Below are 66,838 nucleotides of genomic sequence, written 5' to 3' on the forward strand. Positions count from 1 at the left end.
TTCAACATCAGTGATGCACGTGCGTGCCAACATAACCTACCTTCAAAAAGAGGTCAAACTTGAGCACGTATGCGCAGTGGTAGACTATGACAAGGACCGGGAACTGAAAGTCGCACCAAAGCTCTCAGAGATTCACGTGTCCAGCTGGCATTTTACTAAGATGAAGGTGGGGGTCGCCGTTCAGCTTTCTCGAGAGGCGCTGCCCACCATTAGATATTCAATAAGACAAAAGATTTTAGAGCAGGAGGCTGAAACTACAGCATGGTTTCTGGAACATGTCTTCAAGTGGTACACGCTTTTGTCTTCGTGACACCCTTCTGTTGCCTTGAGTCTCGAACGCATAGAGAAGTATCATGCGGCCATAGACACTGCACTTGGTGACCGAGATCATTCAAGGAATGCATATGGGCAGCATGTCCCAATGGAAGCCCTCACAAGCAGGCTTTGTGATAGTCACAACTGTAGTCATTCGTCTGCAGGTATCCTCCTAAGAAGCGAAGGTTACAACCATTTCGCACAAGCCACTTGCTTCAAGACTGTACTGAGAATCTGTTTTCTGTGATAAGTCTTCGGAAGCCGGTTCCAAGCACCTATGACTCTATGACATGAAGTCTGCTTTGAAACTCAACTGGTTTCCATGAGCCAGTTTCTGCACACACCTCCAACGACCAGCTATGACGTTGACGCTTCGCAGTACCAGTATGTCATGAAACCCCACAGGGCAAACAGCTATGAACTCTGCCATATCACCAATGCCAATGAGACACCGGTGTTTTCCGACATGCTCAAGGCACGCACAGCTAATGAAATAGGAGCCCAGGAAGTGAAGATGAAGACAACAGGTTAAGAAAAGCAGCGTGTCACAGTGATGTTGTGTATAACTGCCAACGGCCACAAGCTTCCACCATATATCATTCTCAAAAGAAGAAATATGCTTACAAATGAATCTTTTACTAAACATGTCATTATTAGAATACAGGAGAAAGGGTGGATGACAGCTGAACTGATGTCAGATTCAAGTCATGTGGCAGCGGCGCCCGGGGGCATTGCTCAGCGGACCTTCAGGTTTGCGGCCTATGCTTCTCCTGGACGCGTTTCGCGGCAACCTCACCCCAGATATGAAGACCAAACTTAATAACGACAACTGTGACTTGGTCATTATTCCAGGGGGCATGACACCAGTGCTACAACCCCTAGGCATGTCAGTTAACAAACTGTTTAAGGCCAACTTTCGATAAGAATACAAAGAGCGGATGTGGAACCATGACCAAAAACAGACACCGACGGGAAAGCCGCAGAAAGCATCTGTGTCAGCAATATCAAGGTGGATTTCAGACGTGAGAAAGCATATCGAAGTCAACACTGTTGCCGAGTTATTCAAGAAGTGTTCGATCATAAACAACTTGGACAGCACAGAAGACGACCTGCAGTGGGATACCGAGAGCAGTGGCTCTTGTGGTTCAAGGACTCGAGTGGCAGTGAGAGTGAGTGACAGTATGAGATGCAAAGGGGAGTTCACTGTCCACACCTTTCTTTTTTTTTTACTGTTTGCAGTGATGCTACCGAGGACTTGTGATTTGGAGCCATTTTTGGAGCAGCAAAATTTTCATTTTGGAGCACTTTGTAGCAGCAAGAATTTCCATTTAGAGCACTTTGGAGCAGGTAATTTTGCATCTGGGAGCACTCTGGAGCAGCTAACTTCACATCCTGGTGTACATCAGAGGAGCAAGTTGCATTTAGTTCAAGCACCTGAACAACTATTATGGGGCTCTTATGAAGGGCTAGAAATATTGTGATTCATTGCAAATCTGATGGGAAAATTTCAGGAGCACTCCCTATTTCACTCGATATTGCAAGGATAAGGGAATCATGCAGTTAAGTGTTCTGGAATAACCTCTGCAGCTGTTATTTTTGACACTAGCAAATAAACTGAATACTGGAGCAATAAAATTGTACTTTATGAAATCATACTCCAAATACGTCTCTTGTTATCAGCAGACTTCGTTGACAAACGCCGCGACGTACAACAGTGCCTCGGTGCTAAAGAGTCACACGTTAGCTAATACATTTCGCTAAGATGACTCCAAGGAGAGAACCAGGTTCTTTCTCTTCTCGATTGATTGTACTGCTGGGCGTAACATGACGTCACTTAGCTAGCCTCAAAAAGCCAAGCTCCCCCGACACTCCCTTCCCTCTTTCTGAAGCCTCTCTGTGCTGTAGCAAGAGCAGTGCTTCCAGACTACTGTTTGTGCATGCGGCGGGGTGTCTGGGAGAGAGCTTCCGCGAAAGTGTCCGAAAATGCGTTCAACGGGGGACTACACGATTTAACAAACTTCGTTTTCATTTTACAGCGAAGCTGTTTATGGCCCACACATTCCATTTGTACGTCGAAAACCTTCTGGTGCCCTCTAGAGTGCAGTGCAAAAAAAAAAAGATAAGAAAAAAAAAAACCTCATAGGGTCCCTTATGCATTCACCTAAGACTACTCGAAGGCGAAAGCCATCTTTTTTTTTTTTTCTCATGCGAAAAATTGATCCTACCCTGCTCCCCCATGGTGAAAAAATACCATTGACTCCAACTGGAATATTTCCAATTGGAACCAACTGCAAAATTTCCTATCGTAAATTAGTACACAATTGGACCTATTGTAACGCGACCAATTGGTTTTTGTAGGACTGACCAACAGGTACCAATTGGTACTCCAACCAATTGGAGCGACCGATTGCACCAATTGGATTGACCGATTGCACCAGTGTGCAATAGTAATTGCCAACAAAACACAAAATTTAAGGGATACAAAAAAAAAGAGACTTTACTGCACACTGATGCTGTAGGTTCTCCAGGAATCCTCATGGCAGCTCCTTGGCCAACAGTGTGTCAACAATGTGTCATTTTTGGTGCTTTTTGAGATACCTTCACAACTCCAAAATGTACTTGATGGATGCGACCTTTTAGACCTGACAGAGCCACTTGAACCGAAAGACAGCTTTTCAAATATTTGTGATGGAGAACTTTACTGTGCCTTTGTGTCCTCAAGAGCAAATGCTGGGCATAGAATTAGTTTTGTGCTAAATGCAGATGGCACTCCCACTTTAAAATCAAGTGGTACTGCAATCTGGCCAATTCAGCTGCTTGTCAATCGACTGCCTGCCTCACAAAGAATGCAAAAAGTGATTTTAGCTGCTTTGTGGTTTGGCAAGAAAAAGCGTGACATGGTGCTTTTTTAGGATGCATTCGTCGGTGCTGTAAATGACCTTTCTGAAAAAGTATTCAATCTTGAGCACCGTGGCTGTACGAAAAATTTCAAGGCCTTCTGCATTTGTTGCGCTGTAGATTCAGTCGTAAGGGCACCAATGCAGGGTGTAATGCAATTTAACACTTATCACGGATGCAAATGGTGCCTTCAAAAGGGTGAAAGAGTTTTAAATGCCACAAAGTACCCAGTACAACAAACAGTACATGAGCGAACAGAGCTTCAAATGACACAGGATATGAAAGAAGCTGCTGCTGGTAGTAGACTTGTAAATGGTGTCAGAACAGTGTCGCCACTGATAAGGTTGGAGCATTTTAATATAGTGTGGGGGTTCGTCCCTGACTATATGCACTGCATATTGCTTGGGGTTGCTAGGCAATTCATGGAACTGTGGTTGGATGATACTGACTGCAAGTTTTATATGGGACCACAGCAACATGTCAATGACACAAGAATAATGGCAATCACTCCTTCAGCAGCTGTGAAAAAGATGCCAAGGCCAACAAGAGAACGAAAATTCTGGAAAGCAAAGGAATGGGAAAATTGGCTCGTCTATTACAGTTTGCCAGTTTTAGAGGGAATAGCTCATAGCACAGGTGTGCAACATTGCACCTGCCTGGTGGAGGCATTGCACATAATACTGCAAAAAGAACATGCATCAGCACAGCTCACTCTTTGTGAGGAACTCCTATACACCACACTCGTACGGCAATCAGTGAATTTGTTGGTGTTTCACGAAACAAATATCGGTCCGCTTCTTGTCTTTTACTCGCTCATTCTTCCTCTGCACAGCGGCACAAATCTTACCTAGCTTATTGGCAGCCATGAAAACAACATTAACGCCGTATCTAGTTCCTACTTTCTTTAGCCTGTGAGATATGCGATGAATGTACGGTATACCTACGTAGGACAGACGGGCCGATGCATCAACCAGAGGAACTCCTATTAGGATTTCATTTTCGAGCTGAGCTGTTCTATGGGAAAAGTTGCATCAGCTTTAATATGCAACTCACGCATATACAGGGGTGCAACAGCCAAAATAGGATTCGGAGCAATTTTTGGAGCAGGAAAATCTTGCTTTTGGAGCAGGAAAATCCAAATTTGGAGCAGGCTACGGGGAAAAAAAAAAAACTCCGTTTTGGAGCACAAAATTCCAAATTTGGAGCAGCTTCACAAACAAAGCTTGCTTTTGGAACAGCAACAAAAAATATATATGCAAATCTATCGATGTCACCACAATAATTTTTTCAGCGCATAACATGCTGAATAAGACCAAGGAATTCTGCGGAAACCAGTAAGGCCTTGAGCATGATGAATTTGCACCAAGGTCCTTTACACCTGTACCTACACCAGCGACTGGTCACATCATTGTTGCAGTCCACTCCATTCAGCACCGATGCGCTGAATTTTGTATTCCGCCCTGTTAAGAAGAAGATCTCTGAGGAAAAAGTCCATTTTAAAGAGAGGCACCATATGTATATATAGTTCAAGAGAAAAGTGTAAGTCCGGTGTGTTATGCCATGCAACGTCTAAGACAAACCAGGAAAAATGTGCAATCGTCGTATATATATATATATATATATATATATATACACACACACACACACACACACACACACACACACACACACACACACACACACACACACACACACACACATATACATATGCACGGCACTTAAACAGCACTGCACTTAAACTGTCATCACACGAACAAGCTTTTAGTCGGTCTTTTTCCTTTACAACCCTTACCTTTTTCTACATCTTTTCCTCTTCCAAAAAGAGCCGATGCGCTTAATAAATATTGACGACGCGGCAACACTACCGGCCACTTCGGGTCTTACACCCAGGCCGACATGGAAAAGCATACGCTGAAAGCCCTCACTCTCCACCCCACCAATTACTTTAACGCGGTAAACGACGAAGAAGGACGTCAAAAACGCCACCCGTGGCCCCACACTGGAAGGTGCCATACTAGATGCGTGGGGTCATTACATTGCCCGTTTGGGGTAAGGTGGGTGCGCAGAGGCTCTATTGTTGTCGCTACCTAAACGAACACAATGTCCGCGTCAAGCAAAGCCCTTCTTACTGACCTTCCTGACTTTTCTTTTTTCTTTTCTTGTATTGCTGTTATTGTTACGTTCCTATTTCCCTTCCATTCTGTCCTTTCCCCTCCACCCTCAACATGCTATAAGAGGACACACACACGCTGTAAATATTTTTACGTCCTGAAGAAGACGGGACTCCCGTCGAAACGTAGACAAAATAAACAGTTGTTTTTATGAAGGCACATATACTTTGATACTTATAACCTTGCGGCAACCGAAGTTACTCTTCCGTATTTAAGCCTTATTACAAATGGCTGCTGCCCACGCCCTTCGAAAACAGCTGACATGGAAATTTCCGCTCAGCGTTCCTTCTTCCGCAATAATCGGTGATTCCCAACTAAAATATGTCCATAACCACTTCGATCCGGCCAGCACCCATTCCCCAGCCTTCATCTGCCAACCGGGAGCCTATATTGACGACATCGGCAACCTGCTGGACTTTGTGCCTAAAGGGATCTCGAACTTGATTCTCCACGTCGGGACCAATGACATTGCCGGTACAGATGCCCGAACTGCACTCGACCGGTACGCGGCACTACTCGAGCGCATTCGATCCGACAGACCGGACATCACTATGGTATTTGCTACCCTGGTGCTCCCACGAGGCCCCAATGAACGGCTTCTCCGACACAACTGGCGGGCGGTGACGAGGTTCAACCGCGAGGCTCGAGAATTCAACTCTCGACTTTTGGATTTGTGCCATGCGAGAGAGGGTGTGTTCTATGTGGACCATGCAATCGACAGGTTCCCTCCATGGGCCGTGCTCGCTGCTGATGGTCTACACCCGAGTTTTGCTGGAGTGTCTCTCCTCGCGTGGAACTTTTATAATATGCTCCTTTATCTACGGCGGCCATAAATCACCGACTGGCAGGACCACGCACCGCAGCCGGAGTCGTACGGGCATGGGGAGACGCCATCCTACGCACAGGCACTTCAACGTGACCATCCTGGTGACGCTTGTCGAAGCGGCGAGGGGAACAACGCAAACATAGTAGCCCCTGAGACAACAACCGCTAGCTCCACGAGCCAGCCGATCCGGTCGGGACCACCTTCACGGGGTGCGCGACCGGCTACGCGTGTAGCCACGTCTGTCGACGCCGGCCAGGAGACACAGCCCGGAAAAGGCGACAAGCGGGAACCCGGGCCAACGACCACGGCCAGCTGGGCCACAACCACCGGCAGCCAGCAGCCAGCACCATCCGGCATCGAGCAGCAGCACCAACCAGCAGCCTGCATCCACTGGCAGCAGTCGTCCACAGGGCACCACGTCGCGGGAGGCACGGCCGAATGAAGCTGCACCCAAAACCAGGTACGACCTCCGGGTACCTAGCGGCTCAGCTCGCCGCGTCTGTGCAAAGTGACATGCTGGCTGTGCGAACGAGCAAACACCATCCCCATCAGGCGAAATAAGCCATAAAACAGGTCCAAATTTTCTTAAACTTAGAAAGCTCGTCGACAAACGAATTCGGCACGAACTTCATGTGCGTACCCTCAAGGCATATGTACTGGCAGGTAGGGCACCGAAGGGGCTGCGCTTATCAGCATCACCTTCGATGCATAATTTTTCTAAAGCAGAAATGGGAGAGTGGAACAAAATTCTTGATCACGCCACACTGGAGCTAACTGAGGTCACCATTAAACACTGTGAAAAGACTCTAATGACACTTATAGACGAGGAGCGGCATGCAAGAACTAACCTTCCTCTTTCGGAATTGGAGGCCAAAGAACTCGACTTATTCGAGCAGAAGAAAACGGGAGAAATAGAAAAGCTTAAAACAAAAAAATTTGCGCGAGATAACGTTCCAGAACAAGTAATACCCGCTGTAGCCTACAACAAAAATACCAGACCGCCCCACATTCAGAAAGACCTGCCGGCACACCCTAAGGAAGCAAACGTCATCAACCTTTCAGAAAAAGAACTTAGCAAAGAAGAATTGAGTGTACTATCACGTGGACTTACGTTCTGCCCTAGCAATGGAAAGTACGATGAATTCACGCTTCTAAAAGATTTAGACGACTTCGCACGAAATTTACGATTGGAGGAATATTTCTTTGATAAACCCCCATAAAGATAATCCACTTTTCCGCGGTAACTTTCGCCGACAATGGACCCCAGACGCCAACAGGGAGCGGCTCTCTATATTTGGATCTCTATATATTTGGATATATATATACATTTCGTTGGGTAAACGCAGCAATGGTGAGCTGCTTTCGTTTCTGCAAGCGACACGCAATTTGTGTCTCCGCTCGGGAGGCAGCAGCCAGCGGCATGTTTGAGTCCGTCGCGCATAAAATGCGTGCAGTATATTGACAATAGTACCAAAAGCACTATGCCACACGCGCTACCGAGCAGATATAAAGATCCTGGTCGCATTAAGGTGGCCGGCGACAACTCGCACTGGCGTGCTCGTTAGTACCTGCCATCAAACCTTTGCGCCAGCAAAGCAGTGACCGCACTCGCGTCGAAGTCAAAATGATTAGCAGAACAGTGTCCACATTTCCCAAAAAGCGGAAGGCCTTTTTCGGCACACTGTGGTGTCGGCCTCAGCGCGAGTTGGAGGGGTATTATCTTGGCGAACTCGTTCGGCTAAGGCTGTCAAGGTTTTCGTGTGTAGTACTTCTCTAAACAACACTTTACTCGTCAGTACATTTAAAAAGACTTTGCTGTATATACAATCCGCGGATTCATGCACGTGAGCACTGCTAGATGAACAAAAGCAGCGTTGAACCAGACTCCACCTAACAATAACGACTCCCCACTAAGACTTGCAGCACGTGACAAACGGCCCGTTTGCCAGTTAACTTTCTTTACGCGGTGCTTCCGCATAAAATGGCCGCTGACCATTGTTCATGTTGAATGACCTTGTAAAGCAGGGTTTGAACCAGCAGTAAAAACTTCATTTAGGCCCATCTGCCCACCAGCAAACCCGCCAGAACAGATTAACGTCATGTTTGAGTCAAGCACCACTGGATCGGATTGGATTGGATGAAGGAGCCTCTTCCAACATTAGGTCAATAATGCGGGCTTCGTTGCGCGCTAAAACCAGGCTAAAACAACCGCAACCCAAAAAAATTTTGCGGTTACCTGGGGCGTTTTGGCGCAGCGGGGCGCAGTTTCGACAAATATCGCAGTTTCGGCGCAGCTTGGTGCAGAAAAACGAAATTGTATCAAAATGGCGCAATTGGTGCAGCTGTTGCATCCCTGCATATAGCAAAGAGTGTGCGCCAGTGAAGCCCTCTGTGGGCACACTCGGCATTTCCGTTTGAGGCGGGTAACGATTGCCTCAAAAAGGCTGTAAAAGCAGCAAATGGCATCCCACACCAAACCTGCCGTATGATGCAGACGGAAGAAACTGTTAACGTTCTGTTGGCTACAGCTGCTGAGTCAAGGGTTCTTGATTACTGCAACTCGCTGGACACTAAGGAAACCCAGAAAACTCTGAGAGTGAAAGGAGATGTTTGTTTGTTTGGAAGAGGTGTTCCAATCTCTGCACTAAGGTGGCCTGAAAACACAAGTGTGCAGTATCCCCGAATGGTTAAAGAAGGTGTTATTTTCACTGGGAAGGACTATGCTTTGGGAAAGAGAACTAATAACTCTGTAGTGCAACTGGTGGGCAACACATATGCAATTATAGAGAATAAAATTTGCAAAAACCAGTCAGAAGCTTTTGTTATTGTTAAGCCCTTGAAGTGCAGGTCCTTGAAGTACAACCTAGTTACAATGCAACGCACGTTCAAACCTGTTGAAGGACTATCAGGGGAAATAGTTGTTCCAGCTGCAGGCATCATGACTGCGTGTGTGCTATTAAAAGACTCAAGGAAATACCTACGTATCACCTGTACCTAGTTCATTCATGGTGTAACCAACGTGATTAAATGTAGCATTTGTATTGCCACACAAGCTTTCTTTATTTTCATGTGACCAGCCTATTACACGTGTAACTGCTGATCGGCGCAGGCTGTTCCGAAATGTGTGGGACCTTCCTGACTGTTTTAGCCTTTTCTGGTAACATTGTGCATGTGACTCGAGTACCTGAGCTCATTGTAGGACTAACGCAGACGCCAATGATAATGCTGGAATAGTCTATTCTGCATGTATAAAAGTTGTCACATTTCACCAACTACCAAATTCGACGACTAGCTGTGCTTGCTGTTATCGCTGTACAGTACATGTTACTCGATTTTGTGTATACAAGTACGCCCAAGGGTATTGTCTCTATTAGTCTGACAGCCGCCTTCTTCACCAACATGAAAAAAAACGGCAGGGGGCGTTTCCCACCACTGCCACATCTCACGTCGGCTCCACAAGTTTTCGGCGCCCGCGCCGGTTCTTTAGGCCGTATCCAGATAATTTTCTCACGAGTGGGTAGAGAAACTTGTCAGGATCATTTCGACATCAATATTGTCGCTATGCTCTCCTGGGGTGGCCCAGGAGAGCCTTCGGAAGTCTTGACCACGCCGTGCGCCGTTCTAGGCCTACTCAAGCCTAGCTCGAGTACGGCCTCCCACTGCTTTATTGCCGCCCATCTCCTGGCTGCCCACCACCATGGAGTACGTTGAAGGACAGGAAGTGTCTCCCGAAGAACTATCGGACGGTTCCTGGCAGTCACCAGGCCTTCGCGCCCAAAAGAAACACTGCGCGGCATTACGCCGCGCCGCTGCTGCCAAAACTACAACCACCACCATGGCAGCCTCGCCGCCGCCACCTTTGCCACCATCGAAGCAGACCAGCGCTTTGGCATCTCGGCCCTGCTGTCGTGCGACGATTCCTCGCCTCCCGGCCGACACCATTCACGTCATCGGTCGTCCTAAAACTTCCGTCGACCTTAATAAGCTTCAGCCATGGCACCTATACTCCGCCTTACTGCAAGCAGCGAACTTGCAAGATCTCCCGCCTGCATCACGTGACACAATACAGATCTAACTGGTTAACAATACTTTCACACTGAGCACCGCCGACTCGGCTCGCGCGCGAACATACCTCCGCATCACATCCCTCACGGTGTCCGGCAATACCTTCACTTTGCACCTTTACGATCCGCCACCGGATGACGCCTTGCGAGGCATTCTATACCATGCATTTGACGACTTCACGCACAAAGCCATCCTCGAAGATCTCCAGGCTAGTAACCCTACTCTTCCTATCGTGGGAGGCCGCCATATGGGCAAGACTCCTCACATTCTGGTCGCCCTCACCGAACCCAAGGTACCCCGGTGGATTCTCTACCATGGTGTCCACCTTCGCCTTCTTCCTTTCCACAACAAGGCAGAGGCTTGTTTCAATTGCCGCTCGACCGGCCACCGCACCGACGTGTGCCCCAAGCCACGAGAGGATCGGTGCCACCGTTGTGGCGCTACACATCCCCCGCCTCCCAAGGGCCCACCGCCCACATGCACACCTTCCTGCATTGTGTGTAACGGGAATCACTCGATGCAGAGCTCTAAATGCAAGCATCGCTATGCACAGCGGCCCCCTCGCTCCAGGATTTCGGCGGCCGCTCCATTTCCCAGTGGAATTAGCCATAAGTAACAAAGAAAAAAAAAGTTATTCACGTAATGGCCGCACACCGCCTTTTCAAAACCCCTGCAAAATGCAGCCCTGCGAAATGGTTGCACTGGAACCCCTGATCTCCCTAGGTAGGTCGTGAAATCTCAAGCCTTGCTGCCTGCCAGCGTGCAGCCGTATACTCGCACTCTTTGTTCGTTGTTCGATCTGACATGACAATTCGCATTTGTTTTTGTGCGGTTCTGCGACAATGTCACATCGGCAGAGCAACGCAGCTGACTTCAAATGTCAAGCGATATTTTTTGCTGAGAACTCCAGCAACTGTGCCGCTCAGCGCGAGTTCGACGTAAATGAAAAGTTGATTAAGGGCTGGAGGAAGCAGCGGGACCGACTGTTTCTGTGCAAAGGATGGTGTCATGCTTTTCGCGGCCCAGCAACAGGGAGGCACGACACTCTTGAAAAAGAACTGAGGCTCCATGTAAAATAGGAACGTGCCAAAGGTCTCCCAGTTTACTGCGAGGATATTCAAACAAAAGCCTGGCAGCTGGCACAGCTAGACCAGATTCGATTGGCCGGTCAACGCTTCAGGCAAGTCGGCACTGGGTCCAAAAGTTCATGCAGCGGAACGAACTGTCTCTTCATCGTAAAACCACCATCTCTCAGCCTTTGCCAGCAGAGTATGAGGAATGGCTGATAGAGTTCCAGTGATACGTGATGAACCTTCGCCGTCAGAAGAATTACGCTCTCAGCCAGATCGGGAACGCTGACAAACCCCGGTCTACTTTGACATGCCCAGTCACGTGATAATCACAACAAAAGGAGCCAAGGACGTGCGCCTGTTGACAGCAGGCCATGAGCACACACGATTCATCGGGATGCTGTGCTGCACTGGCAGATGGGAGGAAGCTGCCACCGTACATTGTACTTTGCTGCAAAACCCTCCCAAAGAATGAGTTCTTCCAAATGTGATCATCCGTGCAAATGAAAAGGGGTTCATGAATGAGGCAATGGTCAAAGAGTGGTTCCAGGCGGTTTGGATGAAACGACCGGGAGCAGACTTGCACCTGCCAAATATGCTGATCCTAGACTCATTCAGAGGGCACATTTGGCCAGGCGCCAAGGAGGCCCAACAGAAGGCCAACACAAACCTGGTTGTCATACCTGGCGGTATGACATCTCAGCTACAGCCACGTGATGTAGCCATCAACAAGCCCTTTAACTCTTTCACTACCGCGCCTATTCGGATCGGTCAATTTGATTGGCTCATTCCAAGTTCAACTTCTCTCGCATGGGTGGTGGACACCTAGCGCGATCTAGGTAAGGAAGTGGGAAACACACAGGATCCACGATGTTTTTGGGTTTTTTTGCTTGAGGGTCGTTTTCCCACGCCACAAAAAGTTTCGGATTGCTGCGCGAGTGCGTCGGCCATGGCGTCGTCATCGCGTGCAGACGCTCCTAAAACACTACGTGTTTCTCACAAATCAAGCATTTCAACAGCCAATTTTGCGGATGAAATCAGTCGCAGTGAGCCTGGAGAAGATGTTGACACGTCAGATTTCAGCATCCATGACGAGGAAGCACTGTTACAAAGCAGAAGCGAGGTTCATGGGCCAGCTGTCCCCAAACGAGTCTTCCCGCTTCTTGGACCCCCTTTCGTTGTGGGAAACGGGTTATCACCTACACCTGCCATCTTTTCCCTGAACTGGGCGCTTCGGTTGAAAGGTGGCAGCTACGCGCGGGCCTCCCTAGTATGCCAGGAATGCCGGCTGTATGTTGCAAGAGTGACTGCAATCAAGTCCTTCAGCCGGGTCTCCTCCGTGGAACGCGTGTTTGCAACGACTGTGTTTTTTGTGGAAGCAGGTGCCTTTGTTCGTCAAAAGTTGACAGTTCCCCGAAGTGACATTGCCCCCCTTTCTTCCGAACTGGTCGGACATGGAGAGTGAGAGTGCAGTGGTCCCTCGCTTGCAATCCTGGGGGCGGTGACCTATGTGTCGGGAGAGCCGTTTGGGCAGCCGTAGAGAGAGGTTGTGTCGCTCGCGCTCCGCGATTTTTTGCGGCCTCTCTCTCGCGCCAGTCGCGATTCATCCTCCGACGAGAGCGGTCGTTTCGGCGCCGTGCTCCTAGGAGTACGGCCGTCGTACTCGTGCGCTCGCCTGACGCCGGCGAAAGGAGCCGCGCCTCATGGATTACCGTGCTGTGATGGTGTTTCCTGTGCACGCTGTTTACAGGCCTCACCTCCACAGCGGTCGCGCCCTGATCGTCGCCGAGTGCGGTCGGCTCTTCGGCGCGATCCTCATGGGTACGGCACGCGTACTCGTGCGTGCCGGGACTGCTGCCAGTGCTCACCGATCAGCGCGTCCTTCTGCAAGGCTCTACTGCAGGACACCTGATTGGACTATCGGCCCCTGTCTTCGCGCTTCACACGGCCGGTCGGTCGAGTGTTTAGTGATCTCTCTCGCGTGATTACAAATCGATCGCCGTGTATTGAGCTGCAGCGGGCCGTAACAACGCGCGTCTTACGTTCGTGTCTGTCCTAGGACCACTAGAGCGTGTCTTTCCCCCCTTTTATTGGCGGTTACCCCCTTTTTTTATATACCTTGTTATTTTATTCCTTCGGTAACCGCAAGTCCCCCCTTTGCCGCACTTAGACGCGCGCACGCACCGTGTGTTTTTGCCGCGTCGCGTGCTGCTTTGAACAGTGTACACGCTTTTGTTTTGTATTTGTTTACATGATCTCGCATGTGCCGCCGCTTCACACACATTCGCAGCGCAGCCGCCTTTTTCGAGCGTCACTCCTTTTTTTCCTTACAACCGTTTTTTATTATTTAGTGGCGCTCCCATCCGGTTCGCCTCCTGTGTGTATTGCCGCTCTCTACCGCGACTTTTGAAGAGTGCAGGGCGCATTCGTCCTCGCTTTTGGTACTGCGGAAAGAGACAAACTTTCGCGAACATTGACTTGAATCTTTGTGTGCCCGAGTGTGGTGCAGTGACTACTGTCACAGCACGTGTCTCCTACGTGAGGAAAGTGTCACGCTGTGTATGCGAACACCGCAGTGCAGTGCGCAGCTTTGACAGCCCTCCTCGCTACCATGGACGACACGGGAACACACGACACCTCATCGCCTACGGCCGCAGCCCCCGAGACGCCAACCGGACGACCAAAACACATCCGTCACAACCGGAACCTGAGTGACTCCGGGTCTCGCCTCCAGAAGCTCGTGAAGCATTTCCCAGAGCGCGGAGACCTGCAAGAGGCAATTAGGAACTGTGTGGAGGAATGGGTGAAGCGGCCTGTGGAGAAACTACCTGATATATCCTTCCCCCTCTGCCCGCCCTCTGCTGCACCAGAGAGCAGCCCTGCGGACGATGGCAAGCCTGCAGTTGCCACTGGGATTCCAGAATGCACTGCACCACTGTCTCCCCTGTCCACAGAGGAGCAAATGGACCTCTCCTCGACTCGCAAACGTCCCCGTTCGGACAGCAACGACAACGAGGAAGAGGGACCACGGAAGGTGGCGCCAGGTCCCCCCTCCAAAGGGGACAACACTGACACTGAAAGTGCCCATAGCAGCACAGCCTCTCAACTCTCTGAGGACTCGGCCACCACCACAGACTCCTGTGACACATCAGGAGGCTCCTCAACTATGGCCAGCAGCACCGCAGACACTGTTGATGAGTCCACCACTGACAGCTGCACGGAGCCACACGCCCAGGCCGCGTGCAATGTAGTGAAAGCCACGTCACCTGCTGCTGCCTCCAACACAGCTGCTGTGCCTACCGAGGAGGTGCCTGCGGACCAGGACGAAGGCCCCACCATGGAAGTGACGGAGGGAGAGCAGGGAGAAGACACCAGCCACCCTCACCCCTCGGAGGCCTTCCTCAGGTCCCAGCCACGCCCCACTACCGCTGTGAACCCTCGGAAGAAGAAGAAAGGCAAACCGAAGGCCGTCCAGGGCCCCTCCGGTACTGCAGTCTTCCCTTCCAACTCCGAGGGAACACGCCCACGACTGGTGACCACGATCAATGCAGGGAGGCTGCCGCCTGCACCGCCCCTGACACTCGCGATCACCACCCCTCCCGCGAGCCAGCGAGAGGACGACGAGGGGTTCATAACCCCCCAGTCCAAGGCTGCACGCAGGCGCCAGAAAAACTTGTCCTCTGCCACACTGACAGTGGACCCCGCAGTGGTCGGGACGGTCCTGTTCCGGCCCTCTGCCCCGGGAGGCTCCTTCTCTGTCTGGCATCCCTCGCCTCACCCTGGCTGAGGCACTCTCTTCGCGCCCGGGTATCGCTGCAATCTGGATCAACCACCGTCGCAACATAGTGGCGGTGGATGCGACAACCAGGGAGTGTCTCGAGGGCCTCCTGGCCCTCACGGAGCTGAGGAGCATCCCGGTGTCTGGAAGGAGGCCTGCAGATCGCAGGAGCATCACGGGTTTCCTCCACGGAGTGGACGGGGAGCATGACGACAACGCCCTGCTGGCCGGACTTCAGTCCACTGTTCCGGTCCTGTCAGCTGCCAGGGAGGGCCGCACAGTCACCCTGCGTTTCGAGGGCCCAGTTCCCCCGGAGCAGGTGATGCTATTCAGGGTGCGCTTTCCTTTGCAGCCCTCCAGACCCCGACCACTGCAGTGCAAGCAGTGCGGTCGGTATGGCCACATGCGGGAGGCGTGCCGCTGGCCGGAGAGCTGCATTCGCTGCGGCCAGAGCCACACAGCTGACACGGGCTGCCAGCGGCCCCGATGCGTCAACTGTGGCGGTCCTCACTCGGCCGACACCCCACACTGTCCCAGGTGGCAGGAACAGCGCCAGGTGGCCACAATCATGGCATTAGGGTGCCTTGATGCGCGTTTTGTTGCGCGTTTTGTCCAGGGTGAGGACATCTGCGGCGCCTACTGCGGCGCGGCTGCCATATTTTAGCCCACGGCTTCTTACCGGCGTCTCACCCATCTACGGCAGCTGCGCTGAGAGGCACGAGACGCGGGGCAAAAAATGGCGTCGTGGCGGCATCAGCCCCTTCAAAGAATGACAACACCCTAAGGGGGGCGCACACATCGAGGCACACTACATGGCATCCTCCACCGCTGCCCTCTCTAGGCGGGCGGTTGCAGCGGTGGTCCGGGACCAGAGAGGCTTGGACATATGCGAATGCTGTGAAGGGACACACTCTTCTCACCCGGCCTATACCTGCCCCCCGCAACCGCCACAGACCGCCTATTGCACACGTGACTGCTGCTGCCCCCACGGTCCAGCCTGCTGCTCCTGCCCCTCACGCAGCACCCTCTGCTGCTGCTGCTGTTGCCCCACTGGCCGCCTGCTGAATCCACTGCGGCCCCACCGGTGCTGCCTCCTGAAGCTGTCCCGGCCCTCCCTGCTGCTGCCCCTGCGGCCCTCTCCGCCCAGCCCGGAATGGATCAGCTGGTGGCGTCCCTGATGGTCTGCTTCCAGCTGGGCACTACCATGCTGCCACCGCAGCACCCGCTCCGGGCCATCTGCCTACAGGCAGTGGCCTCCCTGCAGCCCACAGACAATCATGGCTAGTCCTCCGCCCGGGACGAGTCGAGGCCGCCGCCCTAGCGTTTTCCAGTGGAACGTCAACTGGCTGAGGCGGCGGAGAGATGACCTGTCTGAGCACCTCCTGCAGAGCGATTACGACGTGCTTGCACTGCAGGAGGTTTATGCCCAGGCAGAGGACCTTCGCCTGCCGGGGTACGTGGGCTACAGCAGCCGGACTGGCCGCACCCTGGCGTCCTGCAATGCTGACCCCTGCCTGGACGACAGCCACCAGCAGGGACGTGCCCGGTGTGCGGTCCAACGTTTCTAGAACCAGGTCAGTTTCGCAGCTCCCCATAGACGCTTGCTCTCCGAAGTGGACGCAACGGCCGACGCAAGAACTAGCGGCGCTGCAGTTCCATCTTGCATCATGCCTCACGCGTCGTCTGCTACGACACCCATGTGACCTATCGTCGCTGCAGCTTTCTGCGGCCGTGACAGCCGAGATTTAAACTTTTTCAATAACCTCGACTGTTTTAAAAAGAGATTATTTCACAAGCTAAGCTCCAAGAACATCAAAAGATAATGAAATAACCTATAACAATGGTACAATCTCACACGTCTAGCTGTCCTCTCGCACGAACGTTCCATTGCCGTCAACCTGTGTTTAGCCGCCGCGGTGGAACAGTGGTTACGGTGCTCGGTTGCTGACCCGAAGGTTGCGGGATTGATCACGACTACGGCGGTCGCATTTTTTCTGCGGAGGCAAAAATGACACTGGCTCATGTACTTAGATTTGTCGGACTCAGCAAGTCGTGTAACAGAGGACCGTTGTTAATTTTCGGGCGAATTAATTCTGATTTTTCTAGAAAGGCGTACAGCGCGAACTATGGTTGATCAAGGTACCTGGTTTTATTCCCTGAGCTCGGTTAGGCGACTTGTAGCGAAGTCAGTCTTCACGATTCTTGTGGGATTGGCATTCAGAAGATATTTCTTGCAAGTCCCTGCCCTGATTCGCAGAAGTGATGACCAGTGTTCGTTTCCGAGCCGCTCGTGCAACACGCGCATCAATATGACATTCTTCAGCTTTGTCCCTTTCACGCGTGCTAAATCGAAAGAACTGCTTCCCAAACGAGCACCGTTTCGCAAACAATCACACACGAGTACGGAGCAAGCGAGCGCAGAGAAACGCGCAACGCGTCGCAAGCGGCTACTCCTCGCGCGTCTGAGATCACAGCGGCAGGTGCGTCGCCTCCGCGATTAGCTTCGCCAACGCGCCATTGAGAGCAATGGTGCGTTGCCGTATCCGATCCCGGGGGCCACGCCAAGTGAAGCAAAATGGAACAGCAGCGCCGTAAGTTCACGCGTCGGCCACCTGTGCCGGCACGCGAGCGGAGCTGCGAAACTGACCTGGTTCTAGAAACGTTGGTGCGGTCTACGTCAAGCGGGAGCTCCTGCAGGCCGAGGTACCGGTGGCTGACTTGGTCGATGGCCCCTTCGAATGCTGTGCCGTCCGCATACGCCTCGAGGGGAGTGACACCACCGTGGCCAGCGTGTACCTGGGCAAGGAGTTTCCGCTCTGCGAAGATATCAACGCCAAACACCCAGCCTGGGGCGTCGCAGGACTGACGCTCGAGGCAGAGAGGTCCGGGATGTCCTACAGCAGCTGGGGCTGCTGATCCTGAACGCCGGGGCCAACAACTTCATCCGCCGCGGGGGCCAAGCCACCAGTACAGGCCATCGACCTCAGTGCAGCCACGGAGGGATGCCGGTATGCATGGTCACCGCTCCCGGACACCTGGAGCTCGGACCACCTGCCCATCCTGCTGTCCCCTTTCCGAGGAAAGGCCCCCCGGGACTGGGAGTACCGCGTGGTGGATTGGCAGGTCTTCCGGCGACTGTTCGGGCAGGACACGAGCGGCAGGGACCTCGTGCAGCTGGTGGCTGACAGCGCGAGAGCGGCGACTGTCATCGCTAAGGTCCAGCAGGGACGGCCCGTTCCGGATATCCAACACCTGGCACTGAGGTCAGCAAGGCGGCGTGTAGAATGGCAGGCCCTCAGCAAGGCCCTACCGGAAGCTCTGGACAGTGTTCCGGAGGGTCGATGCCGTCTGCAGACGCCATGCACGCAGGCGCAGGAACCAGGGCTGGCTGGGAGTGTGCATTTCCATCGACCGCACGCGCGACGGGACCAAGGCCTGGCGCCTGCTGAGGTGCCAGCTGACAGTGCCACGGGCCTTCAACCAGGTGCTGTCCCTGGCTGTGCACCTCTCAATCGGGGCTGCGGAACTGGCTGAACAGCTGGCCGACCAGTTTGCCGCCAGAGACATAGCCCAGCTGCCTGCGGCACCATCACCTGCTGCCTCCTGCCATCATCCCGGATGGGTGTCTGTGCAGGTGCGGGAGCTGTGCATAGAGCCTATTGGGATGCACGAGCTGGTGGCGGCCCTCGACGGAACCAAGCGACGAAGTGCTCCAGGGGCCGACGGCATCACCTTCCAGATGCTTCGCAACCTGGATGGAGCTGGCCGTCAACGACTCCTGGAGTACTACAACGACGTCTGGTGCACCGGAGTCCTACCAGAGTCCTGGCGGACTGCGGTGGTGGCGCCTATCCTGAAGCCCCGGAGGAAGGCCACGGCTCTCTCCTCATACAGGCCAGTCTCTCTCACCTCTGCACCTTGCAAGGTGATGGAGAAGACAGCCCTGGAGAGACTCGAGTGGATAGCCGACCATCTGGGCTTCTCCCCGGAGCAGCAGACGGGCTTCAGGCGACACCGGTGCACGGCAGACTCCATCTCTGACGTCGTCGCTACCCTCTAGGTAGCCAGGAGTTGCGGGGACGTGGTCATGCTGCTGCTGCTGGATGTGGAGAGCACCTTCGATGGACTCCCACACGTGGTCGTCGAGGCGGCTCTGGACCAGCTTGGCATCAGCGGGAGCCTCCGCGGCTTTGTGACCGCCTTTCTGTCTGGGAGGACCTTCTGGGTCCGTGTTGGACGGGAGACCAGCCAACCCAGGGACATCACTGCTGGTGTCCCACAGAGATCGGTGCTGAGCCCTTTCCTATTCAACATGGCGCTGGCGGGACTTCCAGCATCCCTCTCAACAGACACCAAGTTCCCGGCCCACTGCTCCGTCTACGCAGACAACGTGGCCCGGGGACCACGGCAGTCCATTCCAGCCATCAGGAGATCACTGCAGGCGGCCCTGGAAGCAGTGATCACCTACCTCGGAGGCATCGGGCTCAAAGGTCTCTGCCACCAAGACCGAGGCCCTGCTGATCCACCCACTGGCAGCGGCACGAGACTACGTGAAACGGCTGAGGATTGGCAACCGCCGCCCGCCGTGGAGGTCGACGGTGAAGTACCTGGGGCTCACCATTGAACACCGGCTCACGTGGATCCCGGCTGCCAAGGCTGCTGCCACCAGGGTGCGGCGCGTTCAGGGCGCCCATCAGTAGGCTTCAGCAGCGTGGCCGTGGCTGCTCCACCAGGTGGGCCCTGCGGCTTAACCAGGCTGCGGCGTCCTCGGTCCTCCTGTACGCCTTCCCACTGGTGGCCCTGACACCGGCCAGGAGACGCCTGCTGGAGGGACTCCTCAGAGGAGCGGTGAGGGCCATCCTGGGGCTCCCCAAGAACTCCAAGGTGGCAGCGACTCTTGCGGAGGCAGGAGAGTGGCCCCTGACGCTACGCATGCTGCAGCGTGCGTTGGGACACATCGACCGCCTTCACCGCGCCACCGATGGCAGGGCCCTCCTGGAGCGCCTTCGCAGCCAGCCCGGGTCACGGATGGGTGGCCTCTGCTTGCTGTACCACCAGATGGTCCCGGATTCGCCAGTCCCGGTTGCCCCTCCACCGCCACACCACCGGCCACCAGAGGTCCACCTCTGCTTGGAGGGGGCAACCAAGCGATGAACACCTGCGGCCGCATTGCAGCAGGCAGCCACCTGCAAACTTCAGGAGCAACTGGAGGGTCGACTTCAGGTGTTCACTGACGGATCTGTCATGCCAAACGGGACCGCGGCTGCTGCTTGCGTCATCCCGTCGGTCTCTTTGCCTCAGCTTCCTGCTGTTCTGGACGTCCCTGGGCCTGCGGTACAACTCCCACCGCTCTGCTCCACGCTAACCACCTGGGTCTGCGTCGGCCACCGACGTCACTCGTAACAACTGGATGGCAGCGACGGGATTCTGCTCATGCCAAGTCGCAACAAGGTCATGCTAGCATTGGGATAGTCTCCGCTGAGATCATGACTGCAGGATGTGGTGAGTGCTTGACTTTTCTTCACTGAGATTTTACCAGGCTTTGTCTCGAGTTTTGTATGAAAGGTGGTAATTTTGGGTAACTACTCTACGTTGACCTGTGCATGGGAACGTAGCATCTTAGTGGTAGTGAAGTTAGCAGCACTTGCAGCAACCATGAATCTGAAGGCACTGAAGAAACCACTTTTGCTAGAGTTAGCTAAAAGTTTGGGTTTGGATGCTCGAGAACAAATGAGAAAGCCAGAGATTATCGAGGCTATTGAGAACCTTAAGGCAGACGACGACGAGCTCTCAGAGTGTCTAGAGCCGATTGAGGAAGAAAAAAAAAGAAAAGCGCGAAGAAGAAGAATGAAATGAGAGGCTAAGGCGCGAAGTGGAAGAAAGGAATGAGAGGCGCGAAGCAGAAGAAACGAGAGGCGCGAAGCTGCAGAAAGAAATGAGAGGCAGGAAGCTGCAGAAAGAAATGAGAGGCGTTTGGAAAGGGATCTTGAGATGAAGCGTCATGAACTGCAGCTGCTCAAGGCTCAAAGTAGTAGAGAAGGTAACGAAGCGTCTAGCGGAGTAGAACGGAAGTCGCTCAGGATGAAAGACCTAATGCAATCCTACCGCTCCGGAGAGGACATGGGTCTGTTTTTGGTAAACTTCGAGCGCACGTGCGAGAAGGCGGGTGTTATCAAAACGATGTGGCCATAGTGCTTGCTTACCCTACTACCGTGTGAGGCTGCCGATTACCCGCTTGACAAAAGAGGAAGCAGACGATTACGACCAGGTTAAGTCGAGCCTGCTAAAGAGGTATAGATTGTCAGCGGAAGCATTCAGGCAGAAGTTCCGGAACGCCGTAAAGCAGAAAGACGAGTCGTATGCTTATTTCGCATACACGTTAATGTCTAATATGAGGGAGTGGCTCAAAGAGGCTAAGGCGTTCGAAGATAAAGAGAAAATCGTGGAGTGCTTCTGACTTGAGCAGTTTTACTGTCGTTTGCCCCAAGATGTTAGGCTCTGGGTGCAAGACAGGGAGGACGTAACCACTGTCTCGAAGGCCGCGGAGCTTGCGGAAGAGTTCGTCTCGCGCCGTGCGCTTGATAGAAAGGAGATTCCCCAGCGGGAGGGCCAGAATAGAAAGGCAACTGGGTGGAAAGGACAATCCGTCCAAGAGAACCGAGCGCACAACTCTGAACCAGAAGAGAAGGGGGAGGCAGTGAAAGAAGCCGATCTGGCTCAGGAAGAGCACCAAAAGAGGGCTTTTGAAAAGAGGCGATCACATGTGTGCTACAATTGCCACAAGTCGGGTCATATGGCAGCGTACTGCGAGAAGCCAAAGATTGCTTGCCTGTCAGATGACAGCGGGGATGAAAGCACGCAACTTTTGGAGCCATATATCTGAGAGCTCATAGTAAATGGAAAGGAGTGTTGCGTGCTGCGAGATTCGGCAGCAACAATGGACGTGGTGCATTCCTCGTATGTAGAACCGGGGCAGTTCACAGGAGAACGCGCTTGGTTTAAGCAAGCAGCGGAAGCACGAAACGTATGACTTCCGATGGCTAAGGTTTGCATCGAGGGCCCCTTTGGCGTATTGCATAGGCTGCTGGGTCTGACTATCTGCCGATACAGTATTCCTATCTGTTTTCAAACAGATCAGATTTGTTGCTGCGGCAGAAGAACCTCACATTCGGGAAGAGGGTTGTACGCGCGCTCACTAGCTGGAAACCACGAGGGAGACTCAAAGGTTGTTTAGGCGACTGTAAGCCTTTCGGAGAATGTTGACGTTGGACTTTTGAAAAAGATTTTTTTTGGTAGTTTGTTTTTTTTTAGTATGAAATAGTTTTCTTTTGTGATCTCCTCGTCTCTTAATGGTTTAATAGCTAGTTTTACAGCTATGTTTTTTAGATCGTTATGCATAGTGATGTTATCTATCGAAAGAATAGGGACACGCATCAGAGCAAGTTGAGTGCGTAAGAGGAAAATGCCCTCCATGAGTTTTACGAAAGCTAAGTTTGAAAATATTTTGTAAGGTTTCACTTGCGTGTCATGCAAGGACACAAAGAAGCATTACGTCAGGGTGTCCCACGAGTTGAATAGTGGCAACGCTCACGGCCTAAGTCGCTGTTTCTAAGAAACTTGATGGTGTCGGGTACTCTGGCTTGTGTATTTAAGTTCATTTTTTTATGTGACAGGTTTACAATTGCCTTTTTTTGTTGTTGTTGTTGTGGTTGTGCTTCATCACGACATGTGTTTGTGAATTTGAGCAGCTTATTTCAGGTTGGGTTGTTGGAATTGCTGCTGCTATTGTAATTGAGAACAGGTCGTTTTGTTTGAAGCAAAAGCCTGGTGGGTCTCGGGGAGAGAGTACGGGCGCTTGCCTGCTTGGCGGTTGTGGTTCTCGCGTGGTTGACACAGGTGCTGTCTTTCGAGAAGGAATGTTGGCCAGCAGAGCCAAAAGCTCTTCTCCCACTTTGTACGACGCTACCAGATGTTCAAGATCACCTCACACGGAGGTGGCAGAGGAATGCAGCAGAGCAGCATCGCGGTGTGCACGGCTTCAGCACACCAGCATTATCTTCATCGACCTCTCCCCACAAAGGTGGTTGACCTTTGTATGTCGAGGTCTCGGCCTGCCGCCGGGGAAGCTGTTACAAAGCAGAAGCGAGGTTCTTGGGACAGCTGTCCCCAAACGAGTCTTCCCGCTTCTCGGACCCCCTTTCGTTGTGGGAAACGGGTTTGTCGCCTACACCTGCCATCTTTCCCTACACTTGGTGCTTCAGCTGCACGGTGGCAGGCCTCTCCAGTGTGCGAGGAATGCTGGCTGTATGTTGCAAGAGTGACTGCAATCAAGTCCTTCAGCCGGGTCTCCTCCGTGGAACGCGTGTTTCAAACGAGTGTGTTTTTGGTGGAAGCTGGTGCCTTTGTTCGTCAAAAGTTGACAGTTCCCCGCAGTGACATTGCCCCTTTCTTCCGAACTGGTCAAGCGTGGAGAGTGAGAGTGCAGTGGTCCTTGGCTTGTGATCCTGGGGGCGGTGACCTATCTGTCGGAGGGACGGACCCTTCAAAAGCATGCACGTTTGTGATTGGAAATTTCTAGTTAAGGAGTTTCCCTATCTTGGAAATGAAGCGTATTTAAGGAGCAGCAGAGCGTCTGCTCGAGACGGATCGATGGGACTAGATGCCGTTCTGACGATCCTGTCCCCTATGATTTAAATAAACGTCTGTTAAGTTTTCCTCAACGCCGGTCTCTCTGCCTTGGCTTCCTGCTGTTCTGGATGTCCCTGGGCTTGCGGTACGACTCCCGCCGCTCAGCTCCATGCTTACCACCTGGGTCCGCATCGGCCACCGACGTCACTCGTAACAGCGCCAAGTCAAGCCGCAACATCCAGTGGGTGAGTGTCAGCTGTATGTGCGGCGCACATTTTGATGTCTAATGAATAGTTATAAGCAGCGAAGCGTGTAACCACAGCCGTATTACTTATTTTCAGGGTCTCAACGTCCTACAGAAGTGATTTCTGGCCGGCATCTGTAAACCATGTGCAGTTTTTTCGAGATGGAACCCGGGGATTGAAGTTGGCGGTGCGCTCCGAAGTACACACGGCACTTTGTGCGGGCCGTCGATTTGTTTCAAATATTTTTCACTGCACAGCTGATCAACATGATCTGTGACAACACAAACAAACATGCGTGGACGCATATTTTGGAAAGGCAGACCAATGTGGAAAGACTGTTCGTGGAAGAATTTCAGTCCCGATGAAGTGATGCCGTGCATAGGAATCCTCATCTACATGGGAATTAATGAGTTGCCTCGCCTGCATCTCTATCGGAACACCTTGGAGTTATTTTTGGGCCTCATTCCTCTGAAGATTATGCCCAGGACCCAATTTTTTGCATTCCTTGCTTTTCTAAGTGTCATGAACTCGGAGAAGACGGACCCCATCCACGATGGCAGGCTGCACAGGATCACACATCTACTGCAGCATATCAATGACGTGTCTTGTCAGCTTTTTCAGCCATACCCGAACTTGTGCGTGCACGAGCGAGTGGTTATGCCAAAAGGACGATCAGGAATTTGGCAGTATATGCGTGACAAGGAGGTCAAATGGGGGTATAAGCTCTGGGTCCTTGCAGACTCAAGGACAGACTACACTGTCCAATTCAGGGTTTATACCGGGAAGAGAGAAGTGCCCAGCTCAAAGGGAGTGGTCTATGACGTTGTCACCCGTCTGTGCGAGTCATATTTGGATCAAGGTTACATTATCTACCTTGACAATTTTTACACGTCCACGTCCCTCTTTGTACGTCTTCTTGAGCGGAAAACTCTTGCGGAACAACGCGCAAAGATCGTTGCAGATTTCCTTCCCAGTTGAAAGACACCATCTGAGAAAAAAAAGCAACTCGAGGAGACATTCGCTGGATTTGGTGCAGTGACGTGCTCTACTTACAGTGGAAGGACAAGCGTGCTATAAACTTGATCAGCACAGCACACACTGCAAACAAACACATCAATGCAACGTGAAAAGTGAAGAGAGGAGATCAATGGGCAAATATTCCCATCAGGAAGTCGCTCTTGAGAGAAGACTATAATAAAAGGATGCTTGGTGTTGACAAGTCAGATAAACTTATTGCTTGGTATAATGTTTTGATGAAATGTGTCAGATGGTGAAAGATGCTGTTCTTCCACTGCATCGACATTGCTGTCGTGAACAGCTTCATACTTCTTGAAGCACACAGGGAAGATCACCGTAACATAGAGGAGCTCTCCGGAAAGACTGGCTTTGACCAGCTTGCCTTTCAAATTGGGCTGGTCAACCAGATTCTTGACATGGACGACAGACATGTTAACCCTCCACCTCCGCCAAAGAAGTCGGAACACAAGCTCCAGGTTCAAAAGCGCCGTAATTGCAAGCTGTGCTACGATAAGCAAAAAATAGAAATGAAGACAGCAGTTTTGTGTGAGCCATGCGGTGTCTATGTTTCATCCCAACAAGGGACTGCATTGAAGAATGGCACGAGACACACCTATGCTAACTTTCTTGTGGAAAGAACAGGTTTCGCTAATATTTTCTCAAACTTGTGCAACCTTTTTATACCATAACAGGCTACAAATTGTATCTTTTGGACTTTTTTCACCCGCACTATTTTTCACGTTATTCTCCTTTTTAAAGCATGAAAAATATCTTCATTCTGTAAACTTTTCTTTATAAACGTCTTTTTCATTAATTTCTGTAATAAATACATATGCAACGTTCAGGTTATTGGAGAGAACATTCTTTTAGCTACATGTTGATACCAAACAATGTAAATAGGGCATTAGTATCTATCCGGCAAAAAATATTTCTTAGACCTTGTAACAACTGACCTTTGTTCCACGATAACGAAAGAGTTAAGGACCGGGTGCAAAGTTCTACAGAGAGTGGCTCATGATGGACGATGCCCCCATGACACCAACTGGACGCCGCAAGGAGGCTCCCCTCAATAAAGTTGCGACGTGGGCGAAGGAGGCGTGGGAGGACTTGCCAGCGGAAATAATCGTGACTGGCTTTAAAAAGTGTTGCATTTCTAACGCACTCGATGGCAGTGAGGACGATGTCATTTGAGATGCCGAGGACGTCTGCGAAGGATCCGACGGCAACAACTTTCCTTGCACTTCTGACGAAGATAACGCTCCTGGCAGTGACTAGAGGGCCAAGGAAAAGTTATTGTAAATAAAGGTGTCCTATGTTTCAACTTTCCCGTTTCTAAAAAAAATCGTCATTGAGGGCTGCCTGGCTCTCAACGACGTTTTCTCTATAATGGGGATTTCCCACAGGGACTTCACCACAAAAGCTATCAGAGCAATTGGAAAAACAACCTGAATCCTGCTGTAACAAGAGCTTCAGAGGAGGTCCTTTCTGACTGTGCTATGACAGTGAAAAACTTATACAGTGCAGACCACTTATAACGTAACCGCATATAGTGCAGGACCGGTTATAATGCGGTCTTTTTCGACTCCCGTATACCCTCCCATAGAACCGCACGTATACGCATACCGCTTATTGTGCAGTCCCCCAAGATGAAATACCGTTTATAATGCGGTTGCGGGAAAATACTTCTGACAAACGCGGTAGCGAGTGCGGTTCTCAAAGGAGGTACGCCGCTGGGGAGGGAGCGACGAGGTCGTTACGAAGGGCGAGGGCACGCACAGTGAACGAACGAGGGGTGGAGGGAGGAAAAAGACCGCGGCAGCGCTGTGCGGGCTCGCCGAGTGGGGAAGGATGGTGGTTGCCTAGGCGACGGAGTAGCCTTTGCACCGGCGGCGGCAAGGCTCCGCGGCCGCTTGCTGGCAGCGCGTTCCGCGTGGAACGTACGATCGCGTCCTCACCAAGTGCGCTTTAAAGTAAGTTTCCTGTCGGGAAAAGCGTCGCCGTTATCACACTTGCTAGAGATATCGCAGCTACCTCGTCCGCAGATTGAAAAGTTTTGCGGCTTCATGACGCGAGCTTCTGCCTTTTCTGCCCGTGCGCGGACTTAAACGAGCTTGGCGGGCTTTTGTCGCCGTTGATCTCCCGGCCGCGAACACTAACTTCATATCATGCGCGCTGTTCTTGGGTAGTGCTTGAGTGCGATCTTTTCGACGTCCGACCTTCATGTTGTCTTGGTCAAACTTCCCGCGACAACATGCCGAACCGCATGCTAGGCCTAATCAGCGTTGGTTGCGTTTCGGTAGCGGTCGCGGGCGATAACAGTTGCGGTTTGGTGCGGAATCAACGAAACTTTTTGCGATGGCTGCACTTGAAGGGAAGGGAATCATATCGTTAATGAAAACGAGGGCATGGTTGGCACAAGCAACTCTCGAATGGTAGTTCCGGATTCGATTGCAATGTCTTGGACATCGCGTGCGCGCCCGTGAAATCGAACGATCGGTACCGCGCTCAGCACGTGAAATTTCGGTCGCGATTCGACATGGTTTCTGTGTAATGCGCATACCTCGAGGTGGCCTGAAAGGTAGTCGGCGAATTTCCGCGATGGCACCTTGTTTTGTTTGCTTTTTCCCACGTGTTCATTTCGTTGGCAATGCGGGTCTTTGGCGGTTAATTTTTGAACATTCGGAGATTTAAGTGGTTGTAAGCGCCCCAAATCGCATATGTCGATTATCGGACACGCGAGGCTACATGCTCAACACGTTTTGCGCAAGTGCAGCCTTTGAAGAAGGTTGTTTTGGTTATAGTGCGGTACCGCTTATAGTGCGGATATTCGCGACTCCGGCGACTTGCGTTATAAGCGGTCTATACTGTACCGAGAGCTGCACTTTGACAACCCAGGTAATGTGGCCATCTGTTATGATGACACATGGATTACCAGAGGCCACCTATCGCACCTTGGTGTGAGTGTAGTTATAGAGCTGTTTTCGGGCTATGTCTTGGACTATTTTGCCCTGTCAAACTTTTTGTGCCAGCTGCCAGCGCGCCAACAAAAGAGGACCCAAATTACTTGGTTTGGGAGCCAACGCATATCTGCTAGAAAAATACAAAGTGGAAATCAGGCCACATGGAGGTAGAGACAGCGATCACCCTCTATGAGCGCTCAATTTCCAGTCATATCTTGCGGTACACAGTGATGCTGTGTAATGGGAACAGTAAATCATTTCGTGCTGTTGAAGACGCGAAAATTTATGGTTTTATACAGGTCCAAAAAGAGGACTGTATAAATCCTGTCTAAAAACAAACGGGCACCGCCCTACGCAATCTCGTGCAAAACCGTGAAGGTTATGGTGATACACTAAGTGGAAGAGGCCACTTGACAGGTGATGTCATAGAGAAATTGTCCAGATACTATGGTTAGGCTTTAAAGTCCAACGTGGGCGACGTGAATGCAATGCACCAAGCAGCCATGGCCACATACTATCATGCGACATCCACTGATGAACGACCGAACCACACCTTGTGCCCATGGTGCAAGCAGAATGCTGCTGCTGAGAGGGGAGAACCACTGCCAAGAAAGACACACCTACAATTTTCCTCAAAGTGTTAATGGCACACTGCTTCCATTCTACGAGCAACTTTCTGACATGGAGCTGCTGAAACGCTCAGGGGTGGAAGCGGGCTTGAGCGTTTTGGAGCAGCTCAGGGAGCAGGAATAATGCTGTTTTGGAGCAGCTTTGGAGCACCAAAATGTGTGTTTTGGAGCAATGCAAGTTAGTTTTGGAGCAGAATTCTAGGGTAAAACATCATTGTTTTTTCGTTTTTTTTTTTTATTTCTGGTAAGCACAAGAAATTCGAACGATTTTAGAAAACATTCCGAATACTTATGAACGAACTACACTTAACACAAATTTATATATATATATATATACGCACGCGCGCCCGTACGCGTTATCATTAAAACATCACAGCTGTGATAGAGCAATGACTCGGGAAAACGAGATAAGCGATGTTTTGAATAGCTACACTTGAATAGACTGACAAATTAAAAACGTTAATGGTAATGAACGTTTTTCAGCAGCGGCGTTTTCGCACCGCGTTTGCCGGGTTGCTACATTTTCATCAAAAGCTATACGCCGGCTTCAAAAAGTTCCTTCGAAATGCGCGGAGGTCAGCGCTGTCTGGAGGCAGTGGAAGAAACCAAACAAACACGCGTCTGCACCCTAAACTCCGCTTGTCGGACGAGCGGGCGACGCGCCGCGCGAGGCTTTTTCTTTTCTACTTCGAGTAGGAGGACGCGGCGGCGCGATTTTGAGATAGCTTTCGTCAAAACGACGCGCGCGACCGACCCTCCGACCACGCGTCAGTCGCTCATGAAATCAAGCCATTTGGGACGCAACAGTGCGATTTCGAGAAGGCGTTCGTCAAAAAACACGCGCGTCCCTCCAAGTGCGCGTAAATCGCGCCAAAAATTGCGCCATGCGGTTCCATCTTTTCTCTCCAAGTTCCCTTCCAAGATTTGCCAATTATTGGTGTCGGTTATATGCACGCAAATATGGTACTTGAGGTGCGATGATACTAGATGTCGCAAGCGCACAATTTGTATCCCGTGGTTCTGTTTTCGTACTACCTCACTTCGTCTTTTGAGTAATAAACGTTCCAAGTGTCTATCTTGTTCTTTTTTGTATATTTCTTCACTCGCCACCTCATGCACCAAGCCACACACAGCAACGGTGGCGAGCGGCATGTCATGTTGTGCTGCGCATGGTAGGAGCGACAGCGTACTCGACCTCGAGCCGAGCACAGGTTCTGACGAGCCAAAATCGAACAGCGCGACCGATCTCACTGGCGAGACTAAGCTCGTCGCTGCACGAGCGCGTTTACATGCTGCATTTATAACGTCTAACGGCTTGTGTGCAATGCAAAACATTCTGCACATGGAGAGGCATGCTCTCAAAAAAAAAAAAAAAAAAAAATGAGTGTCGAGAATGGTCCAACCGACTTACACAAACCGAAGCCCTGTGAGTGGTTTCGCGGTTGGTAGTGGCTTCATTGACCGCAAACAAATAAAACAAATTTTTCTTTCTCATGCAGACTTATATGACACAAAATTCATATTACACACTCAGCTATACAGCGGTTTCCTAATGCAAAGATTCTAAATAATGGTCGCGCGTTTACGTCCGCGGCAGCTGCTCGCACTATCCTCATGGCTTCACATCAAATTAAATATTCGCAGTAAATAGAACGTTTTCGACATTATCAAGCGTCAACGCACTTACTTTTATTCATGTTCGTAATCCCAGGCCACGATGACAGCAACCGCCTCGTGCTCGCAGCGCGCCAAAAAACTGCGCGCCAAGTGATGTCATGATTATATAAGCCATGATATAAGCTCGCATGCGCGCCATGACACGGATGACAGCGGCACATGAAGGCACCAAACGTAGCCTCGGTGACTGGTTCCGACAGCGCACCGGAGCCCATCGCGGAGGCCGTGCACCAAAGACCGCTTGGGAGCAGTTTCGGCGCAATAATGCGTTTTGGAGCAGGATGGCGCAGCAGAAGCGAATTGGCGCAGCGTGGCGCAAATGGCGCAGCACTTCCACCCCTGAACGCTGAGAGAGGGAAGACTCAATATGCAAACGAGGCACTTTGTTCAGTTATTAATCTCTAATCCTCAAAGACAAGCCTGCTTCACTGATTGCTGTTGAGTTGCTGAAGCAGCGATGCACTTTAATTCCGGGGTACAGGAAGCCTCCACATATCTTTGGAGAACTTTAACTAGAAAAAAAACTCCAAGAGTGAGCGATGGCCAGAAGAGAAAAGATTCTCGTCGAATAATGAATGCTGAGCGGAAGCTTTTAGCATCGGCCAAGTTCTTGCAACAAGCAAAGCGGCGGCAACTAAAAAAATGTGATAAAGACTACTCTCCTGGTGCCTTCTAAGGCATTTATTTGAGTAAACAAGTTTTGTTTTTTGCTATTTTCTCAGTTTCAATTTTTTTGCCACTTTTCATTCTACTGACAAGCGTGTCTAAGCTTTGGTACACTCAATTTTGATCATTCTTGTATTGCTGAAAAGCTGGATGTTTAGCGAGTGCAAGAAAGTGCCATATGTTACTGTAGGGACCTATAAATCTTTAGAAAAAATAAAGCAAGAAAAATATCTTTTCTCGGTAATCGAATGGTGTCCTTTAAAGCTTCACAACTTTTGTTGTAGAAAAGCTAGAACCATAAAATTATGCTTCTTGCACTCTTTGATATCTGTAGAATGCAATGACATTTAATTCAGCAGGATCTGTGTAGCCGGTTATTTAAACAGGTGATCAACAGAAATTTGAATTCATTATTAGGGGTACACAAAAACTGAGTTCATATTTGATATGTGCACATGCAAATACATAATCTTCAAAGTTTTCATTATCCTAACCTAAATTTTAAAAAATATTATATCTAAGTACCTGTCACAACACAATAGACACAACAGTGTCTCAGTATGACATTGTTGTGTTGTGCATTATTAAACTGCTGGCTCGTGAAGGTGACCGCCATCTGAGTCTGTACCACAGGGCAGTTTATTCAAGCCAGGCATGCGACAAGTGTGTATCTGGTGACTCGTGTGTTGTGTGTGATTTCATTGTCCAGCAGTGAAGCTGACCACCAGTGGAGTGTGAGCCATGGTGGCAACCAGTGCAGACAGGCAATCTTCGAGAATGCCTCGAGAAAATACTAGAAGTGAAAACCAGTGCCTAGAGAAGCGTATAAACAGCGGCCAGTCCTACGTTTTGGCAGTCTGCTCCGGGGAGGAGATATACACCGAGCAATACAGTGCAGTCCACTTATAACGATACCACATATAACGATATATCGGTTATAACGATGGGTCGACTTAACAGTCTCATTTTATGCATTGGACTATGGGGAAAAAAACATATATAACGATATGTTATCCACCGCATATCGGATACAATGATGAAAGGTTTGCTGTGAACTTTTCATCATGTTGCTGTGAACTTTTCATCATTTTCATGTGTACTGTGAAAAAGTTTGCTGTGGCATATTTAATTCAGAATAATCGTAACATTTACATTGATAAGTTCCTCTGAAACGACCTAGCCGAGACAAGACAAAAAGTTAGTGTAGGCGAGTACGTATCTACCGCCATTGCAGCACAGTGCCGGCAGCGCGTCCCGGCCGTTCAAAAAGCCGAGGAGAACATCGCGAGTTGGCGCGACGCGCTATTAATGGCGCCAGCTGTGTCACGTTTCGCGCCTCGACGCGCGTCGACCACGGAGAGGCTGTGAGGGATAAAAAAAGAATGCGAAAAGCAAAGCGCCGCGCTCTGCGGCTCCCCGCCGTTGGTTGCTGAACGAAAGCGGGAAAGGGGAGAGAGAAAATAAAAAAAGCGAAAAGCCAAGCGGTGCAGCGGCATCGGGGCGGGGCCTCGGTGGCATTCCGGCTGTACCTCTGGCTGTACAGTCATGCTCAATATGACCTGCAACACGGGAGCGCATGGCCTCACGAGTTTAATGAGTGCGCACGGCTTCAACTTGCTTCATTTCTGTAACTAAATATTGTTTTCTTATTTGGGAACACCCCCCAGTGAGAGAACAGCGTTTAGTTGCAGAAATAAGGGCTTGTGCAAGGAATGCGAAATATTTAAACTCGTGAGGACACACGCTCCCGTGTTGCAAGTGTACTTTCTCCTGTACTACTGTACTTTCTCCCCCCAAACCCGCCGTCGGTGAGTCTCTCTTCCTCAGCGATCGCGCGAGCAACGTCTAGAGCGGAGCAGAGATAACCCTCAACAAATATGGCACCGACGAAGCGAAAGGCTGTGTCGTTTGATACAAAGTCGAATATTTTGCAGGATTCGCAACGCGGTTTTAAAGTGAGCGCCCTCGTAAAAAAATACGAGCTCGCCCAGTCGACGATCTCGACTATCCTCAAAGCCGGAAGCACCACGCTTTTGAAGGCTGGAACCAGTGGCCATGCCGACAAGCGGAAGAGAATTCTGGAGCCCTTGTATGCAGACGTTGAAGAGGCACTCTACCAGTGGTTCCTGTCGATCCGTGCCCAGAATGTGCCGATTAGTGGGCCAATACTTGCCACAAAGGCGAAAAACTTGGCCTTTCTGCTCGATCGGCCGAATTTTGAACCCGGCCGCGGCTGGATACAAAGATTCAAGGAGCGGCACGGCATTGTCTACAAGAACGTGGTGCGAGAAGCGGCCTCTCTCTTTCACTTTCACTTTCACTTTATTTCCTTAAAGGCCCCGAGTGGGGGCATTACATAAGGGGTGGGTGTACAGTAAGGGTGCATGATACATGACCATTCAGGATGAGAAGTGCAATTTTACAGCATCAATGAAAGCATCTGGGTTGGCGGTGGCAACGATGGCGTGGGGAAGGCCGTTCCAGTCTACAATGGTGCGTGGGAAAAAAGAAGACGAGAAGGTGAGAGTACGGGTTTGAGGACGAGCAACACTTAAGCAATGACCTGTACGAAGGGATATGCGAGCAGGCGGTGAGATGTAAGGTGGCTGATTGAGTGGACTGTGGTACATTTTGTGAAACAGGGATAGGCTGGCAGTGCGACGGCAGCAGGAAAGGGCGGGCAGGCCGGTTTCCGCCTTTAGCGAGGATACACTAACGTTATACGAATATGATGAGTGGATGAACCTGACGGCGCGGTTCTGCAACATTTCTAATGCGTCAATGAGATAAGATTGATGAGGATTCCAGATTGCGGAAGCGTACTCAAGTTTTGGACGAATTAAAGACTTGTAGGCGATAAGTTTAACGTGAGGAGGAGAGCTTCGTAAATGACGTCTGAGAAAGCCTAGGGTTCTGTTACTGGATGAGATGATGTTAGACACATGTGGAAACCAATTGAGATCTTTGGAGATAGTTACACCGAGATATTTGAAGGTACTAACAGATTCAATAGGAGTGCTAGCAATTTTGTACGGATAGAGGAGAGGGCTTCGCGAGCGGGTGACGGACATTACTTTACATTTACTGGGATTCAGGACCATAAGCCAGCGATCGCACCAATTCAGGATTTTAGTTAAACTGCTCTGCAGCTCGGCCTGGTCGGAGATATTTCTTATTGACTCGATTCAGAGGCGAAGCAGCAGTGGCTCCAGACAAACCTGCCCGCATTGATGGAGCGCTTCTCAGCCAGAGACATTTACAACTGTGATGAGACTGCCCTTTTCTTTCAAATGACACCATCGAAGACGCATGCTTTGAAAGGCGATCCATGTCCTGGCGGTAAGCACTCCAAGGTTAGGGTAACCATGTTACTTTGTGTGAATATGGACGGGAGCCATCGGCTCAAGCCCTTCGTGATCGGGCGATCCAAGAAGCCTGTGTGCTTCAGGAATCAACACATCCCGGTCCGCTATAGGAGCAACAAGAAGGCCTGGATGACCCGTGTCTTGTTTGAGGAGTGGCTGCTCGAGATGGACAGCATCATCGAAAGTCAGGGGCGGAAGGTGGTGTTGCTGCTGGATAACTGTAGCGCACACAACGTGAGCCTGAAGCTGACATCAATCGAATTGATGTTCCTGCCGCCGAATAAGACGGCAGGCTTGCAACCGCTGGACGCCGGCGTGATTGCTAACTTTAAGGCGTTATACCGGCGACGTATGCTTGAGTGGCTCGTGCTGACGATTGACCGCTCGGCTCCCGGTACGTCGGGCAATGCAGACGGGCCCTCTGATGCTCCTGATCTGAAGATTAGCCTTCTAAAGGCCGTGCGCTTCATTTACAGCGCGTGGTACGAGGTGAGGCAGACCACCATTCAAAACTGCTTCAGGAAGGCAGGCTTTGTGCACCAGGACCAGCCTCCCTCGCCTAGTGACAGCGAAACCGGCACGGAAACTGCGGATCTGACGGAGCTCTGGGAGCACGTCGCTACTGGTGACGCAGATAGCGGGTGCGTCGCGTCGGTTGAGGACTTCCTGACGGCAGACAGTGCTGCTTCGTTCTGCGATGAACTCACCGACGAGACAATCGTCGCGGATGTGTTGTCGCGACAGACGGCGGCGTTGTGCGACGGCAGCGACAGTAGTGATGAGGAGGTTGACAGCGCCTCTACGACCCCGTCGATGACAACGCAAGGTGCACTGACGTCTATTGACTCGCTGATTGACTTCATGCACATCAAAGGAATGCCGCCAGAGTTTCCGCAGCAGCTGAAAGCTATGCGCACCATGGTTGTGAAGCTCAAGCTTCCGCAGAAGCAACTGCAGATTTCGGACTACTTCGGCATGCCGAACCCGTGATGCGCTCTTCGGAGGAACAAATTGTTCTTGACATCCTACTATCTACAATATTTATTCGTTGGTGCAAATAGCGAATTCAAGCCTGGAGCTACAAAAGGTACGTCCGGCGACGATTTTTTGGCAGCAGTCCAGATATAGCGATCACCGGTTATAACGATCATATTTTTAGGTTTTCTTGATATCGTTATAAGTGGACTGCACTGTACCCGGGAGGACAACACAGCGAGCATCACGTCCCGAAACCAAACACAAGCACAGCCAGAATGAAGCCCGCCATCGACTTCGAGGGTCACTCCCGAGCAGCGCCGGTGCTGAAGGACTCTTAGTGCACCTGGTTATGTATGCCACTCATTCAAATATAACGGAATGCAGACCCTAACTATTCATTTAACTCTAGCTGTTCAGGCCTTCAGCTGATATAAGTTTCTATTCCTCACCGTTCCCGCGTTTCTAAATTGCCATGCATGCTGGCACCTGTTTGCAACATTCATACTTGGTCTACATTGTTTGGAGTTTGCTATTACATCTCGGAAAATACCATTAGCTTTGTTTCAATACTGCATTACAGCATTTTGTTCTTTGTTTGCAAGAGAGCCTTGTCTCGTTCATACCAGCGGCTGGTGTAAGTCAGACCCCAGAGGCCCGCCCCTCTTGCAATTCCACGGGAGGAGCTAGTGCTTCGATCCCGAGTCCCGACAATGACCCTTGAGAACAAAATCACGCATTTCTTCAGCAGATCTCATCTTCATGACAAGTCGGCAATGGAAATGATGAAAGATATTGGCGAGGCGTGAAAAGCGGGCTGCTCACAACACCACTGTCGCACCAACAAAAATTGTGGTGCAGTTTTATTGCCTTACTCAGGTCCACTTTTTTTTTAAAGGCAAAACTAAAAAAGGAGAAAAAGACACAAGGAGAAGAGACAGGCTATCTGTGCTCTATTGGCTGTGCACGACTGCGTTGGCGTGCATAAAACTATACTTGTGTGGTGGGCACATGTCAAAATAAATTTGTGCTTTCGTGAAAATATATGGTTCTTGACTCAACATGTACACCCAGCGACAAGTCTCAAGAGGCACGCTTCGTGGCAAGTGCAAATTTCTGCAAATACCTCTGCAAATACCTCTTATGACCTGCTGTCACGATTTCACGTCACAGCAGTTGTAAGCCGCGCCACCAACAGAAAACATCTGTAGCCTTTACCCCTGTGCTCATACAGAATCCACAGACGTCTGGCAACATGTGGAAAAGGCATTGCCATATAAAACCCGGAGAGGGAGTGCGGCTCAAAGTCTGCGAGGTGGAAACGACTGCATGGCGCAACTCCACCGCAACAAAGTCATCTCTTGAGATATACCGCGGTGAGAAACTCGAAATAAGCACGGAAAGGATCTACGACAACTCGAAGGGGAGTGCTTTACTGGCAGAGGCGAGGGCGGGTGTGCTGCGGACGCGACTCTGGAGAGCGCGATTCACAGAGCGTCTCGTGAAAACATGCGCACTCTGTGGGGGATCGGACGAAACGCTCGGCCATGTTGTCCACGAGTGTTGAGAGATTCTTCCGCCAGCCGGCACAGCGGCGCTGCCCATCACGCTTGGCTTCGGTGTAAAGGGCGGAGAGCTGCGGAAGGTGGTGGAAGTGACGAAGAGGCGCCTTGAGTGCTGGTGGCGGCGCGGAGCGCTACGTGTTTAGTGGCAGCTCATACTTGTCTGTTAGCCAGTTTAGCAACTCTTATTGTTTTCGTTTATTTTTTTTTTCTCAGTCACGCCGGTTTTGGACACCAAACTACGGCGACCCATTCAAAAGGACAAGACCAAAAACATCATCATCATCATCTACCCTCCATTCAGTAAAGAGCTGACCACTGCCATTTCTCTAGATAATGTCGACAAACAGCATTCCTCTGTAGCCATCCATTGAGACATCAGTCACCATTCAAGGTATGTAAGTATTTTGAATATAAAAAAAAATGTCGCATAACGGATACTTGGTTAAATAACACACGGAAATAGTGCAAATAACTTGTTTCTACAGATTAGTAGCTCTTTTCTTTTTGGTTTGGTAACAAATTTTTTTGGTAAATAATTTGTTGCTGCAGATTAGTTTTTTTTCTTGGCACATTCACAGGCTCCTGTGCAACGTGTGCCGCGTCGCACGTTTTTTCTTTTTCTTGGGCGAGTCACATGCGGCCGCAATGTGAAACAAACACCGTCAGCGTTCCTTCGTGTTGTGCTGCCGCGGCGCGCCGTTGCATTTTCTTTTTCAAGCGAAGCCTGTGCGGCCTCACAAATGTCGTATGCCAACCTCGCAAAGGTTTCCTTGTCCTTTTATTTATTTATTTTTTTTTCAGATGACGAAGATGAAATGGAAGAGCCGTCTGTGGCGACTCCTACTGAAGAACTGTTAAGGTTTGCAACCCAAGTCTTCCGTAGACGTCGACAGATGGCGCACGCTGTTGGGATGCACTGGGGTTCGGGGCATGTATAACTAATGAGGGGCTTTTTGGTTGTTGGGTAGCGATGTGTGCGGTCGTGCTTTACTGCGTACCGGCATAAGTTACCACTTGCATGCTGCAATGCAGACGCATGCGACATGTTGTCAGAAGCGGGATGTCGGTGACTGCCATCGCATCGCAAGTACTCGCCGTTCGCCTCTTCGTGGGTCGGTGTCGATGGACTTCAAACAATGGCTGACGAGAACGCTGCACTCCAGACGCCTGTAAGCCTGTCGCCTCCTCCCCGGTTCAACTTAGAAAACCCAGGCGAGTGGACGCAATGGATTGTCCACTCCAGTTTGAGGACTACACTTTCGTGTCTGGACTATGCCGAGCTACAGATGAGGTAAATTTCAAACGCTGTTGTACACTATGGCCTCACAAGAAGCGAGACGCATACTTGATACATTAGGCCTCACAGCACCAGATTGGGCTTCCTTCGATACTGTAAAGGAAAAATTCCAAGGCTTACTTCGTGCATCCGCCCAACGGGGTTTGTGAAAGCGTCAAATTGCACCACCGAGTACAAGAAGAAGGCGAAACCGTGGACAACTTCGCTACTGCCCTGTGGGAACTTGTAAAAAAGTGCAATTACTCATCGAAAGACGTTGAAGACCACTTGGTGCGTGACCGCTTTGTCATTGGACTCAGGGATTCCTCGCTTTCCGATTTTCAAGCTGTGCCGCAGTACCAAATTAACACTTGAAGACGCCGTTCTGCAGGCTTGTATTCACGAAGATGCGCTCAAGGCCCGTGCAAACGCGTTCGAGGGGACCGACCAGTTTTTGACAGGGAATAGCGCTTCGCTATCCAAAGCAAAGTTTGGTCACCATCCATAGAAGGTTCCGAACCATCCATTGAAGGTTCCACAACTACTGCGTGTGTACTGGAAAGAGCGTGGCAGACTCTCTGTCATCAGAGGACTAAAAAGACGCTAGAACTGTGGTACCTTACTCGCTTCAGAAAGCCATGCTGTGCAGAATTCACGAGGGGCATCAAGGCATTGCAAGATGCAAAGCCCAGGCACACGAATCTGTGTGGTGGCCTACTATAAATAGCCAAATCGAGAAGATGGTTACGGGCTGCAAAGACTGCACATCAACGTGAGTTCAACACAGTGAACCTCTCATGTCTACTCCGACGACAAAGGGTCCCTGGGAGCGAGTAGGCGTGGACCTTTTTGAAATCCAGGGTAAACAATACGTTATTTTTGTGGATTACTGCTCTCGTTTCCCGGAAGTGATTAGTCTGTCTCAAACAACGTCTCAAGCGGTGATAGCAGTCATGAAGAGCTGCTTTGCTCGTTTCGGAGTCCCGTCAGTGGTGCCCCACAATGAGCCCCACAATGTACATGTCTATATACAGGCTTCTGCGACTGCATGTGCTGCAGCCGTGAGATGCAAGTAGAAAAAGTGGCAGAAGTTATGTCACGTGACAGATGGCAAACCATAAAGAACAGCATTCATTTCAATAACAACGATCTCCTAGAAGCGAATGCTGGCAAAGACAGGCTGTTCAAAATACAACCACTGATTGATCATCTGCTGCCAAAGTTTCAAATGCTTCCAAAGTCACAGGTGGTGGTGGTCAACGAGCAAATTGTGCCATTCGAAGGCCGCTCATCACTCAAACAATACTTCCCTAGCAAGCTTCACAAGTGGGGCTACGAGATTTTTGTACTTTGCGACATCCATGGACGAGTTTACGACTTCTCTATTTACACAGGGGACATCTGCCCTGTTCCAGGATTACCTGACCTAGGAGTGAGCTCTAATGTTGTGCTTGAGCTTTCGCGCTCTATCCTAGAGAATAAAGGCTACTTACTCTTTTTTTGACAATTGGTTTACTTCCATAAAACCGCTCGTGAATTTACATCAACGCGGAATTTCAGCCATGGGAACTGAGCGCAAAAATAGGATTTGTGGCTGCCGAGTGCCCAGCGATGCTGAAATGAAGAAGAACGGAAGAGGAAGTCACGTGGAAAGGCACGCTACTATCGAAGGGGTCGAAGTTAGAGTAGTGAAGTGGTACGACAGCCGGGGAGCAAGATATATCCAGCACATACGGGAGTGCCGAGCCCCTGAGAAGCTGCCAGCGGTACAACCACAAGAATAAAGAAGGATGCGAAGTTCAGCAGCCTGCCACTATGAAGACGTACAACACTTTTATGGCTGGAGTTGACCTACTAGACGGGCTGATGGCATACTATACAATTTTTCTGAAATCGAAAAAATTTTACCAGAGATTTTTTTTTTTCTTTTCATTTTGTTGATACAGCTGTTGTGAGCAGCTGGCTGCTCTACCGCAAGGATTGCTTTGCTCCAGCGATCCCAAAAATAGAGCAACTAGATCTTTTAGTGAAGACTGCTTTAGCCAGTCGCCTCTGTGCTCAGAACAAGGTCATGTTGAGGAAGAGGGGCCAACCGTCTCTTTCCGTGGAAGCAGAGCTTGAACAGAAGAAAAGAGAACCAGCAGCTCCAATCCCTAATTCTCTAGTCCGTTAAGACAATGTTGGCCACTGGCCTGAAGTGTCACAACAACGAAAACACTGCACAATGCCCGGCTGCAAAGGCCAACCCGTTTCATTTTGCACAAAGTACAAAACTCATCAATTCAAGTTGCTTCATTTCTTTTTACAAGAACTGAGATACAAGTTTGCTGAGCTCAAAGAAATGGGTTGTGAAGTGCGTCTGAAAACAAACGTTTTCTGATCACTTATGATCGGTTGTCACGTTTTCACGACATAGCCATAAATTTGTTCCTAAACCCTGACATGCATAAAAGTTTCCATGTAACCTCCTCACAGGCAGAACATAAAAAGAGACAGCAAAATTACTTCAGGCTGAAACTTTTACCAAGAGGCTTGGTGAGTATTAAGCTGCAGTCCGCCCAACTTGGTTTTGCATTTGAAGCAGCAATAAAGGAGTCTTGTAATAATATTTCTACACGCGAATGACGGAATCTAGCAGGTTCAAAATAGCATGAACCTCTCTAATAGTAATCTTCCTCTCATAACACACGTGCAGCTCTGCTGTGAAAAATGTGATATTACCAAATCCACAAAGTCGACATCGAGCACAGAGTCTCGATCGATGAGAATATATGGTGAATGTTCAACAGTTGAAGTGCTTTGTACGAATTACATTTGCTCGAAAAATGAAAAAAAAAAAAAAGGTTTTCACCAAAAATGGACAACTGCCACCCAGCGTAAGGGTGGTTTAGAATCTATGTTGAGAGTAGTGTACCGTGACTGCTCACTCACAGGCACCCAAGCAGCACCAAGATGTTTTGGAAACCAGTTTCAGCGGCCCCTTTTCACACCTCTTTTAGCCGCCCTGATGTGGGCCAGCTCAGAGTGGCAATTCGCGACTTAAACGCTCTCAATGCATTGGATCCTATGGGAGCTATGCTGGAATTGGCCGAAAACAACGTAGCAGTCAGAAAAACGCAGTATTCTGCAACAGAATGGCCGGGTCCTATTGTATTAGGGCAGTAGAAGAAATCTGTGATGGACAAACAACATGTGAGCGAACCTGCATTTCATCACTATGTCAGCCGTTCCACAAGCAAGGAACTTGTATGTTCTTATAAAAAAAAGCATTAATAAAGGTATCTTAAAGGGCTGTGAAAGAGAAGGACACGGCTTCTGTCAAATCAGTAAATTACCCTTTTAGAATACCACAACCACAACTATTGCCACAAGAAGAGCGAGAACACACACGATAAGAAAATACAAGTGGCAATGCTACCTTCAAGTTCCCACACCAACTTGCTATGATGTCATGAATTTTGAGGGTGTCTAATAGGATCCATGTAGTCCGAAATCAGTTAAAATGAAGTACCCTGTCCTCTAAGGGGCCAGACAGTAAACATACCAAGTTTCAGGACATTTCGTAGAGCCAATATGGCAAAAATACAAAAAAACGCCTTAGAATCCATGACATCACGCTGACATCCATGAAAAGAGATTTCAGAGCAAAATTTAAGAATGAACACTCACCATTTTCTTTTGCATAACAAACACATGAGGATGATACTCATGACAGTAGAGCTTTCATAAAATAAGCTATCAATATAAACTGATTCACCATTTCATTTTGGTGTCACTTCAATGCACCTTTAGATTAACCTTTTCAATGCAATTTTGAGTGTGTGCACCCAATTTCGTCACTATGTGCCAAGGAAAAAATGCTATTAGTGATCCCCACATCCCCCCTAACACATCCTGTCTCAACAGAGTTTGGGAAGTGCAAATGGGCATGTACATGCTTATTGCAGCTCATTGGTTTACCTACAGAACCACTGCGTTGCCACAAGCACTCCAGAGACTTGAGATCACAGGGAAGGCCCAGGAGTGGGATGACTTCCTCGGAGTCCACCTCCAACGGCTTTTACATCAACAGAAGGGCCCTCAGTGTCTCCCATCTCGGATTCCAGCAGAGAATTAGCAGCGTGGCAGAGATCTTGGAAACCTTAATGATGTCGTTCTCTTTGAAGTAGGATACTCCCCTCGGAATGTCCATCCACAAGCTGGCCCTAAGAACAAACTTGCCTTTGGTCACTGCTGCAACAACTTGTGAAGTCTTCCAGCTGAGTCAGATTTCCTTTATAGCCAGTGTTGCCAGCTGCCACTTTGCAGCAGCTCTACGGCACTCTATCCTTGTAAGCTATCGGGTGAGACCTTCACTGTCCTCCTCTTGTCCACCGGCATGTCACTGATAAGAAGCAAAAAAATATGGCAATGAGTGAATCGATTACAGACAACACAATGTGTGCACAGATATATGCAAATAAAATTCAAGAGCCCTTGCCCCATCTGCAAATTGGGGGCAAGCGAAGCTTTGCATCTGCGTGCCTGTCATACTACTTTTCCTTGTTTCTTTCTATCGCATTGCGGAATGTTCCCTCCTAACTGTTTCCTTCCTCCATGCTGGGAATAGAGCTCTCCTGGCGTACGTCACACCGCGGCGTCTACATCATTGGCACACGTGCAAAGGCGGTGGTTGGCAAAGCACTCCCGCTGCTGGCTCTGCACGGTGCAGTCACACGGTGTTTGGCGCACTTTTTTTTTTTTTTTTAACCTTTTCGAAAAGTTCATCTTTCGGTTCCAAGGTTATTCGTGGTATGTGTCAAAGAACATATAAAATGTGTCGTGGACTGTGTGACGAAAAATTTGCCCCACTGCTGGCTGTTTAACTTGGAGAAGTGAACCCACGTGGTGGTCTATGCGAGGAACAGCGGCATCGTCTTCGAAAATATGCCGCGTTTACTGTAGCGTGTAGTGTGCGTTGAAAGGCAGCAACGATATCGGTTCACCTTTACGGACGTTAAAACTGACAATATTGTGTGTGTTGTGTGCTGGGTGAATAACGATGCATCTTGTTTGCAAAAACATTGGCGTGTTATGTCTAACAGGGCCATTTGCAGTGACCGGCTGTCGACGGAACATCAGGATTGGACATTTTATTTGACGCGATGATATGAGAGTGCGTACATCTCAGTGTTTGTGCTGCGTGCACACACACACACAAAAAAAAAATGTGCATGATGTCCGGGCTGAAAGGTGAGACTACGCATGAGCTACCAGCGTGTTTTAGCATTGCTGAACATGCATGTAAGGTTTACCACAGCGAATATGCAGAACCATACGCGTATCGCGTTTTATTGGAGATGTACGTCTTAATGGAAACAGTGGAGATTCTTGTTTGTCATATTCTAGTTAGCTTATCTTTCCGGCTTGATCTTTATGAAGTGACATTACGAGTCTGTGTACCAAGTCTAAAGGAAAGGAGCAAGTATGGAAACACACTGTAGGCATCAGATACAGTGAAGTAATCGCGCAAGTGGTTATTTATAATTAAATTATTGTGTTTAACATCTCAAAACTGCTCAGTGGATTATGAGAAATGCTGGAGGGGAAAACTTTGCTTTAATTTTCACGAGGATTTGTTAACCTCAACTGAACGCACACCAACGAGTGTTTCCTTTTTCGTTTTCTTTTTTTTTTCCATTCATCTCCGATCAAAATTTTGCGCCATGAGTGAGAATCTAATCCGTGACCTCGCGTACAGTAGCTCAAAACCATATTGCCGCCAATGCTGTACATCGTTTAAAACTGCAGTGCAGATCTCGCAATGGAAATTGGGTACGTTGACATCCATGCTATGCTAATATTCCTCCAAACACCAGTCGTAGTGAAAATGTGCAACGTTCGCGTTCGAAAAGCATAACATTTTTTTAAGGCTGTCATCCACGACGAGCAAATCATTACATGTTGACCTAACAGAATCGTTCATTACAGGCAGTGACTTTTCCTTTCAACAGCTGTGACTTCAGAAAATAGAAAATTGCAAAAACCTCTATCGAAGTAATGCAGACACGCAGGACTGCTATGCAGAGAGATCCCGCCAGCGGAACTTTCTTGCCAACCAGCACCTGCTCCGAGGGCGGAACTTGGGGGCGGGACACTGCCAGTGACGTCTCACTGTTTGCAAACAGGGAGAGGTCTATTGGACCTTCATCCACATGCTTAGCAGTGCAATACTTCAGTTGCTAGAGGCAACAACAGTCATGTGTTCATGTCCAGGCAACAATGAAATGTGGCAACGTGAAATGACAAGTCACCTCGACAAAAGGTCAGACTGCCAAATAAGAAATGGCTGATCGCCGACAAGCGCACGATCGAGAGAGCATTGATTGTTGGAAAAACAGTGCATACTTGTTCGCATGTGACCATCACACCTTTGAGGGCCACATTTCTGTATATCCACTGGCACTGGGTTTTTCGTGTAGGACACCATCACAGAAATCTGTGAGTTGTAAAAGCTCAACTTAAAAACGTGAATCTCTTCTCGCACTGATAAAGCCATTAGATCGAGAGGACTTGCGAGCTAGTCCACATTGTTTTTTTTTTCTGGCGGAAAAACTTTCCTGCTGCCATCTCGACTTTTGGGGCCGTGCCGGGAAAGCGCCCCCCTTACTTTGCTAGTAATTTCAACTTGCTGAATGGGGCAGGGGTGCTTGCTCGGGATTTTACGGTAAATTGCCGACTTCCAGTACCATACACGTTTACGCCACCAATACCAGGCACCTGATTTTTTCAACTTAATAAAACTCGACAGCACCAACAAACCTATGAAACAAGTGAATACATCCGAACATAGTTACCCTTTCATAGCAACTGGAATCTGGCCATCTACCTCTTGGACATTGATGGACAGGCGTGTTAGCAAAGGGCTGTATCCAATGTTCTGGCGCAGCGCAAGAAGGCCACTTGTTGCTGTGATCCTTCTTTTTTATTGCTGCATAAAAACAAATTATGTCTGTCAGCGGCCAGCACAAAACAGGAAATGTCACGACACAAACGATATGTTATGTAAAAAAAAATGTGCCAGTTAAACAAGTTAACCCTTGAAGGACACAATGACGTAGGACATTATGAGGCTTCAACCAGTATTTCAATGTCATTTGTAACAAACATAGCAATAATTAATTAAAGCTGTGCATTTAAGTAGACTCTCGTTAAACGGAACCTGAAGGGACCAAGAAAATGTGTTCCATTTAACAGGAGTTCCGTTTACTGAGAGATGAACAGGAGTGCAGAATCCAAGTATGAAACCAATTATATTAGATGCAGTTGTTCCGTTTAAGCAGCAGTTCCGTTTAACAGATTTCCGTTTACTGAGAGTCTACTGTATATACACAAGCTAAAAGAAAAAATTTTTAAGCCAAAGCTCATAAAAGAAACACTGTTATCAGAATTTAAAGTTGCCTGTGCTTTCACATCAGCGATAACTCATTTATTCTGTAATATAATCGGGTGCAACTTTAGAAGTACAGTAAAATCTTGTTACAAGAGACACTTTTTAAAAAAGAGATTTGAAAATAGTTTCGTTAGTTTCCCTATGCTCACCATGTTAACAACACTGCATACAAGAGACATGATTACAAGAGACACTCGGTTACTAAGGGCAATCTTTTAGGTCCCTAGAGTAAATTCTTCACTTTTTAGAAGAGACACAACCCAGACGCACTCATGCAATGTGGCTGACGTCATACCAACTGGCATGCAGTGCAATTTTCATTCCCTCGGCTCGATTCTGCTTCGTTCTGCAGACAGATGTCATTCCTCGCATGGTTGTGACTACAAATTGCACCAAAATTTCTGCCATTACGCTTTTATAAACACTGTCGCATTGCCACACCGACTCTGGGACAGAGCACCGAGTTGGATGTCCAGTGCAGTGTCTGTGGTTTGTCTTGTACACCAGTAGTATTTAAGAGCACTTCAAAGGTGTTGCGAGCAACAGGAAGGCTTGTAGAGTGAAGTGGTTTACCTCCAGAAGTTGGGAAGGCAGCGAATACACCCTGCAGTCACTAAAAAGAAAACTACAATGAATGACTGACTTTTCCAAGCCATCCTGAGCAATTTCCTGTAGATGTGTTTGAACACACTTTGATGCTGATGCATAATAAAGTGATCTAGACCAACTCTTCAGGGTTTATAGAACTTTTGTTACAAGGGACATGTTTCTTGAGTCCCTTGAGTGTCTCTTGTAACTTGGTTTTACTGGAAAGTGTATGTTTAGTTTTGCTCGGCACAGGTTTGACCAAATCAGAGTTCAGCCTTTACTGGGATGACTGCCCATCCTTCACTGTCAGAACTACAAGACTGTGGATTCCCAATTTCCTTTGCCAGCCTACGGTTGCCAGTCCAACTGCTGCTTCCTTAGATGGTTCAACTGGTAAAGTACTCCGTACACTCTTCAGTTACACACTCAAAATAAAACGCCAAGCCTGCAAACTGTACCTTCAGCAAAAAGGGGTGCCTAGAAGTGTAACATTACTTGCCTCATCCCACTGAACTCATGCCAAGAGGGCAACCTTGCATTTGCTTCGAAATTCATCGGAGTACGAGGTACTTCCTTGCCAGGGCCTAGAATGTCAGAAACGTGTGCCTCGCTGGTCAACTATGCCTCGTTGTTCTAACTGTCAAGCAGCCTTTCGTGTTCACTGCTCCACACCTACAACACAATAGACAGGACTTAAAAAACATGTCCAACCTCACAATCAAAACGAAAGAGTGGTTCAAGAATACATGATGACCTGCTGCACAGCCAGTGCTTAGCCCTTTGAGACGCTATGTACACAATTGTGTACATCACTTGTTTTTGCTATTTGTATCAACTAGGGGCTAAGAAAGAGAAAGATATATATTTAGCTTTGTATGAATTGCGCCTCCTGTATAATAAATTTGTCTTCATTTAACTTCGTGTTGCAGCGCTTTGTTGAATATGATCACTTGCTGAAGGCAATACCACGTTCAACAACAACAATAATAATAATACTACTAATAAAAATTGGGGGACCCTTAAGCTTCGCCTTTAAGAGTTGAACGCAATAGCGAAATCCGGCCCCTAGTGCGCACTTCAACCACTAAGTGCATACTTATTGATGTGTATTGTTGCACACACACGCGCGCGCATGCGAATCCTACAGGTTTTTTATCTAAAGCAAGAGTCGCATGGCCTCCAAGATACACGCCGCACGCTCGCCATCTCGGAGGCCATGAAGAATCTCACAATGCCTCACAGATGGCAGCACATTATCTAGCGTTTGCTGTTTGCTTGTTGATATGTTTTCCGCTAGATGGACATAGTTGTCCATATTTAGAGCTGTCTGAAAGTTCGTGTGTGCTTTTAGCAGCGATGGCTGCACTATCCTGGCCTTTTTCGACATAGTTTGATGGCCTCCCAAATGCGCCTACAAATCGCCGAATGGGCTCGTTTTCGTCGCGACACCCGTCCAACAAAATGCATTAAGGAGACTCCTTCCACTACATGGCATTTATGTAGTGTTTTTTTCCGAAGCACCTACAAGTAACATGGTGGCTTTGTGGTAGGACACCCGCTTGCCACGCGAACGGCCCAGGTTCGATCCTCAATGGGACCGAAATTTTTATTCTTTATTTTATTTGCTTCTTTCTCGATTTTTCGCTCACGTTCGATTTTTTGCTCACAACCAACGGTGCTGACGCCGACGGCGGAATTTCTGCGACACGAGCTCTCTAACGCTATCGCGTTAATAATAATTGTTGGGGTTTAACGTCCTAAAACCACGACACGATTACGAGAGACGCCAGAGTGAAGGGCTCCGGAAATTTCGACCACTTGGGGTTCTTTAACGTGCACCTAAATCTAAGTACACAGGCCTCAAGCATTTTTGCCTCCATCGTAAATGCAGCCGTCATGGCCGGGATTCGACCCTGCAACCTGCGAATCAGCAGTCGAGTGGCATAACCACTAGACCACCGTGGTGGGTCACGTTTGACGAGCTGTTTGACATGCCGCTTCCTGCAAGCCATGCGAAAAGTATCATTTTTCCTTGCTCAAAATGGCCATAACCAGAAATCAATTTGCACTATATTTCTAGCCTGAGATTTCATTCTATTTATGCCAGAACAGAGCAGGAATGACTTCGGGATAAATAACGGCAGGAATGGAAGACGGAAGCTTGCAATGAAAAAATCCATGAACAGGGGGTGGGTGCTCGAGCCGACGCTTCGAAAAGTGGACGCGACTTCTTCCAGCTTTGAAGATGAGAAGTCCACTTGTCGAAACGTCAGCTCAAGCGTCCACCCCGTTTACAGATTTTTTTCATTTCAGGATAAAGAGATATTTATTACAACCTAATTAGGATTAGTTATTATAACACACATAAATTAACATGTTATGACATTATTTTTTGTTGCAATAGAATACTGAATGCCTTGAAACAATGTTATATCGATCTGACCCATTTGCAGGCAGTTCTTCGTAGGTGGCGTCTGAAAGGGTTACAAGACCAGGAACTTAGGAACACCGCTGTGGCTCATTTGAGGGCGCACTGATTCATATTATTGGTGAATGTTTAGCACCACAAAATGGCCAAGCATCAATACAAAAATGTGACATATGGGTACAGTGAACTTTCTTGAGCTTCTACCTTGAAATGTTCATGCTAGCACCTAATGAGGCACCCAGCTCGAATATAAAATAAGTAAGCTAAAGCAAATTATACACTGTACCGAACCCACTGTTGCATTTCTGAAGGGGTGCGACAGTTTCACCGGGACACCAGGCAAACCTCTCTATCATCACCGTGTGGGGCTGTCGTGTGCAGAAGTGATGTAGATGCACAAGGAAGGAAAATTTACTTGGCCTATTTTACGTATGTATTTACAAGGCATCAGGCAAGGAAAAAAAAAGATAAACTGCTCTCAAAAGAGCAACAACAGTTAGCGGGTACTCGGTACCCTGAAATCCCACAGAATACTCTTCCATTATGGTCCTAGCCGCTCCTTTAAGTTGTCAATCAGTGGACACATACCATCCGCCAAAACTGCACCGACTGAAATGCCCTAGCTGCATTTTCTACAGTCTTGCAATGCCCTGAAATGTTCTTTTCTCTCATACGTAGTTTGAATACTTGTGATTAATTGTACTGGAGCCATACTACGTCATCGGGCTTGTGTTCTAGAATGTCCCAATGGCGGTGCAAACCGTGTCTTACATTTACCTTAATTTCTTGATTACTAAAGTGCCGCTGTACAAAACATTGACATTTTAGACATTCTCAAGCACTGACCTTTCACTCTGATGTAAATTGTTATTTGCCTTTAGTGCTCTTTTGAAGGGAAACTAAAGAGAAAAACGAAATTACCCTTTCACAATCCTAAAAGCCCCACTCTAGCCACAAGAGAGAGCTTAATGAGCGAGGAAATGAGCAAAAAGAAAACACAGGTGGAGACGTAGCCTTGAAGATCCTGCACCAACTTGGCATTACATCAAAGATTTTTGAGGGCCTCTACCAGGGCCTACAGAGGTCTTAATCAGTAAAAATGAAGTACATTATCCTCTAAACAAGCCAGAGACATAACATAAGCTTCAGAAAATTCTGTTGAGGCAATATGGCTAAAATACAAGAAACACTTTGAAATCCGTGACATCAGGCTGTGCAGAGATTTAGGCGTGAAACTTAATAATGAAACTTTGACCTTCATCTTCTATTTAAATAATGGACCTATAGTTGCAGAATTAAGGAAAATAAAATGTTCAAAGAATAATTTATCAGCTTAAAGTTATTCGTTATTCCACTTTGCTGTCTCTTTAAAGGGCAAATAAACAAACCCACGGTCCAAAATTTGTGATGAAGAGACAAGTGCATACTTGTACTTTTTGAACACTGTGCCAAGAATGTTGCAAATAAGCAGTGTAATAATGAAGTTACAGGGCATGAAACAATAACTTCGGCTGGTTTCGGTTTCACGGCCTACCCACCCTTCTCCCCTGCACTGAGGGGCAGGCGTAGCCTGTCGTCGTGACTACGCCTATGTCGGCAACATAAAATGATGTCAGCGATTACATCATAGGCGCGCAGTGGATGACCAAGCAAAGCAAGGCTTCCTCTACACATCACTCATGTCAATCACTTACAGGTGGCACGTTGAGAAGTTTATTTCAAGGCACTGACAAGATAAACAAATACACAGCACATGCGACGATTGCGCGGCCAAGACCGCATCACTACAGGGCCAAGGCACAGTTTCGTAGGGCGCAGCACCCCCAAATGGCTAAATAAAATTTCCCGAAACCAGCCATCATTTGTTAAATCTCTAACTCCCTTAGAACACTACACAATTCATTTTTACCAAACAGAATTATGCAGACCCTCATAGACGCTGTAAAAATCTGTGACATCAAGGCGAGTGGTGCGGGTAACTCAAAGCAGAATTGCAGCTGTATTTTTGTTTTGGCCGTCCTCTCGCTTACCAAGCATTTTATTGTGGCAATAACGGCGCTCTGAGCATCTGAGAAGGGTAGTGCATGAAAGAAAAATCATTTCACTCTTTAGTGTCAATGGAAAGCCTGCAAAAAGAACAGTATGCACTCGACTGTACACAAACCTTTATGGCAGTTGAGTTTTTCGAAATCTTCGCAAAGCCACGGATTCGGAACGGATGTCGCATTGGCAGTACGCACTCACCTTGTGAGGTGTAGCTTTCAGACCGGTGACAGGGGAAGTGCGAGATCTTCTTTGATTGCATTTGCCACAAACTTCCTTTTGAAACGAAGCGGGTGCGAGTCTCCTCCTCCACTGTTTCCTTCCACGTCTTCAAGTCTGTTCGTGATCAGAAAATAAAGCATATCGATGTGCACACAATCTGGCAGTACGTTTGTAAGCCCCCTTTGCTGTCTGTTCTGTGGAATGCCCTTTGGATTAATTTACACGCGGAAAAAAAATTTCATGCGGCTTGTATCATGCAGGCAACCGCAACAATATGGCACAACGCACATCACCACAGCGAAGGAAGAACTCGTCATGTGAGACACCGATGGAGAAGCTCTCCCAGACCACACCAGCTGCGCCAGCATGCAGCCATGCAAGTCTCGTGTATATAGCCTCTTAAACCGTTTTCAGTTAGCTCTTACGTCTCACTACCCTCATCAAATGCCCGTCGCTTGGCCATGACAGCTTAAGCGTTCATGTTTGTGTAGACTGCATCTTAAAGCACATCATGCAGGACAACTAGGACTATTAAAACGTAGGAATCATAAACGTATTGTATAACTATGTAGCGATAACTAAGATACGAAGTTCGGTAAAATGTTTAATCCCATTTATGACAATCAGGCATTCACTTTTGGCAAGCAGAAGCGCAAGACCCTATATTATAAGGCTAAATTTTCAACAAAGAATATGTTTCACAATGTATCGTAAAAGGTGAAGTACTTCAGGCTAGTCACTATGTAACACAATGCTGTTAGCTATGAATGAGATCATAGAAAATTAGCGTGCTAATTACCGCAAGTCACACATTACTTTTATGAAGAACCAACAGTAAAGCTACTTGTTTCATGTGTTAAAATTAGGTATGCTTTCTACAAGTATACCTCACAGCTTTCATACAGAGTGCTCTGTTAAGACGACAATATAAATAAAGAGTGAACTATTTTGCATCGAGGGCTAACAGAAAATATGCTATAGCTCAAAGTTGGTTCTATTTTCTTTCATCAGGATCATAATTAGTCATCAGCACATCACCAGAAAAAAAATCTAACATTTGTTAGAGGTTGAGTTACCTAGAGCAGAAAAATAACCGCACTACAGCTAAAAGCTTCCAGAACGTAGTTAGCTACCATTACGATGAGCAAGTAACATTTTTATTTTTCCATTACTGTCAGAACAGCAACTAAAGCGTCACAAGCACAACATATTCTATTTGTTAGTCTTACACAGAGGTACATTTTTTAGTCTGACACTAAAGGCAAATAACAATTTATGTCAGAGAGACAGGTGCATGTTTGAGAACATCTAAAACGTCAATAATAGCAGTGCTGTAGCAATCGAGAAGTCAAGGTAATGTAGGACCAGGCCCGTAGCCGGGGGGGGGGGGGGGGGGGGGGGGGGGGGGGCTAGGTAAAAATACATACTTCACCAAAATTTCGGGGGGGGGGGGGTGCCTAGGCACCCCCCCCCAAATTTTGGTGAAGTATGTATTTTTACCAAAAATAAATAATAAAAAAATAGGTTTTTTTCTTAAAAAGTCAAGGTTTTCAGCAAGTGGGGCCCTCCACCCTCCGAAAGAAATTCCTAGCTACGGGCCTGTGATGATGATGATGATGATGATGATGATGATGTGTTGGCGGCCTGCCCCTTTGCAACGGGGGAACACTCTCAGTGTCCTGACCTCAACAAAAAATAATAAAACAAATAGAAAACAAGAAGAAAAGGGAAAAAAAACAGAATAAAAAAAAAACGGAATGAAAAACACACAATAAAGGCAGGAGACGCGCACAGGGCAGCCTAGGTCTTAAGTCCGGCGTGTAGGACACTATATGCGCCACCAGTGGGGCACTTTGGAACGAGCCCGATGACGTCAAGAGTCCCGAGTATAAATTATCACTAGTATTGAAGCTACTTATGATAAAAAAAGAACATTCCGAGCATTGCAAGATGTAATAAAATGCTGCTGGTGCATTATGTTTGATTCAAGGAAAAAAAAAAACTTGACATTGCAGTGGAGAACAGCGCGGGCTGTGCAAAAGTTCCGTTTTTACAGGGCTGCGCTCCACTCGCGCGGTCACGTCTCACTGGTAAGTTCATTGTCACGTACTGCTGCATGTGCCTTGCACGCTCATGAAAGTCGCTCTAACGAAAAGTTCGACAAAATGCCGTGTCCATGTGATATTGTGTAATGTGCCCTTCAGAGCAGAAACCTGCTGCCGAGCAGTAAAGGCAAGCAACGTTGGGCAAGGCAAATGCTACGTCAGGAGGCCTTTTCAGGTGCGCGATTTTTGAAGTGCGCTAACGACTGTGCAGACCACTAAAACGTGATTTTCACTCAAAATAAGCATTTCCTTGGCATGAAACAAGCACTACAAGGTTTCTGGAAGACTATTTCAACAATCAACGTCGACTTAACATTTGCCTTTAGTGTCCCTTTAAACAGTGGTACTGAGTAAGGCAAAAAACATCAAATAACACCTGAACAGTCCAGTATTTCTTGTCACATTCTGCGGCACTGTTCAAACTAATGAATCTATACCAACATGCCTAATCAGCAGTTCTACTTAACTGCATTTTATTTGACAGAGAATTTAAGGCACGTTACATGCATTAGCGCAAGGTAGATGCAACACACAAAGGATGTCATAGCAAGTTTTAGAGTAGTGACAAGGAGATATTGCCCTTTCTGTGATAAATGCACATATCAGCATTATCCTCTTCCATTTTTTCGTTTTTTTGTTGCTCAAATGTCATTACTTGTTGGATGAAATGATGTTTTAGTAACTGTAACAGAATAATATTGCCATTGCTGTGTAAAAAGTAACACTGTTACAGCTACAAGTTACTAGAATAAAGGAGAAACCAGTCAAAGTTTGAAGCAATTAGCTGATGCACACTTGTCGGTGCTTTGTTCATGGAAGTGAGCTTTGTATAAAATAGCATGTTTATTTTATTAGACTTTCTAGGCAGCCACCCCAGCTTTATTGGTGGCTTTATGAAGTGTAATTACTGTTAAGTCGTGCAGTCTGTTTGAATGACACCCACATGCATGCTCAGCAAAAGTAAACAAGAGAAGTTTGTCGCGTTCTAAGCATCCATCAAACCAACAATCCCACAAGCACATTAAAAAAACTAAAGCCGTGCGACACATCTCAATACCAATCTGTGCACTGTTACTCCTCATAATTCTCCTTTTTACACGTGGGTGACGGTCGTAGTACTGATACCACACTTTTACAGAATGTCGTATCAGCTATAGGTGTTTCAATTTACACTTTCAGTAAACATGAAATTCGTTTGACACCTACGTGATGTCCAAGCATTATTTCGGTAACGTGACGCTTATGGTGGTGTGAATAAGGCTTGGATATAAGATTAATATTTGATAAATAACACCGATTCCCCAATTAAAAATATCGCGGGCCACATGTTATAGCAAAATTCAAGGCAGCCAGCGAGCAAAGCATGCCAGCTTTGTAGAAATTCTGTTAATGGCGGGCAACATGTTGTCAGTCATTTGTTGCCAAAAGAAAAAAGATCAGTTTCACAATACTGATTCTTACATAAGACTGCAAAACCTCAATGACATGTTCTAGTTTGTTACCCTTTCCTAGCTCTTACACTTAAATGTCAGATTCACTTTAAATTCCCACAGAGTTGTACGTATTATTAACATCCTCCTCCTGTCTGTGATAATGAGAAAGATTACTGTCTAGGTGCCCCTTCTGTCATGCCCCATGCACTTATTAACAGGCTCGGCAGGCAATAGTGCTCTTACGCGCCAAATAACATTGGGGCCCCAGCAGTGGTTGCTTTTGTTTTTTCACAGTTTATGCAACAGATAGCAATTATCGTCTCCACGCAACCTCCTTACTTGGCCTGCTCACACAATCACTAGATTCGTTCGCCACATCTTTGCATCTCAGCAGCATGTCGTAGCTTCATGTGGCATGCATCGCCCGGACATGAAGCCACCCCATGTCCAGACCACCCTCACGGGTTTCTCACATGCGCTGGCAGGGTTTGGCGGCATAAACAATGCTGTGGTAGCGTTTTGGTGTCACTACTTTACAGTTTTAGGTTTAAAAACAGGAGAAAGAGCTTCAGAACAGGCTGGCCGACGTTTCGATAGGGGATCTATCTTTGTCAAAGGCGCCTTGTGATCCCTAGCGTGTTAGTTTAAGGGGTTAGTGATGACGTCAACCCCTTAAAACTAACACGCCAGGGATGACAAGGCGCCTTTGACAAAGATAGGTCCCCTATCGAAACGTCGGCCAGCCTGTTCTGAGGCTCTTTCTCCTGTTGTGAAACCTATAACATGTATCCATCTGTCGGCTCCCTTCTTGATCTTACTTTACAGTTTTATGTGTTGAAGAATCGAATAATCCCCTTCTAGATTTTTTTTAACTTCATCACTTGTACAAAATTCGAGCATGGTCAAAACTTCATTAAATCGAGTTTCAACAGTATATTTTCTAGACAGGTTTATAGATCTAATGAAACCTGCAAAAGGTATATATGCCACCGTCCTTTATCACATGATATTTGCACAGTCTAAAAGAATTAATGTGTGCGTAATAAATGTAACAGCATGACAGCAATGTGTTACTACAATATTGAACTAAATTGCATTACAAATGGCTCATGATGGTAATGTCTCTGCTACAGAATGACACCAAAGTGTTACGATTACAAGTTACTTCATTACTCAATGGTTACATGTTCGGCACGAGTCAGGTCGCAGTGCAGTGAAATACACAGCCAGGTAAAGCGAAAAATCCTTGCGAGCTAATTGCATAAATCGCAAATCAAGACGTCCCTTTGCGCATTACCAGACTAAAAAAATGTAGTGTTCTCACATGAGTTAACAGTAACAATGATGGTTATGGATCTGCCATATTCTATTTTTGTTACACGAAGTCGGCTGTACCTTCTGCACCCCGTTACCTTTTGGAATTCGAAGAGGCTACAGGAAAGAAAGCCTAATTATGATATGCTGTTCACAGTTCTACCTGTTCATATTTCTACCCTGTGACACGAGAAATATGTCATTTAACGAATGACATTTGTTGTGCTTGCCGTGTTTATCAAGAATTAGTCCTGCGGAATCTCGTGGAGGATTCCGCAGAATTGATTTACGTTGTCACCATGAGTAAATCATTTTTTTTTTTTTTGAGGTCTCGTGGAGGACGGTGCCTTGCACTGACAGCTCGCTTTGCGCAAGCGCGCAGATTGCCACAATGAAAATTGTTACCCGAATACATAAACAGTAAACTATCCGGCGACGCCCTACAATATACTCGCGCAACACTATGCAGAGTCATGCAGTTTGTTACCACAAACCCGAGCTAATGTCGTGATGTCGTGCCTTACCTGCCGTTGTCAGAAAGCGATGCTCCTGGCACACCGGTTGGAAGTTATTCATACTAAAGAAAACTTCATCACACTCGTACTTCGGCAGCGTGATGTTTACCTTGCGCACATTTTGTATGTGCCGCTGCACATTGCACTTGTTGGCATATCGCACGTCACAGTACCGACATACAAAGGCCGAAGTTTTCTCCGTTCGAGAATGAGAGAAACACGCGTGGTCTCGAACTCTAAGCAATCTCTGGAACAGCTCGAACCGACCGACTAACTTCTCGAAGTTCGAACGGTTCGAACTCACCTACACCAACGACATGAGCGACGAGCTCACGAGCACCAAACCGTGCAACTTTCTTGCATTTGCCGCATTTGCCAAACGAGTGCGCGCAGGCGTGATATCCGCGATGCCATTGCGCGCGCATTTTTGAGTGGCTTCCGGATTATGCAGTTAGCCAAAGCATAGCCTTTGAGATTTGCGCTGTAATAGGTGTTTCTTTCGTATTTGTGTTAACTCTGAGGGCAGCGTACGTGGTAGTAGCTTTGCAGTTTGTTTTTTACCGAGTTCCTTCACTTACATTAACCTTATTTCTCCCTCTATTTTTCTTTCTGGATGAAAAGATAAATGGATTTTAGGAAACGTGCATGGATGGATGGATGGATGTATTGGCCTCGAGGCCCACCACTGGAAACGCCGGCGCCACCGTCGGCGTGACGTACTTGGCAGGATCACGTGGTCTCCGCGGCGGCGTCGGCTGCTTGTGGCGCACTGCCGCGTGCTTTGAAAACGAGTTTCAAGTCCCACATGCACTGCGGTCTGTTCAAATTCGGAAGTTTTCTCTCATTTTCTACTCAAATGAAACCATTTTAATAGAGTGGCTGCCTCCGAAGGCGACGAACATGGGGCTCTACCGCTCGGTGCCGCAGCGCCGCGCTTACGCAAAGGAGCCCATGTGTCAGCCTGCACTGGTAACCGCGGGACAAGAAACAGCGTGAAGCATGGGTTGTAAAGCTAATAACCGGCAAGCAGCCATCCGCTACGAGTCTTGTGTGCAACAATCACTTCCGCGACGAAGACTTTTGTTACTGCGTCGGGCCCGCGATGTTCGGTGAGTAGCAGAGAGCGCGCACTGAGACGATGGCTCGCGCGCGCTTCCCGCCGGCAAATGATGCTTATCTGCCACAGGATGGTAAAAGCGCTACATTTTACCACGTGCGATGCCATCTCAGAACCCTCCAATGCGACCTCTTGATCGTCGGCCCCGTGCTCAGCGTCCACAAAATCGGCTGCAGATGCACAAGTCATTGTTTAGATACGTTGAATTAAAAAACGCACTAGGTCCCTTATGCATTCGTTAAAGATGACTAGAAGGCGAAAGCCATCTTCTTCTTGTCAGTCGATGTACTGATTTTCCCCGCGTTACTGTATTTCTTTCTTTTTCTAGACGTCGCATGCTACTACATGCTCGGTCTCGTAGACTGGTTCTCCTTCCACCAGCAATCTCGAAGTGGTGAAGCTTTAGTCTATGAATTTGTTGATCACAGAGAGCGGCACGTTCACTGGCATGCAAACGGAACGATATAAGGAGCATTAAAAAAGGCGTCGCATTTGCTCACGTTTTGTGTGAGCACCAAACGAAACGAATGCGCTGAATAAAGAAACAGAAGCAGTGGCATTTGCCCGCTGAGAAGACCGATCAATACGCAGTGCGAGACAACTTGTCAAATGACATTGAAACGTACCCGAATTTAGACTGAAAAAGAAAAAAAAACAAACACTGAATCGTCGGACGGCAGATTACAAAGTTGTCATGCGCACCGAAGCCGCAGTTGTAAGGAAATTGTTTTGAACTGCTCTGATAGCGTCCGCGCAACAGTAGTTGTTTGTTTACTCACAAATTCTCATGTTTTGCGGCCTAAAGTTCACAGCGCGGTGCCAAAACGCGCTCGTAGCAAAAGCGAAACCATCAGTACGAACATACATGCAGACGCTCATACATGTAGAGGCACCGTCAGTCGTCGCGAACCCGTGCGATCGCTGGCTTGAGGCTTCTTTCTGTTATGCTCCGTTTGGTTATACAGGCAGTCTACTCTAACGAGATATTTCACATAGTTTGCACTCAGCGAGTGACTACCTTTCACGCAAGAAGCCGGTTCAGGGTCTCCAACGCGGTGACAGCGCGAAGCGGGTGCTCGGTTTTCTGCAAAGAGACAGCGACTGTAGACTATCTTGTGCTTTCAGTTCGTCGAAAATGATTATCTTGACAGTAAAGAACACAGTTCATTTCGAACGTACTTACAGAAATGCCCTGGAGGGCTTCCGCGAGGTGTTTTTGTAGGGCGCCGACAGCAAAACCTATGGAGAACGCGCCGGCGGCATCCTGCCTAGCACGCAATCGAGGCGCGTCCGATAGAGGGCGACTCCGTAACTCCTCGAGGCCAATACGGCTGTGCCCTTTAGATCGGGCGGCGGCTCAAGCCACCTAGCCATAATGTTAAGTACTATCCTTACGTACCGAAGGATTACATTTCACTCGTGCTCATGCTCGTGCTACTCGTGCCTTGATTGTAGCCACCAATCGGTTAGCCTCCTCCTGGTTATTTCTAGTCGTTTAAAGTCTATTTTGCCTTCACTGTCCCTAAACCCCAATGCTTTGAAAAATTCCGCGCCATTGTGAAGCCTTTTACAGACCATTATCAAATGTTCAGCTGTTTCCTCCTCCTCCCCACACGCACTACATAACGTGTTTGTCCTTCGTATTTGCCTCCGTTCCAATCACTACCTCATCCTCTTCTCTCTTTCTACCGCCTTCATCCCCCCCCCCCCCCCCCCCCACGAGTGTTTTGGTTGAGGTGTCCTACACAGAGACAGTTATCGAGCACTCTTCCCCCATTTTTTCTCCTTTTCCTCTCTGATACCCCTATACCAAGAATAATAAAGAATCACATCACTTCGTATTGGCTCGGTACGTCTTGGTCCGCAATACTCCCGTCCTGGCCTCAAACAGCAGAGAACTACCCCGAGAATTATCGTGGATCTTTTCTTTTGCAATTTCCTGCTTGAAAGTTCGGTAGGTCTCCAGGGATGATTTCGTAAGCATCCCCATTTTCCGCATGTCCCTCCCTGTTTCCTTCACCTTCTTCTTAACCTATGTTTCCCTTTGGCTTGGTATTCTGCTGTTGTCTAAATACTTTCTTGACAATTTTCGAGTTCGCTTCCTCCATTTAGTATCAACATTCTTCATGTACAAGTAGCTGAAATCTTTCCTAGCCCAACGCTCCTCTCCCATTTTTCTCAATCGCTCCGCAAATTCTATCTTGCTGCTAGCTTGCATGCCCTCGAACGATGTCCATCCCATGTCACCCTGTACCCCCTGATTTGGGGTATTCCCGTGTGCTCCCAAAGCAAGCCTACCTATGCCACGTTGTTAATTTCCAATCTTGCCTGAACCTCTGATCTCATGCACAAGACCGCATTGCCGAACGTCAAACCTAGGGACCAAATTACCGCTTTCCAAATCCCTCTCACAGACGTCATACCTATTGTAGTTCCACAGTGCCCTATTTTTCATTACAGCTGCATTCCTGCTGCCCTTAGTCATTACGTATCTTTCGTGCTCCCTTAGGTACTCAGCCCCGTTGTTTATCCCATACGCCCAGATATTTGCATTTATCCACCATCTCCAGCGTGACTTCCTGTATCATATGCTCACTGCCTTCATATCATTAAGAATCATGATTGCCGATTTTTCCCTACTAACTTCAAATTTAACCTATCTCCCTCATTACCGCAGATGTCTATCAATCCTGAAGATCTTCCTTGTTGTCGGCCATTAATACTATATCATCTGCATACATCAATGCCGGTAATGACTGTTCAACGTGTTTTCCTTGCTTGGCAAAAGAGAGGCTGAAACCTAGTCTACTCCCCTCTAATTTAGCTTCTAATCCTTGCAGATACAGCATAAATAACAGAGGTGACAAGGGACACCCCTGTCGAAGCCCGCTCTATATATCTCTATATGTAACAAGTTCGGATACCTGTTTACCTTGTTACTTTTAGGGGCGAAGCTCCTTAAGGCGGCACCCGTTCGTTCCTCGTAGTTGTCGTAGTCGTTGTGCGTAACCAGCCGTAACGCTAGTACCAGATCTTGACCTCCAAGGTGGTGCCGGTGGGAGATTTTTCCTGTGCGTTGTTGAACAATAAAAATTCGCAGCGTGCGCGTTAACTAAAAGCCGAATTCTTCTGTCTCTCATTCCCCATTAGCAGCCATTGGCATGTTCCAGTAGGAAACGTTAGTAGAAGTAGAAGTGTAAGTGTTAGCTGAAAGCCGACTTCTTCTGTCTCTCATTCCCATTAGCAGCCATTGTTTACCTCCAAGGTAGTGCCTGGTGAGATTTCTCCTGTGCGTGATTAAACAATAAAAAATTTGTTCAAAACGCCGTTGATTGATGAAATAAACCAACGAAAGACGCCAGATGTTTCTAAAGCAAAACGAAAAGACGCCAGCTGCTTAACGAAAGACGCCAGATGTTTTCTAAAGCAATGGTTTTCTAAACAATGAAAATTCACAGCGTACATGTAAAATTAAAGTGAGCTGCAAGTCGTCATAATACCTCATCGAACCTTTAGTATAAACGCGCCCGATCTCACGTCGGTGATGATGTACTGGGCAGAATTCACGGAAGATTCACGGTTTACCGATGAACCTCCGCAGCTTCGCCCACTCATCATCATTCACTCCGTGGATATGCTGTGATTTTTTTTATAGATGTCCTTTAAAAGATTAGTTATTCCATATATTCCATATTTCATTTATTCAGTTTCATATTCATTTATTCATATTTCAGTTATTCCATATTCCATTCCACCGGACACCATCGAGTGTGTCCAGTATTCCCCACAAGTCTTCTTGAATCACACTATCCGTAAGCTCCCATGCCGAATGCCAGCACAGGGGCCTGTGTTCTTTTTCCGCTATTTCAATACACTGCGACAATGAGAACAGATTATCCTCCAACCTCCTTCGTTTACGGAACCCATTTTGTAGTTCCCCCAGCAGCCCCTCATTCTCCACCCATGTCTGTAGTCTTTCCTTTACGATCTGCATCACCAGCCTGTGAAATATGTCACTTTGTCCCCTATCAGCTTTGTCCCCCTTTCCTTTATAGATCATGGTCATCCGGCTTAGTTTCCACCCATGGGGGGCTTCACCATCCATTATTGCTTTGCTCGCTGCTTCTCTTATTGTTTGCTTGGAGTTTCGACCTAATGGATGGATGGATGCTATGAGCGTCCCCCTTTATAACGGGGCGGTGACATGTCTGCCACCATGCTCGAAGAAAAAAGAAAAACTTCCTTGTTTCATGCTGGCCTAATACCTTGTCTACATTGATTAAATCTATCTTATTATACCAAAAATATTTATAAATTCACGGTCTATCTCTCTGCCTCTTAAGGCAGAATGACCTTATTCCCCCCCCCCCCATTATTTATTTTGTACTTTAAAAAATTTCTGAGCTGGTGGCGCCGCGGTGCGGGAGTGAATGAAAGCTATCCGCGCAGCAGCCGACCCATGAGCGGAGCCGTGTCTGACGTTTCGACGAGCGCAGCAGCGCTGTTTCTGCCCCATGCGGCAACTGTCGAAAGCTTGCACCGAGCCGTGTAGCATGGCCACAACTACATTCTGGAGCTCCCAATGCGGAACGGAGATCGGAGTTCGGTGTGGGCCGTGTGACAGGGTATTATACCCCTGTCACACGGCCCACACCGAACTCCGTTTATCTCCGTTCCGCATTGAACTACTTAATGGAGCTTAACCAGAATGTAGTTGTGGCCATGCTACACGGCTCGGTGCAAGCTTTCGACAGTTGCCGCATGGGGCAGAAACAGCGCTGCTGCGCTCGTCGAAACGTCCAATTTTTTGCCGGTGCAGTCGCCTTTTTAAAGCAACAAAAACGTGTTTTTTGTGTGTTGATGAAGTGCTCGGAATCACCATTGCTGTCACAGTGTGTGTGTGCGCCTCACACGTGCAGAAACAAATATGGCGCGACGCTTCACAGGCGGCGGCTTGGCAGCTTGGCGAGACGTTGGTGTGGAGAGTACAGCGGTGGGAGTGAATATACTGGCGCGCTCCGCGCAGCAGCCGACCCATGAGCGGAGCCGTGTCTAAGCAAGCACCCGGGCGGATTGCTCGATGGACTTGATCATTATCTTCTTTGTAGTGGCGGCGACGACAATACAACATCACCGCTGTTCTCCCAGACGCATGGTGACCGAGCCATGCACCTGGAGACTTTGTCCAAGAAAGTGCTGGGCGTGCCATTAGTACGAACACCCTTCTCTGCTTCGCTTCAGCTCAGTCACAAAGCTAATTCTTTCTTCTGCGAATTATCTGAAGGAACCAAGCTGCGACCGCTTCGGCTTCAGCGCCGAACGCAACCGGTTCGGTCGTGACAGAACGCTCACTTGCTCACGGAGGCTTGCTCGGCGAATATAATTCGCAACACGGCCAATTTTCTCGCAATGGTAACTGGTAGTGACCTGTACTGCCCTATTTCAAGGTACGCGCTCTATTTCCGCTTAATATTTCACTGCCATCCTGTAATACTAGCCTACACTCTTAGCCGCAAATGAGCGAAATGGGAGTAAGTGCTGCATTTCGTCCCCGCAACAAATAGTCCGCGGAGCGATTAACTGCGAGACAAGGGTGCCGTGTGCAAACTGAGGGAGCAACGTTTACTCCCATGGAACTTTCGGTGCAGTGGCGGCCTCGAACGAATGATCAGCATGCGCGTACACAAATACTCCGCTGAAGAAATCAACTGTTAAAGGGACTGTACCACTCGGAAAAAAATTTTTCTGATTATGGTGAAAATGAGAAGATCGTTCGTCACATCGGCGGCTACGAGCATGATTTTGCCCCATAAAAAAGGAATTATACCTTTAATTTGATGTTGAAAATTGTGAAAGAATGACCGCTAGCGTCACGCAACGGCGATGCGGTTCAATCTACCGTGGTAGGACAAGAAATCCTCGAAGGTAGACTCATTTTGCTTAAAAACAAACATGCATAACTTGAAATTGTATTTTACGCACTTGAGTCACCTTTCAATTGCGTCAGAGAGTAATTGTCTGCTTTCTTTTTCTCATGCATCCAAAAAGGCACCCGGTGGCGCTGCTTGCGGCGCCGTCTTAAATAAATAATGGGAAAAAAATAAGGACATTCTGCCGTAAAGGGCACAGAACGGAGCTGAAAACTTAAGGTTATTTTTTTCTTCTGGAGTAAATAGTTTTAATTGAAGTAAAGACACTAGGCCAACGCTAAAAAAAAAGAGTAAGGTTTTTTTTTTTTTTTTCGAGCCTGGTGGCACACTTGTCACCGCCCCGTCATAAAGGGAACGCTCATAGCATCCATCCATCCAAGGAGGTTAAAATAAAATTTGCTGGAGTGGAGGAGGCGCTCCTCAGCTACAGTGGCTACCTCAGCTGAAGCCGCGTGCCGCCATCTTGCCATAGGCAGAAAGCGCGCCTTCCGCAACGCATGCCGCAGCGGCCGCATAGATGTTCTAGCTGTTCTCTGGCGTGGTGGCGTCCGGACGCTGTTGGATACATTGTGCGTTGCGTACGGCTGTATAAATCGAGCGAAAAGGTACTCTGGGATGAAGTTTCAGTTGTAAGCAGAACATTTCGAGCTCGATGAAAACTTCTCTATATGCCGGAACCACGGTGTAAGAAAAATAATTTAGGTGTGGACACTCTCCGCCCGCCGCGAAGGAGAGCGCGTCCAGATAATGTTCGCCTTTAATACACGCGCCGGCCGCAGTTTCGTGGGGGCGCTGCGACATGGGGACTTAAGAAACCTATTGCGACGAGGCGAACGCGCGTTTTTCTTCATTTTTTTTTCACCTCATTGCATTTTTTTTAAACCGTGCACGCTAGCAACTAGGGCAAGGAACGCATACCGCGTTTCTCCCGACCGTGCTCGCGACCGAAAAATGCGACGTGCGGCGAACGCCGGAATTGGCTGCACGGCGTTAGAAAAAAAAAGGATGCCGAAAAGAAAGTACATAATTGTTATTATTGTTTAGACCGCTGCTGCTGTAATTTACGCACAGCGGAGGAGGATAGAGCAACTGAACGGCGAGTTTTCATACGGCCACGGTGTAAACGGCGCACCCGACGCTCATAGCGTCCCTAACAGCGTTGCGTACGTAAAAGCGCGGCGTCTTGCTTAGAGCAGTCTCTTCTCACGTGCGCAACGCCGTTACGGACGCTACGCACGCAGCTCGTCTTCTATAGTACATGCGCCGGCCGCGGTTGCGTGGGAGGCGCTGCGACATGGGGGCCGAGTAGTGTGCCTCGATGTGTGACGCGCAACAAAACGCGCATCAAGGCACCCTAAGGGCCGAGAGGAGGAAAGAGGCGAACATTATGTGGACGCGCCGTCGGGCGGAGTGTCCACACCTAAATTATTTTTCTTACACCGTGGCCGGAACATATGCTGACAGCCCGAAATCTGTCTCTAATTTCACATCTGACGGTCATTCTTTTTTCCTAACCGGTTTCGTAAGGACTCAAATGTTCGAAGCACGTCGGGGCAGGCTGTTTGACGGGAAGTCTGGCAGCCAAAAGACGGCGATCGCATATGTTAGAGGCACTTTTCGCCGAATTGTTTCGACCGGACTAGGCTGCGACCTGGGAGTTCTTCGGCTAGCTGTGCTTGACGCATTTGTAAAACACTTATTGCAAAACCCAGTGATACACATTCTTGTGCTTGTTGATACCGCTGGTGCGGAGCGCGAATAGGAAAATAACGCACCGCTTGCTATTCATTGAAATTATATAAATAGGCGAGATTTCGTTATCGGTTGCCCTGTTCGTGCTATAAAAGGGTAGCTCGCAACTACGAGGTTAAGTAACGTCATTTGGGCAATATACAAGGACCTGTTTTTAGGGGCGAAGCTCCTTAAGGCGGCACCCGTTCGTCCCTCGTAGTCGTCGTGGTCGTAGTAGTGAGTAACAAGTCTTACGCTTTGACCTCCAAGGTGGTGCCGGTGGGAGATTTCTCCTGTGCGTTGTTGAACAATAAAAAATTCGCAGCGTGCGCGTTAACTAAAAGCCGAATTCTTCTGTCTCTCATTCCCCATTAGCAGCCATTGGCATGTTCCAGTAGGAAACGTTAGTAGAAGTAGAAGTGTTAGTGTTAGCTAAAAGCCGACTTCTTCTGTCTCTCATTGCCATTAGCAGCCATTGTTTACCTCCAAGGTAGTGCCTGGTGAGATTTCTCCTGTGCGTGATTAAACAATAAAAATTTTGTTCAAAACGCCGTTGATTGATGAAATAAACCAACGAAAGACGCCAGATGTTTTGTAAAAGCAGAACGAAAGAACGCCAGATGTTTTTCTTAAAGTGTAGTAGTAGTAGTTGCATGTAGCCACCTCGCCCGATCGTCAACGGGCGAGGTGGACCGGCAACGGCGCGAGGACCCTGCCGTACGAGAGTTAAATAACACTAAAAGACATACTTTGCGGGCGATACTCTCTAGTGAGCTTTCAACTTTTCGTCTTAATGTACATGATAAAGAAATTATTTCTACGAAAAACGCAAGGCACACCTTGAGCAATATGTTTGGTTTGGGACGCTAAATGGAACCATGAGGCGATGCGAAGCCGGAGCACTTGCACGATCGCGTTCGTTGGCTTTCGTTGGGCATGCTACCGACCTCGCGTCGTGGAACGCGCGTCCTGTCTTCCCTCTAGCCTTGCCTTTAATTCGCACAGGGCGAGCGGGGAATGCGGTCGCTCTTTCGCTCGGGAGCGGACTTCTTCCTTGCATTTCACCGATCACAAGTGATAATGAAGGACCACGTAAACCAACAGTACAATAAAAGTTTGATGTTTAATATATACACGATGTTTCACACTCTTTATATTATGTACTGGGCGCATTTCACGGAAGAGTTTCACGGTTTACAGATGATTCCCTCCGTAGCTTCGCCCCACTCATCATCATTCACCCCGTGGATATGCTGTGATTTTTTTTCTTACATTCGTGCATTTTTTCTTTATATTTGTATTTTGCTTTATGCAGTGCAGCGAGTAAAACAACGGGTCTGAACTGTGCAGTGCTCTTTCTAGCTGCAAATAAAGCGACCTACCGATCGCCCAGGGTACTCCGGCCGTTAGATGCGTTCAAATTGAAAAAGTTGTTGAAGATGTGACAGTTGCATCACCTATACGGCATCATTACGAACAAATGCTTCATCTTTTCCAAGAAGAGATAAAACAGCTCAGGATGAAAATTCTGCAGCAGAAAAATTGCACACTAACCAAAAAGAGCGAGGCTCGATCCTCAAGCGATAATAAAGGAGATCAAAGATCAAAAGCTCGTGTCTGGGGCAGGGCGATGTTCACTGCAGCCTTCCCCCATACATACAGCAAACCCTAGGGCACGAAAAGACCAGAAGACACGTATTCCATCCGAGCTGCGGGCGTTTGCGTTAACGCTGCACTTCTATTCTCCATCAGCTTACGAGTATGTACGCACGAAGTTTAATCGCGCACTGTCAGCAGAGCGCTCTATACGAGACGGTGGACAGAATTCCATCAAAGGAATTCTGGCTTCACAGA

At 48.3% G+C, this 66,838-nt stretch overlaps 1 protein-coding gene, 2 long non-coding RNA genes and 1 pseudogene across 3 annotated transcripts; 2 read left to right on the plus strand and 2 right to left on the minus strand.

Moving 5' to 3' along the window:
* The first annotated feature begins 11,835 nt into the window (after nucleotides 1-11,835).
* Nucleotides 11,836-31,683, plus strand: LOC125758307 (uncharacterized; annotated as a pseudogene).
* Nucleotides 31,684-32,729: 1,046 nt separating this feature from the next.
* LOC119390751 (tigger transposable element-derived protein 6-like) lies at nucleotides 32,730-35,302 on the plus strand. Its single transcript, XM_049414917.1, has 2 exons — nucleotides 32,730-33,244; nucleotides 34,124-35,302. The coding sequence occupies exons 1-2, from the start codon at nucleotides 32,823-32,825 to the stop codon at nucleotides 35,298-35,300; spliced, it is 1,599 nt and encodes a 532-aa protein (XP_049270874.1). The 5' UTR covers nucleotides 32,730-32,822; the 3' UTR covers nucleotides 35,301-35,302.
* A 5,915-nt stretch (nucleotides 35,303-41,217) lies between these two features.
* Nucleotides 41,218-45,055, minus strand: LOC119390753 (uncharacterized). The gene is made up of 2 exons (XR_005183474.2): nucleotides 44,963-45,055; nucleotides 41,218-42,510 (listed from the first exon to the last, which is right to left on the minus strand). It is a non-coding gene; the product is annotated as an uncharacterized LOC119390753 (long non-coding RNA).
* A 1,596-nt stretch (nucleotides 45,056-46,651) lies between these two features.
* On the minus strand, nucleotides 46,652-56,403 carry LOC119390752 (uncharacterized). Its single transcript, XR_005183473.2, has 3 exons — nucleotides 56,216-56,403; nucleotides 50,819-50,953; nucleotides 46,652-46,818 (listed from the first exon to the last, which is right to left on the minus strand). It is a non-coding gene; the product is annotated as an uncharacterized LOC119390752 (long non-coding RNA).
* Nucleotides 56,404-66,838: the final 10,435 nt, after the last annotated feature.

Source organism: Rhipicephalus sanguineus, chromosome 4 (assembly GCF_013339695.2).
Source record: "Rhipicephalus sanguineus isolate Rsan-2018 chromosome 4, BIME_Rsan_1.4, whole genome shotgun sequence".
NCBI lineage: Eukaryota > Metazoa > Arthropoda > Arachnida > Ixodida > Ixodidae > Rhipicephalus > Rhipicephalus sanguineus.

Excerpts from the sequence above, each read along its gene's own strand:
- LOC119390751 (XM_049414917.1), top strand. The coding sequence starts at position 32,823 with ATGGCACCGACGAAGCGAAAGGCTGTGTCGTTTGATACAAAGTCGAAT. Across the intron at positions 33,245-34,123 it reads GTGGTGCGAGAAGCGGCCTC|ACTCGATTCAGAGGCGAAGC; the intron begins TCTCTTTCACTT and ends TATTTCTTATTG.